General features: G+C 43.2%; 1 protein-coding gene across 1 annotated transcript; it reads left to right on the plus strand.

Moving 5' to 3' along the window:
• Window positions 1–26,042: 26,042 nt before the first annotated feature.
• On the plus strand, window positions 26,043–26,626 carry LOC145408969 (uncharacterized). Its single transcript, XM_080279546.1, has 2 exons — window positions 26,043–26,221; window positions 26,425–26,626. Exons 1-2 carry the CDS (start codon window positions 26,043–26,045, stop codon window positions 26,624–26,626), a joined length of 381 nt encoding a protein of 126 aa, XP_080135672.1.
• Window positions 26,627–72,089: the final 45,463 nt, after the last annotated feature.

The raw sequence follows: 72,089 nt of genomic DNA on the forward strand, positions 1-72,089 counted from the left end.
TTACCTTCAAGTTTCATCGCTGGAGTGGAAATGGTGAAATGCAAACTGTTAATTTATTAGACTGGACAGGTGACTGGGTTGCCGCCATTAAAGCAGAAGTGAATTAGGAGGAAATGGTGTGTAAAAGTGTCAGATGGAGTTGCTGGTGAGAGAGAGAGAGAGAGAGCTTTGCGGTGTGGTGAGCTTGGTGAGTTGAAGTGTGTGGTGTGGTGTGGTGTGGTATATCTTCAGTGTAGCTAAGGTGTCGTGATATGATGCGTGTCGTGTGAAGTGGTGTGGTCTGGTGTGGTGCTGGTGTGATGTGTGGTGTGGGCCGGTGTAGTGTGAGTCGTGTGTGGGGTGGTATGGTGTGGTGTGGTGTGGTGAGGGAATGACGAAAATGACCGAGAATTGGAAGCTAAATATGATGTATGGATTGAGATGCAGTACAGGATTTTGTGGTTTGTTAACAGTGTAGTGTAGTGTAATGTAGTATAGTTTAAGTTAGTGTAGTGTAGTGTAGTATAGTTTAAGTTAGTGTAGTGTAGTATAGTTTGTTAATGTAGTGTAGTGTAGTGTACTGTAAATTTAGGCGTGATTGGGATGGGATAGTCACGGAAGGGCAGGCCTTATAGTGGCAAGTTATACAGATTCATATATATAATTTGTAAAGTTTGATGTAGTTTATTAAGTGTCTCTTGAGCCTTTATTCCCGTCGGTTAAGGAAGCTCCCAAACACCTCTTCCTAAGCGATTTATTTTGCCTGTTACACCTTGCCGTCCTAACCCGTGTTACCAAAATCATTCTAATATCACCACTCTGCTTAAATAACGTGCAAAACGATAGTCCTCAGCCGTATCCGAAAATAAATCGGTAAGGAAGAGGTGTTAGTGAGCAGCCTTCTTACCTCGGTGTTGTGGTGTGGGGTAGTGAAGTAATATGTGATGAAATGTGATGTGGTAGGGTTAGTAAACTAGTTCATAGGGAAGATCTAGTATTGGTAGTATATGGAAGTGTGTGTGTGTGTGTGTGTGTGTGTGTGTGTGTGTGTGTGTGTGTGTGTGTGTGTGAAGGTAGACAGGAAAACCTAATATTATCAAACTAAATACTTATGTGAGAGAGTATGGTGTCAAATGGACCGGGAGACTCCTGGAAACACACACACACACACACACACACACACACACACACACACACACACACACACACACACACACACACACACACACACACACACACACACTCTCTCTCTCTCTCTCTCTCATTTCTTCCTTCCATATTCACCTTTCTTCCTCATCCTCTCTCACTTTCACATTCTTCTCCTCTCTCTCTAATATCCTACTTCCCCACTCACCATTAATCTTCATTCTCTTTTACTTGTTCATATCTATTTCGGTTCTTTATTCTCATTTCTCTCTCCTCTTTCTTTATTCTTGTCCCATCTCAGTTACTTAATATTTACCTTTATCCCTTTTACACTATTAATTTTTTCGTATCTTCTGTCAGAAACTTATGAATCGTTTTTTTTTTCTTTCTTTTTCCACATTCACCTTGTTTAACCATCTCTTTTCCTTCCTCCTGTCTTTGTTTTTTTCTTTAATTTCATTCCTCTCTTCTTGCAATCATTTAGTAACTTCTTTTATTCATGTGTTTCACCAACAGCCTTTCGTCTTGTTATTATATGTCTTATTCTGTGTGTTTTTTTTTTTAATGTGAGGAAGTGAATAATCCTGCCTTCCTCATTTTTTTCTTACATAGTGGTAGACGTACACCAGGAGTAGGTTTATACAGGGTGTGGCTCCCAAAGGTCGCCCCCTCCCACTAGGGGTGTGGGGGTCCAAGTCAATGCAGGTATTTACGGCCATTTTAATTTAAATCTAGAAAACCGAAATTTTACATGGAAATAGACCTTCGCCAGGAGCAGGATTTTGGCTGGATGGGACCCCTGAGGGTCTCCTTCCACGGATAGAGAAGGGAGAAGGGCGTCCTCGTGTTTCTTGTCATAATATTTAAACATTTTTTTCATAATGTTAATATTGTCTTCATGAACTACTGAACTTTGGCCTCTTTTCTGTAGCAAAATTAAAGGATGTGAAGATTTAACCTGTGGCGATTTTTGTCTGACTATGCTAGTAATCCCTGCTATACTATAAAGTACAGGTATGTGTTGACTTGAACGAGGAGAGGCTTCTTCATGAATATTTATCCCTTATCCTTCATTCTTATTGTTATTCACTGTACCTAGGTCCTGTAAAATGTAGAGAGGTGAATAATGCTGCCCTTCTCATTCTTTTCTGAATTTGTATGGGGGCCTGACTTTCCCTGCCATAATATTAAGGCCAGACCAGGGTTCCAAGATCGTGAGTTCTTTATATAAAATCCCCTCTCCTCTCCTCGCCTCTCGTCACCTCCTCCCTCCTCCCCTCTCATCCCCTCCAGTCTCCTCTTCTCTCCTCGCTTCGTTAAATGATTTTCTCTTCTCTTCGTTCTGCTTTTCTCCCTATGCTCTTTCCCTTGTTGTGTATTTTTCGTATCATTATCCTTTACTAATTCTTTCTTTAAAACACCCTCTTTTCCCCTTTCCTCTTTATTTTTTTCTCTCCTAGTTCCACGATGCTGTTATTTTCATTTCCTCGCTTTTTGTAATTTCTCTTTCCTGTAATTTTTTTTCATGTAAATTTCCTTCTCTCATTCTCTTCGCTCTCCGTTTAATAAGTTTCATTTCACGTTATATATTTCTTTACTTTCTTATCTTCGTGTTCTTATTTTCCCATCTTAGTTTTTTTTTTTAATTGAAGTCCCTTGCATCTCGTCTCTCCTCTCCTATCCTCTTTTCTCTTGTCTTGTTCTCTCCTCTCCTTTCCTCTCCTCTCCTCTCCTCTGCTCGCTATATATTTTTTGTTTTCCTAGTTTTATGTTTCATCATACTCTTCTACTCTGTTTACAATTCGCTTAACTGTGTTTATTTATTTTTTGTTCATTCTCGTTTGCCTGGTCTTTCATCTATCCTCATGTTCCTCGCCTATCGTCGCTTCATAATTATCGCCCGCCTAGCGAGGCGATATTGTAATCGCCTGCGTTTATCTGTGTGTCTGCTTGTTACCAAAATATCTCAAAATCAAGTGGCAATTGTATAAAAAAAATCTGTGGCTTGAACTGACCAGATTTTGGCGAAGTTTCGATGATATGCCTCCGATTGCCAGAGGCTTATTTTTTTATTATTATTATTATTATTTTTTGACAAGGATCGCAAAGAGACAGTGAAACGCGACGGGCGAAATCCTAAGACTTTTCTTTATTTTGTCTTTTTTTTTTTTTTTTTTTTTTTTTTTTTTCTTTTCCACTTTTCTTGTTCATTCCTGGTTTCATTCTCTCCTCATTCTCGTATCTTAGTTCCGTGATGCTGTCTTCATTCATCTCTCTTTTCCTTGAGTCTTTCCTTACATTCTCCTCTCCTTCTGTTGTGTTTTCTTTTGTTCATTCTACTCTCTTCACTCTGTTTTTTATCCAGCTCTCCTCATTCCATTCTTTTTCTGTTCATTATCTTATCGTTCCATTCTTCCATTTTCATTCTTCTCTCCATCTCCAAGCCTCTTCATTTTGGTCCTCTCTCCCAGCCTTCTCTATCTCCTTTCCTCTGCCCTGCATCGCTCTGCTTTGCTCTGCTCTGCTCTCCTCTCCTCTCGTCTCTTCATTAGCTTGTTATTGTCGCCTTTTACATATATACTTTTTCTGCATTCTTCTTTTCTTTCCTTGTTCCCTCCGTCTATCTCTCTTCGGTCTCTTCTCAGTCTGTTCTTCCTCCATTCTCCTCGTCTCATTCTTTCTCTCTTGTTCGTTTTTTCTTTCATTCTTCGTTTCTAATTCCTCGCTTCTGTATTTCATTTTCCTCTCCCGATCTCATTTTCCATTAATTTTCTTTCCTCCTTCGTTCCATGCGTCTCCGATTACTCTCTCTCTCTCTCTCTCTCTCTCTCTCTCTCTCTCTCTCTCTCTCTCTCTCTCTCATTTGTTCAGATCACCAACTTTTATCATTTTTTTTTATTATTTTTCTCCTGTTCGGTTTTTATCATATATATATATTTTTTAACATAGCCTTATATGGAGGGGAAGAGAATGAGGGGAAGGCCGAGGATGAGATGGAGGGATGGAGTGGAGAGGTATATGACAGAGGGATGTGCGAATTGGGAGCAGGGCAGTGAAATGGCGGGGGACAGGGTGACGTGGAGGCGATTTGTTTGTGGCCACCCCGAACGGGATTGAGGCGTCTGGCAATAGATAGATAAACAGATGTTCCTGTCACCAGATTTTTTCCTGTCATGCATATTTACCATCGTTTTTCCTGTTTTTTTCCTACAACGTTTTCCTGACATTTCGTTGCGTCATCACCTTCTTCTTTCCAGTGAAATGCATTATCGCCGAATTATTTTCCTGCCATTTTTTAGTAAGTTTTTTAGCTTTACAACTTTTCCTTTAAATCGACATCGTTTTCCTGCCATATATTGTTTGTCACCAGCAATTTCCTGCTATTCGTCTTTATTACCAATTTTTTTGTCTTTTCTTAGCACATTATTAACATTATTTTGTTTCTGTCTTATCACTATTTTCTTTTATTGTCAACACGTTTCCTCTCTTCTTTCATTATATTACCTTTATTTTTGTCTTTTAATATATCCACTTCGTTTTTTTTTTTTTGACGTTTTTCGTATGTACAGTAATCATGAGACCAAAACACTCGCCTCGGGAAAAATCAGTAATGCACCCCTGAATTAAACCACCACCACCACCACCGCCACCGCCGCCGCCACCACCACCACCACCACCACCGCCACCGCCACCACCACCATCATTATCATCATTATCATCATCGTCGTCGTCCATCAATCATCAGTCATCATCCATCAGTCATCAGTCATCGTCCATCAGTCATCAATAATCATCATCATCATCATCATCATCATCTCAATCCTGTTTCCCGCTTACTTAGGATGGGAGGGATTAAAAAACAAGGGTAAGAGAGTACAAAGGTAGTGAGAACGTGTAGTAATATTCAGAAGGCGTCTTGTAATACCCGTGAGGCATTTAAACCCTGCAGTCCAGTAACATACACCCTTATAGACCAAATCCGAATCACCGTAACTTACTAGGTCACCAGGAGTACACATGTTAATTATATGGTTACCACCCAACGTAGTCAGTGGGTTCCTAGAGTGGAGGGAGTCATTTAGGTGGTGGCTCATTTTACACCATCCGAATTTAAGATTAATCGAATGAGTTGATGGTGGACGATACCCTATACAACCCAAGAAGCAAGACCAAAGCTACTAGATGCGGGAGCTTCAGGCCTCTTATTTTGGTGCATCTGGTGTGATTTGGTGTGGGAGGCTGATTTTGTGTGGTGTAGTGAGTGTGTGTGTGTGTGTGTGTGTGTGTGTGTGTGTGTGTGTGTGATGTACCACGGCCTAAGTCGCTAAAATATACGGGAGTGAAGCACCTCATCCGAAAATTGTTAGTGAGGGACAAGGGGACAGAGCCGCTCCTAGAAAAACTGTGGCATCGAAAAATAATAAGACAGAAAACCCTGGTACGAAAAAAATATTAAAGATTAAGGGTGTGGGATGTGAGTATTCAGCGAGGATTAGGGACGGTGGTGTGTGTGTGTGTGTGTGTGTGTGTCGGTATGGGAGGGGAAGTAGTGGTTCGTCTTAGCAGTGCGAAAGACAAAAGGACTAAGAACTTTTTTGGCACAAGAAAGGCACAATCGAAGTTGGTGATAAGTTCCTTTGTTCGTGCCGGACCCGTCCTTTGTTTGTCTGCCAACTTAGCCCACGCCTCTCCCCTCACCGTCTCCCCCTCCCCTTCCCCTCTCCCTCTCCCCTTCCCCTCTCCTCCTGCCCTGCTCCTCCTCCTCCTCTTCACCTACGCCCTCCCCCATCTACGGTACGTCCTCTCCTCCTCCCACTCCCGATTCGCAGTCATAGGAAACTATTTGGTGGTGTGAGGCAGCGAATTTGAGATGGTCATGTGTTAAATCCTTAGCCTCTTTGCGTCTTTGAATGAATCAGTTTCTTGCGATTTTTTCTTTTTTAGAGAATTTCAGGTTATTCTGGAGGTAATTTTGAGTATAAAATTTTTTGTTCATTTGGGTCCATCTTCTGAAATATTATGGAGCTAGAATTACTAATGACCTAATTAGTTAAAAGGGAGATAATTTTCTCCCATAAGATAATTAGGGTGAAAGACTGACGAAGAGAGTGTATGTGAGTGAGGTGGAGGGGGGAAGAGGGAGGGGGAGGCCGAGGATGAGATGGAGGGATGGGGTGGAGAGGTATATGAGAGAGGGGGGTGTGAGTTGGGAGCAGGGCAGTGAAATGGCGGGGGACAGGGCGACTTGGAGGCGATTTGTTTGTGGCCACCCCAAACGGGATTGAGGCGTCTGGCAATAGATAGATAGATAGATAGAGAAGATAATTAGTAACTGTAGCTCGGTAACGTCTGAGAATTGAACTCATGATGCTGTAGCAATTATTACTCAGATTTAGCCTAAGAATAACCTCCTGAAGATGCTGAAAAATAAATCTCGGGGGACACCCTGTAAGTCGTCTGGAAACAGCTGGGATATGTTGCAGATTCTGATCCCATTAGGACATAGAGTTGTGTGTCTTTGTATGAGAGTACATTTTCACTGCAAATAGAAAGACAAGGAACTAAAGACCTGAAGCCAAGGAGATAGGAACAAAATAGAACCGAAGTAATGACTCATTTAGTTCTAGCTGTCCTGAGACATTTCGTTTAAAAGACTGGAGGTCATAGGAGGAGTGAAATACACTCTGAGAATGACGGTTCCAGGTTAAACTGCTGTAATTGTAAACATGAAGAGCTGAGATTGCTGGTGAGAGAGCTTGGTAGTAGAGGGTTGAGAATATTTTGCCTGTTAGGTGCCACCGAAGTGACAGCGGGGAAAGAACAGAGAGTTTAGAGGAGCAGTGATAAGTGAAATAGCGATAGCAGAGGAGGAGATGCACCACTGCGGCAGAGAGAGAGAGAGAGACTCTGTGTTTTAATGGATGGTTACCTAAAGCAGCAGTAAGAAACCAAAGACTGAAACCTTTATGAATACGTTTTCCCCTCCACAGAGACATGAACGACGGAGAGCCACCATCAAGATCCATTCCTTTCCAGATGCCCAAGACTGTGTAACAAATTAAATGTCAGTAAGGACAATGCATATCCTGAAAGTGTATTGTATTGAAGTGTATTGTATTGTGTTCGCTTAGTGTTGATCCCGAAAACTCTCAATACATCTGAAAATGAATATTGAACATGAAGTTGATATTGCTAAATGTGTTGCAGTCGCCTCATCCCATCATCAGGCGGGAAAAAGTGCTTGATGATGATGATGATAATGGATTCCCCGTAAGGTGATTATAATTATCCTGGGGTAATAAGGAAAAATAGAATGGAAAGTGACATGATGATGATAATGATGATGATGATGATGCTTAACTTCCCCTTGGCTAAATATACGTAGGCCTATATGGTAGTACTAAGGAAGAACTGAACGAAAAAGGGCCTGATTATGATGATGATGATGATGAACTCTCCTAACTTGAATATCATCCTCATCATCTAATAGTACCCTCCCCCCTCTTCCCCCCCCCAAAAAAAAAAAAGAAAAAAAAAAAATACATGGCAATGGGAAGGGTAACGCAGTGCTGAAAAAGTGCCTGAGTTTTTCAGGAGTTTGCAGATAAGTAAGACGTAATATGGCTTCGTATTTTCTCAAGTGGGAGTTGTGGTGAAACTTGGAATTGTACTCTAGATGCATAGGAGGCTTCGTAACACCTTTTCATGAGCGATTTATTTATTTGTTTTTGCATTTATAGTCTTCGCATTCCCCTGTTCACTTTTTACGCTGTTTTAATGTCAATGTATATAAGAGGAGACTGAGGTGTACTGTGCAGGGTAAGTTGTTAAAGAAAGGGTGTTACGACTCTCCAACGCCACTTACTATGCGGCTCTGAAACAGTTTCTGAGATGGGGTGTTTAGAGATTTATTTCTGACCAGTGAAATGTTGGAGAGAGAGAGAGAGAGAGAGAGAGAGAGAGAGAGAGAGAGAGAGAGAGAGTGTTACGCAAAATGTAGGCCTAAGGTAGTGTTACACAAGATATAAGGTAGTGTTACGCAAAATGTAAGGAAGTGTTACGCAAAATGTAAGGAAGTGTTACGCAAAATGTAAGGAAGTGTTACGCAAAATGTAAGGAAGTGTTACGCAAAATGTAAGGAAGTGTTACGCAAAATTTAAGGCGCTCTTTCCAAAAACTTACGTCACTGTTACGCCAGATCCAAGAAGAAGAAGAAAGAAAGAAAGAAAAAGAAATACGTCAGATCGAAGCCACATGCACAATCATTTGCACGGAAATCGAACACACAAAAATCAAAGTTACTTACGCAGAAATCGAAGGCATTCTTACGGAAAAATCGAACATTACTAAAAAATTAAAAAACCCTTACGGAAACATCGAAGACACGCAGCAGTTGTTGGCACATGCACAGTCACTTAAGCAAAACTCATAAGACTCTCTTACGCAAAAATCAGAGGCACACGCAAAAATCAAAGACGCTAACGCAAAAACCAAAGATACTTACGCAAATATCAAAAGCATTCTTACGCAAAAATTACACACTTACGCAAACATTAAAGGCACTTACGCAAAAAATAAAGGTACACTTACGCAAAAACCAAAGGCATACTTACTCAAAAATCAAAGGCACTTATTCAAATATCAAAGGCACTCTTACGCAAAATTCACTCACTCACGCTAAAATCAACAACATTCATCAGCAAAAACCAAAGGCGCCCTTACGCAAAAATCATTTATTTAAGCAAGAAATCAGTCACTCAGGAAAAATAAAAGACTTAGGCAAAAATAAAAAAACGCATGCAAAGGTCAGTCACTTACGGAAAAATAAAAAACACTCACGCAAGAATCAGTAACACACGCAAAAAAAATCAAAGGCGCACACGCAAACATCAGTGGCGCTTACGGAAAAAATCAGACACACTTACGCAAAAATCGAAGACGCTGATATGAAAGAATCTTGTTTGTTGGATCGATGGGGGTGGAGTGTGGGAATCACGGACGCTCCCACAGGACACATTCAGTTGGAATGGAGAGCTTTGGTGGTGGAGCTTTGTGTGGTGGTTGGTTTGAGTGGAGAGATTTGGTGTTGAAGCTTTATGTGGATAGTAGGTCTGAGTGGAGAGCTTTGGTTGTGGAGCCTTGTGTGGATGGTCGGTCTGAGTGGAGAGCTTTGGTTGTGGAGCTTTGTGTGGATTGGTCGGTTTGAGTGGAGAACTTTGTGTGGAGGGTCGGTTTGAGTGGAGAGCTTAGGTGGTGGAGCTTTGTGTGGATGGTCGGTTTGAGTGGAGAGCTTTGTGTGGTGGAGCTTTGGTGGTGGAGCTTTGTGTGGATGACTGGAAAGTGTGAATTTGGAGAACTAAATGGAAAAGAATTATGTATCATCATACTCTTCATCATCTATCTGTACCTGTATATTGAAAAAAAAAAAATCATCATCATCATCATCATCATCATTATCATCATCATCATCATTTATCAGTACGTGGCCAAGATAAAAAAAAAAAAATCCGTCATCACCACCATCATCATCATCTTTGTCACCATCATACTTCCTGCATCGATTTTAAATGTCCGCCGCGGCTCAGGTTCGAACCCTGGACTCGAGACTGAAGCATCACGAGCCGAGTACGCTACCGATCGGACCACCGCGGCTCCGGCCAGGATGTGGCTACTTTTATTCCTCCAGAGAAAAGATCCATTCATACATTAATTTATTCCTGCTGTTTAGAGACGATTTTATTCAACTCCAGACGATTTTATTAAGCATTCGAAATATTAATTTAGGGTATATCAAACCCCTCTGTTTCGAAAAGAATCATCTGGAGGCAGCAAGAATGAGCTAAAATGGTGTTAGCGTGGTTAGGGGGTTTATAATGTACATAGGAGAGAGAGAGAGAGAGAGAGAGAGAGAGAGAGAGCAACAAGGCAGACTGTGACTTTGATAGGCCTGTTCCGTCTGGGTAAGATATTATTTCTAAGTATTGAAGAGAACTCGTCTTGAACATCAAAGACTTTCTCCACTTCAGCCTCCAATTGTCTACCTCTTTTTTTTCATATTTATTTTTGCTCTTATTTTTTTTCTGCATCTCTGAATACTGTGCCCATATATGAGGAAGGGTTATGTGTCCTGGGATAAGGGGTCGTTGCTGAGTAGTAACATAAATGACTGAATATTCCTTTCTGGAATTCATCCCTCACGAAACGAGTTGTCAACCTACCTGTCTGTCTGCCTATTTATATGTATAGGCCTATCTATCTGTCTATGACTATCTGTCCGTCTCTGTATCTTTATCAGTCCGTCTATTCCCTCAGTATTTAGGCCAAAAGTACACAGACCCTCAATATTCAGGCCAGTAATATTCAGGCCCTCAGTATTCACGTCATTAATATTCAGACCCTCAATATTCAGGCCCCTAGTATAAAGGCTAAAATATTTTCACTATCAGTATTCAATCCCAATTATTCATATCCTTGATATTCAGGCCCTTTAATATGGTTGATTTACTTATCTATGAAGTTTGATTAATGTGTGTCAAGTACATCTCTGAAATTCGTGAATAGAATAAGGTAATTTTTTCCCCAGGTCTCGCACACCACATACATTTCTTCTGAGAGGTATGCCGCAGTCGGAGGGTTAAAGCATTATTTCCCGTCCCCGCCCCTGAGGGGCTCGGGGACGGGTATTGTTTTCACTCGGCTTGTCTGTGTTTTTGTTTGTTTGTCTGTCTGTCTGTCTGTTGACAACTTTAGGTGAAAACTACTAATGTGATTTTGACTAAAGTTACAGGGATGATGGGCTGTGACCTTCTGATCACCTGATTATATTTTGGGGTCAAACTGGGTTAAGGCCTAGGCTGTAGGCCCCAAAAATGTAAGAAAAAAAAAAATCATTTTTTTTGCCATAACTCCTTTCAAATTTGTCATATCGACATGAAACCAAAACCTAAATGTGTGTCCTATAACATGCTTCATTACGTCAGGGGGGTCACGCCCCCAGTTAGCGGTAGGGGGGTCAATGTCAGGTGGGTCGGGCCAGAAATTTCAAATGAGCATAAAATCGTCCATTTTCAGCCGATTTACTTCAAATTTGATATGTGACATTTTTACTAGATTTCCTGTTGTGTTTATACGTCAGCACTAAAATGACTGCCGGGGACGGGTTGGCTGTGCCTTAGCACCGCTTCTTGTTATTTTTCTTTACACGTGTATTGTGCATTAGTAAATATAGATTGTTTCTCTAGTGGCCATCGTGAAGTGGGTAGGCAGTTGATCTTAGCTTTCCCTCCTCCTCCTCTTCTTTTTCTTCTCCTTTTCTTCTCCTCCTCCTTCTCTTCCTCCTTCTGGAAAAACGCCGTGCCCAAAAAACAGCATCCTGACTGAAGGTGTTAAGGGGAGTCACTCAAACGGGGCATTCCAACCACTACACCACCCTCCCTAAAATCCACGCAGGGCCTGTTGGGGTGGCAAATCGATAGTTTTCTCAAGTCAACCGGTACTGAGCTGATTTTTCCTTTTTCTTTTTCCCCCTTTTCTTTATCTGTTCGATTTTCTTTTCGTCTGTCTGTGTACTGTTTCTCTCTCTCTCTCTCTCTCTCTCTCTCATTCTCTCTTGTCGAGCTTCCTCCTTCCCTACATCCTTCATCCCTCTCTCTCTTTCACCGCCTCTTCTCGCCATTATTTTCTCACGTACTATTGATGTTAGGTATTCTCTCTCCTTTCCCCCATCTCCCTTCTTTCTGTCCTCATTTCTCTCCTTTCCTCCCCTGTGCTACTTTTCCTCTCACTCCTCCTGCCTATCACTTTCCACTCCCCTCCATCACCATCTGTCCTTGTGTACAGTTGTGAAGGTTTTTTTTATCGATGTTGGATTATCTCTCCCTCCTCCTTCCCTCCTCTCTCTCTCTCTCTCTCTCTCTCTCTCTCTCTCTCTCTCTCTCTCTCTCCCCCACCTTTTACATCTTTCCTCCCTGATTCACCTTCCTGTTTTCCCCTTTTCCTCACCATTCACTTCCCCTCTCCTTTCTTCACACCTCTCTTACCTCCCCCTCCCTTCCTTCCCCCTCCCTCTTCCTTCCCCCTCCCTCTTCCATCATGCTTCCTCCCCATTCCTTCCTTCCTTCTCCCTCCCTCCCTCACCCTCTCCCTCCCTTCCTTCTCCTTCCCTCCCTCCACCTCCTCTTCCTGCTATTGTTGTGTAAGGTATTGGTGACAGATGTTTTCGAGGTTTTTTATCGATGTTGCCTCCCCTCCCTCCCTCCTTCCCTCCCCACCTCCCTCTTCTCCCCACCCTCCTCCCTCTTTCCCCTCTCCTCCCTCTTTCCCCTCTCCTCCCTCTTTCCCCTCTCCTCCCTCCTTCCCCTCTCCCATTCCTCACAAATCCCACTTCCTCTCCTCTCCTTCTGTTCGCTGTCTTCTCCTCTCGTCGCCTCCATACCCCTCCACTTTCAGCGTTCGCACCTCATATCTATCACCTCTTCATCTCCCCACCCCTCCTCTTTCTCCTTCCCACTTTCACTTTCCTCCTCCCTCACCTCTTCTTTTTCTATTTCAGTCTCCCCCTCTTCCTTAACCCGCATTCACAACCATCACCCCTTCTTTCTTCACCTCCCCCATTCTCCACCCACTTCCTGCTTCCTTCCCTGTCCTTCTGCTTCTCTCTTCCTTCCCCTACCTCTCTTCCCACCTCTTCTCCTCCCTCTCTTTCCCTTTCCTTCGTCTCCACCTCCTTCCTCACCCTTCTCCTTCCCTCATCCATCTTCCCTCTGCATCCTTCCCTGTCCCATACCTTGTCTTTGTTACTTTCTCTTTTCCGTCTTCTCCCCACATACATTCCACCTCTCTTAATCTCCTCCGTCTCCTCCCCCGTCTCCTCCCCCACCTTCTCTCCCCTTCTTCCTCTTTCATTTCCTCCCCCTCCTCCTCCCCCCCCTCCTTCACCTTCTCCCTCACATCCACTTCCTTGACTTCTTTCCCTCCTTTCTACCCCTCCGACTCCCCTCACCCCCTCCTCTTCCCTCACCATCCTACTTCCCTCAGCTTTTTCCCTTTTCCCTCCCTCTCTCCTCCTCGCTCCTTCCTTCTCTCCCCTCCCTCCCCCTCCCCTTCCCTCCACCTTTCCCCTTCCCTTACCATTGTTGTATGAGGTATTGATGAATGGGCGTTGGAAAGGTTTTTATTATTGATGTTGTGTTTCCTCCCTTCCCATTCACCCTCTGCTTCTCTCATTTCACTCCATTCCTTCTTTTTTCTTCCTTCCCTCTCTTCTCCTTCCCTTGCCCCTCTTTTCATTTTCCCGCTCCCCTCTCGTGCGTACTTTGCACTTCCCTCCCTCTCCTCCTCTAGCCCCTCACTCCTTCCCTCCATCACCCCTCTCTGCCCATTTCTCTTCTCTCTTCCCTTAGCCCTCTCAAACCCCACTTTTTACCTTCCCTGCTCCCCCATCCTCCTGTCCCTAGCGTATATCAACCCTCTCCTCTCCTTTCCCCTCTCTCCCCCTCCTCTCCATTCCCCTCTCTCCCCCTCCTCTCCATTCCCCTCTCTCCCCCTCCTCTCCTTTCCCCTCTCTCCCCCTCCTCTCCATTTCCCTCTCCCTCCCACTGCACAATTTCCACCTTCCTCCATTTTCTTCCTTCACCGTTCTTCCTTTCTCTCCTCTCTACGTACCCCCCTCCCTCACTCATCCCTCCTTATCCCCCCCTCCCCATTCACATCCTTACTGTCCACTTCCTTCACCCTCTTCCTCCATTTCAAACTACTCTTCCCTCCTCCTCCTCCTCCTCTCTCCCCTCCCTCCTCTTTCCCTCTCCCCTCCCACCCCCTCTCCTTTCCTTCCCTCTTCCCTTCCCCGTTCATTTTCTTCTATTTCCTGCCTCCCACCTCTCCTTTCTTCTCCCTCTCTCCCATCTCTCCCCTCCCACCCCTTCTCCTATCCTCCCTCTTCACCCTTTCCCATCTTTTAATCTCCTCTCCATCCCCTCCTTTTCTCCCTCTTCGTCTCCTTCGCCCCCTCTTCCTCTCCACTCTCTCCCTTTCTCCCCTCCTCTCCTCTCCGTCAATTCTTCCTTTCCTCTCCCCTAGCTCCCTCTGTCCTCTTCCTTCCCCCCCCCCCTCTTCCTCTTCTCCCTTCGCCCTCACCTTGCCTCACCATTTTTGTGCAAAATATTGGCGGCCATGTCGAGGGTGAGGTTTGACAATACGGCCGAGACTGAGTGCAAGGTTGGCCTAGTGTTTACCCTCTTCACTATAATGTCCTATTTTATCGTCCTTCTACCTTGGCCATGATTTTTGCCCTTTTGCATTTTTTTTTTTATATCTTAAGACACTATTATGGCTCTGTATTTTTTCCATAGCACTTCTTCGTGACTATACTCTTTCACTTTAGCTTGGCCCAGATTTTCATTCTTTTGCAGCTCATATCGCGTAACTCAGTGGCAGAAAAACATCATACAACGGCTCTACACCCTTTCCATAGCACCTCTTCGTGACTAGCATCATATTTTAGTGTTAATCTATTGTTACAGCTGAGCATTTAAAATGGGGAGGTGGTTATTTTAGGCCGAGTTAGTGTAAAAGGAGTATAGCATCGTATTGTTTTAATCTCTTCTCAGAATATAAGATGAAGAGATGACAATTTAAGAAGAGTATAAGATGAAGAGATGACAATTTAAGATGAATTTAAGATGAAGAGATGACAATTTGAGAAGAGTATAAGATGAAGAGATGACAATTTGAGAAGAATATAAGATGAAGAGATGACAATTTAAGAAGAGTATAAGATGAAGAGATGACAATTTAAGAAGAGTATAAGATGAAGAGATGACAATTTAAGATGAATTTAAGGTGAAGAGATGACAATTTAAGATGAAGAGATGACAATTTAAGATGAATTTAAGGTGAAGAGATGACAATTTAAGATGAAGGGATGACAATTTAAGATGAATTTAAGGTGAAGAGATGACAATTGAAGATGAATATAAGATGAAGAGATGACAATTTAAGAAGAGTATAAGATGAAGAGATGACAATTTAAGATGAAGGGATGACAATTTAAGATGAAGGGATGACAATTTAAGATGAATTTAAGGTGAAGAGATGACAATTGAAGATGAATATAAGATGAAGAGATGACAATTTAAGATGAAATTAAGATGAAGAGATGACAATTTCAGGTCAAGTTAGAATAAAAAGGGTTTGTATTTTACTCTTACAGCCCCCAGACGATTTTATTCAGCTGAGAGTGAGACACATTGTAGGGAAGGGGTTAATGAGTACTGTATTAAACCCCTCCAGCTCGATCAGTCTCCCCATCACTACAAAGACGGTTTATTAATTTTACTCCTGCATGCTCAGACGATTTTAGTAAGCTTTATAATGACGTATGTTAGTAAAGGTGTTGATATCTACCTCACACTCCCTTCAGATACGGGAAAGCTTACTAAACACCTCTTCCTTACCGATTTATTTCCAATTCTGCTCCGTTGCTGTATTCTTGTGTGTGTTGTTCATTCAGTTCATGTCGACATTAAAAAAGATATGAGAAGCAAAGAAAAAAAAAATGGGTAGCCTGGAAAATAAATCGCTTAGGAAAAGGTGTTAGGGAGCCTCCTTATTAGACGAGAATATGGGTTACGGAGAAGTCTTCATTTTGCTTTTACTATCCCTAGACGATTATAATTAACTTTGATAGGATTTAAAATAGTGAAGGGGTTAATGGAGGCGATTTGTTTGTGACCATTCCGCCCAAGAGTATGGCGTCACAATATAAGATCGGTTACGTCTAATTGTGGTGGCAACCCTCAAGTGATGCATTCCTTAATGTCAAGCATTTTAATAATATCATGAGGCTTAAGGCTGCTGCACATGGAATATTGCTGGGAAGACGTCAAGCGTACCGCTCTTTGCCCTCCGGCTTATAGTCGGGATCGTAGGTCCAGACTTTGGGATCCCCCTTGGATCACCTTTGCGACAACCCCATTTTGTCTCCTCTCGGGCAGAATGAAAATAACAAATAAGCATGACCACAGACCACACTGGCTATCACCTAGTGGTTTAATATAGTAGTAAGAAATAATGTTATTTCTTGAGCTCATCGTTTCCCTAATTAGTGACGGCAGTGTCAGTATGTAACATAATCTCATACCTACCGTACAAAACATGAGGGCAGACAATCTTACATCCCTTTTGGCCCTTGGATGGCCCCAGACTAAGCTTCCATAGTTCCAGAGTCAAAAGCTTTACACATAAACTAAACTCCAGTCACATCTAGGACTCGATCAGTACGGTAATGCATAAACGTACATCCGTGTCCACCCCAGGGCATCTACCGCGAGACCACAAGAAGCAGAGGCGTTATCATTTCTATAAATTCATTTTCATGGTTAATATTACTGGAATCATCGCCATACATCATCTCAGTCAACACTAATACACGAAGAGATGAAAAGGGTGAAGGGAGTTTTGGTTTCCGTCTTCGTATTGTAGGTACACTCCGGGAAAAAAAAAAAAAGTATCCAAACAGCTGGGTACGATGGATTTCCGAATGAATACTGTGGTTTTAGTCGCCTCGGCTTGATTGATATAGGTACTGAATGTGGTTGTGTGGTTCATCTCTTAATTCCGTTGTCGTGCATTAGGATCACACGAATAACAGTTTCAGTAGTTTCGTTTTCGCAAATAAGAGCAACTGTCCATTTTCACGACACCAGCAATAACGTTTTCGCGAATAACGGCAACTTCTCAAATTTGCACACAACTTTAGACATCACTCACGTAACGCAGATCTCATATGAAGCCTCGTTGCGTCAGTGAACCGAGAGTAGCAGTAGCCTTCACACACCAGCCTAACATAGCCATAAAACCCAGCACCTCACACACTTCCCTGCTTTCGATGATCTGTGCCGCGACATTCAGGGCCGAATTAACTGGTCCGAATAATTTAAATAAAACTTGAGACTGACGGAGGGATGATTCAGAAGAGACAATACCTGACACCCCCAGACACTGAACTTATATTTATTTCCATTTACAGTATGATAGGTTTAAAGTGATTAGACAACAGGTTTAACTACATTCCCATATCATGAAGGTGGGCCGACCGTACCAAAAGAATGGGCAGAATCCACTGGCCCGAGCTCTGGATGCGACGAAGCTACAATATACCTACTGCTTATTCAAGGTTTTTAATTACTTACAAACGAGTCTCTGTCCTGGCCAAAAATTGCGTCAGGGAGGGTTAAGAGGGGAAAGAAGTGGCTCAAGTCTAGGGGCGATAGAACCAATTTGTTTATATGTATTTAAGTGTCACGCACCAACGTTTTTACTAATAATGGAGCTTTTGGGGAATCTGTTAGGCTTTATTCACCGTATCTTACTTGCATTTGGAACCCGTCCATGTGGTACAACTCAGAACACCATGACTTTTAGTATATGCAGATTTAAAGGGCAATTGCAACATGATTTTGGTCGCTGTGTTGTGTTGTAATCTGCTCATCACTCAGGGACCTTTGACTCACTTTCGGCTAAATAAAATGTCTAGAGTTAGCAGGAATACAGCACTGAAATTCTCCCGACAGTGACAATATTATGGTTACAGAATTTTCACTCCTAGGCTTCCGTGATTCAGTCTCAGCTAAGATCATCAGATACCATACTTCTTTTATTTTAACCTGGCCTAGGTCTCTGTCCCGTTGCAGCTTAATTCACGTATCCCTGTGGGAGAATAAGACGTACGGCTCGACATACTTGCCATAGCACTTCATCGTGACTGGCATCATATTCTAGTGTTAATCTGCTGCTGCAACTTAGTATTCAGTATGGAGAGATGGCAATTTTAGGCCAAGTTAGAGTAAAAAGGGTATAGCTGGGGTATAACATCAGAGAAACCTCGACCATGAGAGGATTAAAATGGAGAGAGAGAGAGAGAGAGAGAGAGAGAGAGAGAGAGATCCATGTAACCTACGTATAGATCAGATGTCGGGGGTTGAGTGGCTGGAGAATTTATAGTGCAAAATAATCAAGAAATTACCGAGCCTATGAAGTTATCTATGACATATATTTTTTCACGCCATCTTTTTGGAGATACTGAGTCGAAGAAGTCTGAGCATCGTAGAGGGTCAGCGGCACGTATGGATGAGAGCAAAGTGATGGTATGGATGATATATTTAGTTATTTATAGTGTACATTGGGAGGTTGAATGTGTGTGAATGTGTTTGTCTTCCGTTTTAGGGCGTTACCTGCTGAAGTAGATAACAAAGAGATGCTTAAATACAGGTGATAAATACGCCAAAGATCTCACCTCAGCACATTTCGATGGGAGTGGAAGAAGTCCCTGTTAAACCTGATTGATGGGCGACATAGTGGAAGGTGGGAACGCAAGGCCTTTTATTTTACCATACTTTCTTGGTTAAATAAGGGCAGTTTCTCGCGTGGAGGCATTACTTCCACACGACCCCCACACCTACGTCCCTCTGCCCCCCCACACACATACACGCCCCTCTACCCCAACACATACACTTCCTTCTCCCCCATCCTCATACCCCTTTCCCTCCACACACGCCCCTCTCCCTCCCACGCACGCCCCTCTCCCTCCCACGCGCCCTTCTCCCCCCACATACACGTCCCTTTCCCCACACACTCGCCCCTCTCCCCCTACACACTCCCCTCTCCACCACACACACGCCCCTTTCCCACCCACACACGCCCCTTTCCTCCCAACATACACGTCCCTTTCCCCACACACTCGCCCCTCTCCCCCTACACAGGTCCTACACCACACGCCCCCTTCACTACACGACCCCCTCCCCCCCCACACTCCTCTCTCCCCCCACACACTCCTCTCTTCCCCCACACACTCCTCTCTCCCCCCCACACACGTCCCTCTCCTCACACGCACACGTCCCACTCCTCACACGCACACGTCCCTTTTCCTCTCCCCACACACGTCTCTCTCCCTACACACACACTCCCGTCTCCCCCTTCTCCTTCTTGTTGTGGTTTATCAGTGCCATAAAAGTCTGCTGCAAGATTAGGAAACTTCGCGAGAGAGGAGTGGCCGGCATTCCATTGGCTCATTGAGTGGCCATTTTTACCCGCACCGCTTTACGCCAGGTCCTCGAGTGCCTTTTGCCCTGGTCTTGGCATTCTGGGTTTGTATGGTTTTATATTGTGCGTCTGTAGCATCACCATACTTCCTATATCACCATACTTACTACCACCGCCTCCACCACGAATCACTATCACTGACACGAGCACTACCACCACCACCACCACTCCTGCCACCACCACCATCACTTTCCACACTCGCTGCCACCGCCACCACCATCACCATCACCACTACCGTAGTACCTCATTCAGAACCCATCACCACCAATGCTATCACCATCTTCCCCATTTAAAACTGCTATTACCACCACCACCATCATTATCCCTCTTTCCTGTTCCACTTAGAATGATCATCACCATTATCACTCACCACCCCCACCACCACCCCCACCACCACCACCATCATTATCCTTCTTTCCTGTTCCACTTAGAATGATCATCACCATTATCACTCACCACCCCCACCACCACCCCCATCATTATCCCTCTTTCCTGTTCCACTTAGAATGATCATCACCATTATCACTCACCACCCCTACCACCACCCCCCCCACCACCACCACCACCACCATTATCCCTCTTTCCTGTTCCACTTAGAATTATCATCACCATTATCACTCACCACCACAACCACCACCACCGGGAGTCATGTTTCCTTCCTCCCCAGTTCTATCACCATCACCACCATCATTTGTCATGAGCGAGTATTGGGGTACAAGGGAGTTGGAAATCTCGACATTGATTATATAATTCGCAGTATCAGCAAAAGTCGCGTTTAAGAGAAATATCGTGTTGAAATGGCACTGACATATCAAGTACATGCTAAAAATATCATGGTTCTGTTTATGGGTAGAATAAGGAAAACAGTAAGCAATTTCCCAAACACTGTGAAATGATGGACGTTCTTCGATATTGTACTTTCCTTATTTACGGTAAAACTGAAGCTTTACATTGTTCAGCAAGTACTTGATTTAATTTCAGAGTCATTTTCACACGATATCATTATTACTTTTTTTTTAATAATTAGTGGTAATGCTACGATAATGATCAACCTCAATTTTTTTTTTTTCTTGAAGGCCAAAAATCGCTAGTGGTCAGTTTGCATCCTCCATCCTTCCCTAATCCATCCAAAAATTAACCCCTCTTCCCATCCCACCCCCCAAAAAAATTCGTCTCAATCCCCCAATCCCCACCCCTTAGCCAACCCCATCACCATAGCAACCCCAAGCATCCCTGTTCTTCTCTCAGCTCCTCATAACCCCATCACCCTCATCCTATCACCCTCAGGCCATCAAAAGTGCTTATGAAAATTCTCTTCCATGCCTTAACCCCACCAGACAACTTCTTCTAGCTGTCACTCTTGCCCCTCCATCCTCTATTTCTCAGCTCCACGACGCAGTCCCTCCCAACATTCATGCATTCCTCATCCCCCACACAATCCCAGCAAACCCCACATTCTTGCCCAAACCCCCCACACAACCCCTTCTAACTCCCATTCGTCCCTCATCACCACCACACAGTCCCTTCTAACCTTCATCTTACCCAAACCCCACCACACAAACCCTCCTAACCCCAATCTTTCCTTAACCCCTCCATGTAACCTCTCCTAAATCGTTCACCCCAATCTTGCCTCAGCCCTCCACACAACCCCTCTAAACCCCCATTCTTGCTTCAACCCTACAGCACAACCCCTCCTTACCCCCATTCTTGACCTTCCTAACCTGTCTAATTCCTCATTCTTACCTCAGCCCCACCAGACGACCCGTTCCTAACCTCTCATTCTTGCTCCCCTCTAATCACCATTGCTGCATCAACCTCTCCACACAACCTCCTCGTACCTCCCTTTTGGACCCTCCTAACCTCTCCTAACCCCCATTCTTTTACTAACCCCACCACAACCCCTCCAAACCCCTCTCATCTCACAGTCCCTTTTCTCTGATGTACTCCAAACAAATGGACCCCATCAACAGAAATATCCCAGGGGGGCTTCCGAGGCGCTCGCTGACTTAGCTTAGGTTTGTGGACAGACGCGGGTTTGTGGGTTAGGTTGGGTGAGGTTAGGTAAAGGTTAGGTTGAATTAGACTGGGTTGGGTTGCGTTAGGTAAGGTTGGACAGAAGAGAAAACAAAACAATTAAGAAAAAAAATAATCCATACACTAGGTTACAGGTATCTTCCATTCATAAAACAGTTGGACTTAAGCAGCCGTAGGTTGAAGTTTGCAGGGAAACCACTCTGGGGAAGCGAGTTCCAAAAAGATGCAGTTCGGTATAGGAATTCTGATAGGCAGAAGTTCTGCAATATGGCAGTGTGACAGTCCAGTCATGAGCGCTGCCAGATGCACGTGTAGCGCGGGGGAATGCATGGAGAGGTGGCACCATGGACGCAACGTCGTCTGAGCATTTGCCATAAAAGTATCTGCAAAATAACGCAAGGGAGGCAACATTCCTTCTTACTTGTAGGGGAGGTGGTTTATTTGTAATAGTAGGGTTATTAATAATTCTAATAGTTTTATTCTGAATTTTGTCCAGTTGTTTTAATGCAACCTCTTCACATTCTTTCCACAAGGGTAAGCAACATTCCAACTGAGAGTGCACATGACTCTTGTAAATTACCGGTATGGCTAACTGCTGGTCAGTGAGGAAGTTACAGACTGTACAAAGATCCAAGTTTCTTTGAAGCTGTTTTAGCACATGACCTAACACGAGAGGCCCAGCTGAGGGCACTGTTAACCCATTGGATCCCAGGGGTGCTGGGCTAGGCACGGCATTGGGAGGGTGCTAAGCGTACCGCCCTCCGCCTATCGGCTCATAGTCGCGAAGTTCACAGGTCCCTACCCGGGGGTTCCCTACTTTATAAAGACTTGAAAAATTTCAGCTCTGTCCAATACTCGGGACACCGGGCTCCAGTGGGTTAAGTGAAACGCCGAGAATTTCAATACTTTTAGCGACAGGAGTATTAGTAGCATTGAAGGTAATACAGGAATCTGGCAATGTCTGTCTATTAGTAAATTGTATATGTTTGGTTTTCCTATCGTTAAATAATACAATGTTGTTTTGTCCCCATTCAGTGATATTAGATAAGTCTTGATTTATGGAGATTGCTGGACTGAGTTGTGAGAGATAATAAACTTCGTGAATGGATGTTCAAGTGTGAATGATTTGTGAAGTGTTGAGTCATCTTCATAATTATGTTTGGATGGGATTATAGGTGACATAAGAGTTCATTAATATGATTTAGGAATAGGGATGCAGCCAGAGCTGATCCTTGTGGCACGCCGGCCGTAATCGAGTGGAAATTGGAATATACATCATCTACGCTTACGTTTTTGTCGCTGAGATACGAGGAAATCAGAGGAACAAAAGATGATAAGCCATAGCATTGGAGTTTGGATAGCAGGAAGCGGTGCCACACTCTCAAAAACTTTAGAAATACCGAGATACTGCACGAGTTTCTCCATGTTGGTCAGTTGGCTGATGAATGGTATGAGTCAGGAGACTGAGTATATCAACAGTGGATCTTTCGTGGCGAAAACCATACTATCTGTCACTAATTAAGTTGTTGGATTCAAGGTGTTTAACTATGTGCTTATTAATTACAATCTCAAATTCTTTACCAGGAGAAGATGTGATGGCTATTGGTCTGTAAAAGAGGGGTCAGAGGAACTTCCATTTTTCGGAATTGGGTGGATATTGGTTTCTTTCCAGAAATTAGGGAATGATGAAGCACGTATGTATGCATAGCCTGAATAATTTAGCTAGAACAGGAGCAAGGTCTGGAGAACACTTTCAAAACATTTGGAGTAATTCCATCTGGCCCTGGAGCTTTGATGGCTGGTAAATTGTCTAGGATGGATTTTACGTATCTTGTCTGGATGTTAAGTGAAGCCTTTTCGGGAGAGTCAAGTTCTAGCACAAGGACTTTCTGGCTGACTTCCTCTAACGTAGAATTGCTGGCAAATGTGCTGGCAAGGATGTTCGCCTTACCACGCGGGCCATTTATAGTGTTACCATATAAAGATTTTAGTGGGGGAATGGGTGATGGCTTGTAAAAGTTAATATTGAGAGAATTGAGAGGTTACCAGAATACCGTATGTTATTGTCATTAGGATTATTTAATAGTCTAGATGCTTGGTTGTGAAGAAAGTTTGATTTAGTGAGATTTGTCATTTTTTTGCATGGTTTCTTGCAAATTTAAATTGAGTGAGCGATTCAGATGATTTTGATTCTAAGTAAAAGTTATATGCTAATGACTTTGGGGTTGTTGCTCTGGCACACCTGCTGTCAGACCATTTTGGGGAGTCCGATCTTTTGGTGAGCTGTTAACTTGGTGTGAACAATTCCATACCAGCTTGTATTTAATCATTAATGTGGGACTGAGTAGAATTGATGTCACTGGAAAGGAAAGACTGCAATGGAATATCAGCAAGATAGTTTCTGAATCCATCCCAGTCTGCCCTATCAAAGTGCCATCCGGTCATTCTGACTGGATCAGAACTGGGAAGTTTGGCGCAACTAACTAATGAGGCTTTGATGAGATTGTGGTCAGAGGATCCAAGTGGTGACAGTACTTCTATCCTGTATTGATCTGGATTATTTATCAGGAATAGATCCAAGAGTTAGGCGTTATGTTCAGGATTATCTGGTATTCTGGTTGGTTGTTATACTAATTGCGTGAGATTAAACGACTGGCAAACAGCTCGTATTCTAGACCAGTATCGTCTGTCCTGCCAGAATGCAACAACCGTTCTACATTAAGAACGTTAAAATAACCCCAAACGGTAATTTCAGTGGTAAGGGTGAGGTTAAGGTTAGTGAACTGTGTGGATATGGAGTCAGATACACTGGGTTCTGAAGAAGCACTGGGGGAACGATAAAGTACACAGATACATTTCGTTAATATCAGAGTAATTTAGTTTGTGTAATGAATAATCAAAGTTAGCTGAGATGATGTTCAATATCGTGTCGGCTGCAAATTCTGATTTGATATAACAACAGGCCACCCTTGTTACGGAAGTTAGGTTTGGTTGGATTAGACTGGGTTAAGTTAAGTTGGGTTAAGTGGCGTTAGATTAGGTTTGTCTGGGGTGTTAGGTTAGGTTTGGTTGGATTGTTGAGTGTTTGTTTGGGCTAAGTCAGGTTTGGTTTGGTTGGGTTTTGGGGTTAGGTTAGGTTAATTTAGGTTAAATTGAATTAGTGTTCGGTTATATTGGTTTGATTAAACCGCGCCGATTACCGAAAAACGTTCAGATCTATAGGAAACCTAACGCTCCAGCCTAATCTAAAGTACCCCAGACCCCCCTGCTTTAACCATCTAGGATTGCCACTTAACCTGTTAGAGAGACCGCTAATACCCATCAGGCCAAATCTCAATCTGAGTCCTAACGTTAAACCTAATATATCATAGCCAAACCAATCCTAACCTGATCAGTCGTATCCTAACTTAACCTTTCCTAACTTAATCAACTGATATTTTCCAAGTCTAACATACCAGTGAACAATTTGAAATACGTCAAAAGTAAGACGTGTATTTGGGGAGGTTGGCACCAGATTTTGCTCTTGGTGGTAACTTCGTCGGGGCGACGGTATGTCATATAAACAAGTAGTTTACGTATTTCACAGGTACATTTAAAAACTGCCCATAATCGATGAAGCATAGTAAGTTACCTGTGAAGAGTAATTTCAATAGGATATATGGAAGGAGCCGCACCCGTTTGAACAATAGAGAGAGAGAGAGAGAGAGAGAGAGAGAGAAGTAGATGGTTAGGTAGGTGGATAGATAAAACTTTTAGATAGACATAAACAGATAAGACAGCTAAGTCGAGACATAGGCAGAAAGAGTAAAAGTATAGATTAATAAACATATAGATAGATAGATAGATAGATAGATAAATGTAAATCTAGGCGATATTGCCGCAATCCCCTGTCGCGATCCCGGGCTGCCGTGGATGAACAAAAGGCGTGGAGGAGGCCATTGTCTGCCCGGCGTCAGGGGCCTCCACCTCACCACCTCCCCTCCCCCGCTACCCACTACCCCCACCTCCACTGTCCATCAACACTCCCACCTACCCTGCTACTCATCCCCCACCTCCACTTCCACTACCCTCCACCCCCATGAACTTGCCTATCCTCCATCATCTCCACCCCAACCCCTACCCCCACTACCCATCCCTGCCCCCACCCCCACTACCCACTTCACAACCCACCCCCACCCCAACTACTCATTCCCATTCCCTCTACCCATTCAACACCCTTCACCCCACTACCCCCCATCCTTTCCCTAATCCCCCTTCCCCACCCTCTCCACAATAACCCTCCCCCCCAACTACCCAGCCACTCAAACTTTGCACCTAAGGACCCTCACTCCCTCTCCAGGCTACGTTTTTGCTGGTCTCAGACAATTTTATTCTTGTCAGCTTCAGACACTGCCCTCTCCCCCCACCCTCCACCCACTCACAGTTGGACAGTCTTCCTGTCCTTGCTGGCCCGTGACGATACGGTATTTTTCTAGCCAACTTCAGACTTGTTCTTGTTCTCGTGGAACGCCTCCTTGAATATTGACAAGGTGTGGTTGCAGTCTGTGTGGATCTGCAGAAGGCGTTTGACTTAGGAAATTGAAAGGTACAGTGGGAACTGCAACTTCGTGGGATCCCCGCAGAGATAATCTGTCTGCCTGCTGGCCAGTATTCAAACACTGAGGGCTGTCAAATGTGGAGGAGGAACATCCAACTTCTTCCCAGGAAGTACCTGAGTAAAACAGGGATGTGTCCTTCCTTCCACGCTATTCCACACGTACATGGATTGGGTACTTGGCCGGACCATGAGTCAGAGTCATTGTGGAGTATCGACTGGCAATTTCAGAGTTACTGACCTTGACTTTGCTGATGATGCAGTTATTCTAGCGGAGTCGCTGGAGACACTACTGAATGCTGTCGAGGAATTTCACGAGAATGCGAAGCCACTGGGAGTCAAGGCCTCTTGGGCCAAGACCTGGTCCAGGTATTTGGTGGCTTATTGGATGCAGTTCAGTTTGTCCATGCATGTGGTGACAATGTGAAAGTCGTGGAAAGATTCACTGATCTTGGTAGTGTGGTAAATAACGACTGTAGTTGAGGCGATGAGATTTCTCGGCGCGTCGATCTGGCCTACTGGGTTATGAATTCACTCATCTCGGGTATTTAGCGTTGCCGTTATTTGTGCAGAAGGACGATAATTCGCATTTTCAAGACACCGGTGCTCTGTGTCCAACTTTACGGGTGTGAGACATGGACAGTAAACATTTACTTGGAGAAGCCAATTGACTTGTTTGACACAAAGTTCCTTCGCAGGATCATGGGATATCGCTGGTATGACTGGGTACACAACGAGCGACTGCTCCGTGATACTGGGTCGAAGCCCACATAATACGTCAGCGTCGGTCCAGTTACATGGGTAGGTAGCCCGTTTTCCTGAGGTTGATCTCTCAGAGTTAACCCGGGGTGAAGGAGACCAAGGGGAAGGCCACGGAACTCATGGCTGGAGTAGGTTGATCGCTCTTGTCAAGAGATACTTAGAGGGAGAAGAGTCTCTGCTTGAAGGGTTGATCACGTGGGTGGAGTCCAAGATAAGTGAGGCTGTGCGCCCCGCGGCGTTTGCCCCGACAGTCCCACATCATCATCATCATCATCATCATCATCACTTCAGACATTCGCCACTCTGCACTCTGTACCCTTCACATTTTGCACACTCCTGACTAACCTCAGATGATTTTATTAGGCAATGGAGTGACTGATCTTGCTAACCCTGCTGACTCCAGACGATTTTATTTGAGTATTGGATTATTTTACACGGTCGTACATATCCCCCCATCTTTTCTTAGGTGAATATAATCGTCTTAAAGGAAGCAAGAATAAAATAAATAAACACGTGATTCTAGTGATGGGGTTTCGAAATACTGTAGTGTTCCTTCCTGCGAATTATTATTATTATTTTTTTTTCGCGTTGTAGAATTAAGACTTGGGCTAGTGCCTATCATCCACACGAGGTCATTAATGCTGTTAATTATTTGCCAAGTCTTAGTCTTTTAGGTCAGTATCATTGTCAGTTAAGAAGTAGCCCTAACACCTTTTCCTAAGCGATTTAATTCCTCATATGGTTGGTTAACATCTTTTTGTGCGTGATTTTGGCAGATTGTGGTGATATGAGAATGGTTTGGTTGACACAGGAAGGGGATAGGAAGGTATTTAGTGCATAATTTTTGATAAGATGTGCATTGGAGCTATATTAACCGGCACGAACACAGGCATGGGAATAGAACTTGCAACTGTCGATGTTATATCCAGGTCCCCAATAATTGTGCTGCCGGGTGAACAAGGACAAAGGGGAAAACCAGCTTCAAAGAGTACCTTATCCAGGAATTAATCTCGGGTTCTTCCACCTGCGAACTGGATAAGCTAACCACTGCACCACGACCAGACAGACAGTTAAAAATTCCTTCATGCACCAGTAACGTCCATGTCGTGTTGTGTGTCCGAAATTCCGAAATATTGATGTGTTTCTTGTTCCTTCCCTGACCTTGCTCAAAATTGCACCGGGGCTTTTCCACGTCTTCGGTCTTTGGGTCGTGTTCTGAGTGATTTTTTTTTTTTTTTTTCGTAACATCCCTTCCTGAGCGATTTATTCTGCACTTATTATCATCTTGTAAAATAACAACAATACCACCACCACCACCAACAACAACAATAAACATCGCCACCACCACCACCACCACCACCACCAACAACAACAACAACAACAACCCAAGGCTCATTTGAACTTGAACCCAGTGGACCGCAGGCTGAACCTATCCTCCCACCATCCTCCTTTCCGAGGAAAGATGAGGGAGTTGAACGTCGATATAATCAGGCAGTGGAGTTGGCCAGGTGTATCAGTGCCACCAGGTGAAGGCGCCCCTCATTAGCATCCCCAGGTAGCTAGTGAAGGGAGGTAATGTAGGTTAATCTAAGCGTCTCTGCTTCGATGTCTCGCTAAGAAAATGGGTGTGGTAGGGCAAGAAATGGGTGTGGTATTGCAAGAAATGGGTGTGGCAGGACAAGAAAATGGGTGTGGTAGGACAAGAAAATGGGTGTGGTAGGGCAAGAAATGGGTGTGGTAGGGCAAGAAATGGGTGTGGTAAGGTAAGAAGATGGGTGTGGTAGGGCAAGAAGTGGGTGTGGTAGGGCAAGAAAATGGGTGTGATAGGGTAAGAAAATGGGTGTGGTAGGGTAAGAAAATGGGTGTGGTTGGTCAAGAAAATGGGTGTGGTAGGGCAAGAAATGGGTGTGATAGGCATGAAAAAGGGTGTGGCAGGGCAAGAAATAGGTATGGTAGGGCAAGAAAATGGGTGTGGTAAGACAACAGGGTAAGAAAATGGGTGTGGTAGGTCAAGAAATGGGTGTGGTAAGTCAAGAAAATGGGTGTGGTAGGGCAAGAAATGGGTGTGGTAGGCAAGAAAAAGGGTGTGGCAGGGCAAGAAATAGGTATGGTAGGGCAAGAAAATGGGTGTGGTAGGACAAGAAACTGGGTGTGGTAGGACAAGAAACTGGGTGTGGTAGAACAAGAAACTGGGTGTGGTAGGACAAGAAAATGGGTGTGGTAGGGCAAGAAAATGGGTGTGGTAGGGCAAGAAAATGGGTGTGGTAGGGCAAGAAAATGGACTAGAAAGCCAAGAAAATGGGTCTTTCAAGTCAAGAAAATGGGCGTGGTAGGGCAAGAAAATGGGCGTAGTAAATCAAGAAAGAAAACACCAAGAATATTGATTGTAATAAGTATATAAGAGACACAAGGATGTTAAGAAAATGGATGTAGTGGAGTGAGAAATTGGTCATGTTGGGGCAAGGGAATGGGGCAAGAGGGAAGGAGTGGGTGGGTCGATGGGGCAAGAGTGTCGAATCGGGTGGGTCAAGAGGAAAAGGCAAGAGGGTAGGAGTAGGTGGGGCAAGAGGGTAGAGTTGGGTTGGGCAAGAGGGAAGAGTTGGGTAGGGCAAGAGGGAAGAGTTGGCTGGGGCACGAGGGTAGAGTTGGGTGGGGCAAGAGGGTAGAGTTGGGTGGGGCAAGAGGGTAGGAGTAGATGGGGCAAGAGGGTAGGAATGGATGGGGCAAGAGGGTAGAGTTGGGTGGGGCAAGAGGGTAGAGTTGGGTGGGACAAGAGGGTAGAGTTGGGTGGGACAAGAGGGTAGAGTTGGGTGGGGTAAGATGATAGGGTTGGGTGGGTTAATGGTAGGGTTGAGTGGGGTAAGCGGGGAGAAGTGGGTGGGGCAGGGTGGAGGAGGAGAAGAGAATGGGGCAAGAAAGAGAAACAGGCCTTTGTAGGATCGTGGACAAGGCGGGATGGGGCAAGAAGGTAGTGTTGGGTGGGGCAAGGGAGCAGGGTGGGGAAAGAGTGTGAGTGGGCGGGGCAAGGTGGGGCAAGGGGTGTGAGGTAGCTAGGGGGCAATCAGGAGCAAACGAGGTGCCTGAGGGGCTGTTTGGTGGGTGGGGAGGTTTGGGTTACACCGGAAAACGGGACAGGGAAGGTGACGAGGAGGAAACGAAGGAGGGGGAGGTAGAGGAGGAGAGGAAGAAGATGTAAAGGAAGAGAGGAGGGGAAGAAGAAGAGGTAGAGGAGGGGAGGAAAAAGAATCGATAGAGAAAGTGAGGAGAGGAGAGGAAAAAGAAGAGGCAGGGGAGGAGAGGGAGGAGGAGGAGAGAAAGTAGACGAGGTAGAGGAGGAGAGGGAAGTAGAGGAGAGGAAGGACAAGAAGGTATAGGAAGAGGGATGGAGAACAGTGGAAGAGAGGAGAGGAGGAGAAGAGAGGAGGGGGAGGAGGAGAAAAGACAATATGAGGATGAAGAGAAGAGGATTAGTAGAGGAGAGGAAGCAGATTTAGATAGAGGAAGAGAGAAGGAAAGAAACGAGAAAAGCTGAGAAAGAGAAGAGGGAGCTAAAGGAATAGAGAGAGCTGAGAAAAATGAGGAAAAGAAGAAGAAAGGTATAGAGAGAGAAAGAGGAGAGAGATGCTGACGAGGAGAGGAATAAGCGGGAAGCTGAGAAAGAGAGACGGAAAGAGGAAGGAAGAAGGGAACGGAGAAAGAAAGGTGAGGGAAATGATGAAAAAGAGATGAGGAAGAGGAAGGAATTAAGGAGAAGAGGTAGATGAAGAAGAGAGATGGAAAGCATGACAGAAGACGATAAGGAGAGGAAGAAAGGGAGCGAAAGAGGAGAGCAAGAAATAAAAAATGAACGGATAGAAAAAGATGACGATGATGATGATGATGAAAGAGGAAAGAAATTAACGATTAGGATAGGATGCAATTTAAGGTATTTGTTTCTTGCATCAAAGAAAAAGAGAAGCAGGAAGTCTCCACGCACACAGGAATCCCTCTAGCCGAAACCGGTTGGAAAAAGTGCGATGAGTTACTTTGCCTCACAGAAAAGTAGTCATGGAAATTTCATTGGAAAGGATGAATGGAAATCGTAGTCTTCATTATCATAACCTGTAAAGAAGAGTAGCGTCACGTCCAAGCCTTGTTTGCAGTAATGTGACACAACTACTGCAGGTGTGGGAGTGCTGGGGAATAATGCACGATGAGGATGAAATGTTCTGATTAATGTTTGAATGCTTTTACCTGTGAATCCAATTAAAATGCTGTCTTCCTTAGCAGCCTCTGTAAGGAAGGTGGTGATAAGACAGTTTGATAGGTGGTCTGCTGTCAGAAAGGATACAAACTGGATCCCAAACTGGGGCAGAAAACAGTTAGATTATATAAGTATCCGTTTGAGTTGATAATATAGACAGCGAGTTTCACAAATTAATTAAAAGTAGGGAAGATATATTGAAAGAAAACAGTAAACTAACATATCTCCTGGACTGGATGATGTTTATACCATATTATTAAAAGGACATAAGGAGAAGTCATGCCATCCACCTACAACGTCACCCACAACGTGTGTAATAATTAGTTCAACACGGGAATAGTTCCAGAAGTGGGCAAGAGAGCGAACGTAGTACCTGTTTTTATGACGAGGGATGATTTGGCTGTGTCGAATTGTTGCCTTTCATTAACTTTAACATCGAAAATGGAAACTATGCAAGAATTTAACACACATAGAGACTACTTAGAAATACTTATGATTATTAAAGAACGTCATCATGGATTTATGCATTGTCTAAATTGCCACACGAACTTAACTTTTTCTTTCAGGTGCATGAGGCGAAAGACAGTGGTAAAGCTTATTATTATTATTTTTTTTTTTAACTCTGCTTCAGTATAACCTTTTTAGGGTTTCTCGCGCGAAGATAATTAGGACAACCCGAGAACACGGTAGAGGCGGTGATATTTTAAGGGGTCAGACCAAGAACTAAAGAGAAGAAAGCAGGGGGTTACTGAAAAAGCAGAGGGTTATTTAAAGAGCGGAAGGTTATTTAAAAAGCAGAGGGTTATTTAAAAGCAGAGGGTTATTTGAAGAGCAGAGGGTTATTTAAAACGCAGTGGGTTATTATAAAAGCAGAGTGATTTAAAAAGCAAAGGGTTATTTAAAAAGCAGAGGGTTATTTAATAAGCAGATGGTTATTTAATAATCAGAGGGTTATTTAAAGAACAGAGGGTTGTTTAAAGAGCAGAGGGTTGTTTAAAGAGCGGAGGGTTGTTTAAAGAGCAGAGGGTTATTTAAAAAGCAGAGGGTTATTTAAAAAGCAATGGGTAATTTAAAAGGCAGAGGGTTATTTAAAAAGCAGAGGGTTATTTGAAAAACAGAGTAATTTAAATTTCTCTAAGTTGAATTAGGGATTAGTCACTAGAGGAGTGCATCAGGGTTAAGTTCTTGGGCCCTTATTTCTCTCTCTCTCTCTCTCTCTCTCTCTCTCTCTCTCTCTCTCTCTCGTAGTTATAAAGAGTATCAGGAAATTTGCCAGCGACGAAAGTAGGGCATATTGTTAACTAAGCAGATTACTGTGGTAGCCTTCAAAGGGATCTTGACGTACTAATGGAAATGAAGAGAGAGAGAGAGAGAGAGAGAGAGAGAGAGAGAGAGAGAGAGAGAGTCAGTGGGAGAAAGCGATGCGGAAGAGAAAAAAGGAGAGGAAGGAGGGAAGAGAAGAGGATAATAAGGAAGTGACAGGAGGAAGAGCAGAAAGTGAGGGAGAAATGAAAGGAAGAAAAGAAGGGGAATGAGAGAGAGATGGAGGGGAGAATGAGAGTGGGGAGAGGTAACCAATAACCACATAACTGAAGGACGCTTGAGGTCTAGTGGGCTGAGGCGCACAGGCAGGGTGTGGCTTAAGTCCTAGAGTTGGCTTGGGCTAATTGCTAACATAATGCCACTCAGGAAACAGCGACTGGTCACTTTCTCCTTCATTGTCTGGACTGAGTAGCCAAGCTTTAGGTCCATACGTTACTGATAGAGCAAAAAAAAAAAAAAAAGACTGGATGAAGAATTGGTGGACGAAAACGTGAAAAAAGTCAACCCCTTCAAAATCAGTGACATCATCTCTTTTTTTTTTTTTTTTTTTCCTTATTTCCTGACTTTTTATTTAACTCGGAAAAATCTCCCTCGTTCTGAAGGGGTTAATGAAGGCTATATTAAACCCCTCCATTTCCAAAAATCTCTGTTGAGGAAAATATAAAATTCTCTGGTGTTACGTACTATCACCTGTTCTTACCTTAATTAGAACAGGTGAGAGGTATTGCTTTACTGGGGTGAGAGGCAACCTTCCTTAACCCCTTCAGTACGAGAGGCCTCTTTGCTGAATAAAATTCATCTGGTATTTTCAAGGCTAAGGTTTAATAGGGCGTCATTGAAGTGAAAGGGTTAATGCTTACACACACACACACACACACACACACACACACACACACACACACACACACACACACACACACACACACACACACACACACACACACACACAGTTCATATCCTCTCGCTCTCTCTCCCCCACTGTCTGTCTGTCTCTGTCTATTTATCTATCCCTCCATTTATCTGTCTGTCTGTCTATCTGTCTATCAATCTATCTGTCATTCTAACCATCTCGGCGATTCTCTCTCTCTCTCTCTCTCTCTCAGTGAGATCCTCCACCCCAAAGAGAGAGAAACGCACCTTTACAGACGAGGATGATGACACACTCTCTAAGGGGACACGTTTTGAATTGAGAGAGAGAGAGAGAGAGAGAAAGAGAGAGAGAGAGAGAGAGAGAGAGAGAGAGAGTAGGAAGGATAAGAGTAACGAGTGAGATAATGGTCACAAACTTAGGTGGTGGTGGTGAGAGAGAGAGAGAGAGAGAGAGAGAGAGAGAGAGAGAGAGAGAGAGAGAGAAATGGGGTGCAAGAGAGAGGGAAGGTGAGGGAGAGGGAGAGAATGGGGGAGAGGAATGGTGGAAAATAGATAGAGACAGAGATAGATAGGTAGATAGATAGATAAATAAATAAATAGATAGATAGAGAGAGAGAGAGATGAAGGGAATGGAGCGAGAGAGGAGGAGGAGGAGGGAGTAGGGAAGGAGAGAGAGATAGGACTAATGAGTGGAAATTTCGTACTAAGGACAAAACGAACCATAAAAAAAAAATAAATAAATAATAAAAACTGACGAGTAGGATCCATTGATTTTTTAATAATCCAGTTACCGTAACCTGACAAAGATTTCAGACCCTTTTCAGCCCAGTTGATGGCCACGTGTATTAGAACTGGAGGGTTGATTTGATTAGTTACCAGGGAGACGGCTTCCTGCTTCACCTGATGCTCGTTGAATTTCATGGGACTGCTAATTCTTATTCCTGGTCTAGGGGTGGTCCAGTTCCCTCAGGTGAAAGCAAACCGACTCTTGTGTTAGTATAGATTGTGGTGTCTTTAAGAACATCAATTATTTTGGATGTGAGTGTGGCATATTTCCTCCGTATGTGGTAGAAAATGTAACCAGCAAGCGGTATATTGGAATCTCATAGTAGTAGTAGTAGTAGTAGTAGTAGTAGTAGTAGCAGTAGTAGTAGTAGTAGTAGTTTTTGTTGTTGTTGAAGCCCCAGGGTCGTCTGTAACATGAACCCAGCGGACTGTAAGCTGAAGTTGTCTTCCTCCGGCAGTTCACCGTCCAACTTTTGGGTGGACATTTATACAGCCGGGCAGTGAATCCCTCCCCAGATTGTATCGATGCCACCGTGGGAAGGCGTCCTCTACAGCTCCTTCATCCTTATAAAAACATGACAATAAGCCCTTTAATATTCGGAACAACTCAGACGATTATATTCATTTGAGAGAGTCGTTGGATCCTGAGAGTCAACAGTCCCCAGTAACCCTTTATGGTCAGTAACAAGTCTAGTATTATATTCCAGCCTACGCCAGACGATTATATTCATTTGAGAGTGAGGCGATCACCACTAACGCCTTCATGATGGGAACAAGTCTGGTATTATGCTCCAACTAACGTCAGACAAAATTGATTAATGTCATCCTGAGTGAGCGTGGAAGTAGGTCAACGGGCATCGTCTATGGAGTCAGCTTGTTTCGTGCACTGATATATTTTGGATCGGGTCTATAGTCTTGAACAATAATATCGCTCCAGTTTTTAATCGAACAATATTGGAACTGTAACGTGATAGTCTGGAAAGTTTGTTGGACTCTGGATATCGCACCGTTGGCTTTCGGAAGTCATCGGCGACAATGTCGTTTTTTAACGGTTGGAAGTGAATCGATATTTATGTCCCGACTCGTACATCTGTCAAAAAAAAAAAAAAAAAAAAAAAAAAGAGGCAAAGAAAAAAAATGTATTGGCCACTTTCATTACTTAACATCTTGAAATGTGAATGACGCGTGATTCTTGGTTTTGAGCCACCCCGTGATTGTAGTGCAAATATTCGTGTTAATTATTAGTATATTCAAAACACACAAAACAGGACGGTAAGGGATGCTATATGGATGAGATACCTGGGTAATAGATCCGGCTGAGGTACAGTCGGTTCCACTTACCCGTACTACGTGGGGTGGTGTGTGGGGGTCTTAAGTGGCGCCAGTGTATATGTTTATGTTTCACGTCTGCTGTTGCCTGACATCTATAACGGCTTTGTTCCAGTACATTAGACATAAGACGTAGAGAAATACGTTAGTGTCCCAGAAGACCTCAAATACACCACTGTCTGTAGTACAATCGGCGTCAAGTGTCCTGTCACATCCCCTGCTTCTGATTCCATGGTCCATTAAAGTCATTTGGTGAATCCACAGCCACCAGCACTGATGTCACTGCTTTGCGGCCAAATAAAATGATCCGTGTAGATTGCCAGGGTTCCCCCCACAAATTTCAAAGCCCGTGGAGAGAAAACCAAAGGAGATGATACAACTTTTGATGCCAGCCGTAGTTATAAAGTGGAGGTGGTTGTATCAAGGTAGCTAATTGATCCATATGCGTCTGAGACATTGGCTCATATCATTTGCCATCAAAAACTTGTGACTTGTTTTTTATTTCTATTATTATTTTTTTTGGGGGAGGGGCGAACAATCGTGAGTCATAGGATCTTTTTTTTTTCTTCTTCTAAGGAAGCTCCCAAGCACCTGTTCCTCAGCGATTTATTTTTTAGGCATCGCTGGCTAATATAATTTTGTACGTTATTTATGTGGTGTATGGCAATACTGGAAGGATTTACGTAACTCAGAAGATTACAATAAGGTGTAACTAACAAAATAAATCGCTTAGGAAAAGGTTTTAGGGAACATCCTCAGCCAACGAAAATACGGACCATAGTTTCTGCCTACCTTCTTCGCTTCAACAAACTAGAAGGAGGTCGTAGCCTAGGAGATACACTCTCCGTAGTTCGAAGTTTGTCTAGACCGAAAAAGATACTGTGTTGTAGGTGCCACAGGAAACTTCGTAGTGTCTTTCCCATAGCGATTCATCATGCTTATTACAACTTCCTACACTCTTTTGTGCTACTTATGTACTTGCAATATTGGTAATTTGCATTGGTGACATACAAGAGGACTTTAAGAATGTAGAATAAATCGCAGACGAGAAGGTGTTACGAAATCTTCAAAGGCACTTAGAATACAGCCGTGTCATTGCGAAGTCAGGGGGATTGGGAGGGAGCTGAGGGACGTTTGTATAACCAGGCAGCGGAGCCGACTGGTTATATCTGTGCCACCACGTGAAGGCGTCCTTTTCCAGCACCAGGGGAAGAGGGTAAGCCGGAACTGTGGGCTGCAATTTAAGTGACTGGGAGATGCCGTAACACCACTTACATAGCGAATTATCCTGAACATTGCACCTCGGTATCCTCTTGTCGCTGATGCAAACTATGTAGATTTTAATCAATAGAAAGAGCATACAGTAGGAGGTTAAGGTATATTTTGTAGACTAAATCGCTGAGGAAGTGATGTATTCTCGTAGGTTAAGAAAGCTCCCTAACACCTCTTCCTAAGCGATTTATTTGGCTTATTACACCTTACTGACCTCTTCTGCATTAAATAAATCCTTCTAATCTCGTCATAATCTTCATAAATAACGTACCAAAGGATATTAACCAGCCATATTTAAAATAAATCGGTAAGGAAGAAGTGCTAGGGAGCCTCCTTACCCTACGAGAATACGTGTAAGTGGATATGATAAGAGGATAATTATTGTAGAATGCCCTAACACCTCTTCCTTACCGATTTATTTTTGAATACGGCTGGCAAATTTTGAACGTTATCATGCAGAGTTAATTGATATTAGAATGATTTATTAACACGGAAGAGGACGACAAGGTGAAATAAGGAAACTAAATCGCTTAGGAATAGGTGTTATGGAGCTTCCTCAACCGACGGGAATACGGGCCAAGGGTGAAAAATATTAACTACTCGAATGAGAAAAACCTAGCCAAGCCTAGCAAAGCGTAGCAAAACATAGCAAAGCGTAGCAAAGCATAGCAAAGCATAGCAAAACACAGTAAAGCATAGCAGAGCCTAGCAAAGTACAGCAAAGTATAACAAAGCATAGCAGAGCATAGCAAAGCATAGCAAGGCATAGCTTGGCAAAATATAGCAACCTAACAGCTCAGTAAAGCATAGCAGAGCATAGCAAAATATAGGAAAGCATAGCAAAGCATAGCATGGCAAAATATAGCAGCATAGCAAAGCATAGCATGGCAAAATATAGCAGCATAGCAAAGCACAGTAAAGCATAGCAGAGCATAGCAAAGCATAGCAGAGCATAGCAGGGTATAGCAAAGTATAGTAAAGCATAGCCAAGCATAGCAATTACAAAGCATAGTAAAATATAGCATAGCATAGCAGAGCATAGCAAACCATAGCAAAGCAGATGAGTCAGTGTAATGTCAAGATGAATCCGGCAGGAAAAAGCGAGAACATCAAGTGCTTTTTAATAACTAAGATTATTTTTAAGTTGTATATCATTGTGTGTTGTGGGTAAGTAAAATTTGAGTTACGATACTGCAAATTTTAAATGGATTAGATTAGTGTGCGTGATCTGTAGTATGGAGAGATATGAGTGTAAGGAAATGTGTGTGTGTGTGTGTGTGTGTGTGTGTGTGTGTGTGTGTGTGTGTCCATCTGTCTGTATGAAAATTATTAAGAGAGAAAGGAAAAAAGAAATACATTTGGTAGACATGAAATTAAGAAAAGCATTGTTTAACTATATCTACTCTGTCTGTCTGTCTATCTACTCCCCTCTTTCTGTATCCGTCTATCTATTTACCTGTCAGTCTATATTTACAGAGAGAGAGAGAGAGAGAGAAAGTAAAGGAAGAAAGGGAGGGAAGAATGGAAGGAAAGGAGGGAAGAAAGGAAAGGAAGGGAGAGAGGGAGGGAGGGAGGGAAGAGGAGTGTCAGAGGGAGACATGTGACGGTCAGGTTGGTGAGAAGTGGAGGAGGAGGGAGGGAAGGAGGGAAGGAGAGAGAGTGACAGGAAGAGATGAGGTTATGGAGTTAGGATGTGAAGGGGAATGGAGGGGCTAGAGGAGAGAGAGAGAGAGAGAGAGAGAGAGAGAGAGAGAGAGAGAGTCAAGTGGGTGGAAATAAAGTGGGAGAAAGTATGAGAAAAAGAAAGAGCCATAACGTCAGAAGAATAAAGCAAAAGAGAATAGGATAAAAAAAAAAAGACGATATATAGGACACAAAAACAGGAAATACAAAAAGATGAAATAAAATGGAAGAAAGTATGATAAAAATAAGAAAAGTGATGGGAGAAGGATAAGCATAGAGAGAAAGGTAAAAAGTAAAAGACTAGAAAGATTGCGAGGGAATACGAGGGAAAACGAAAAGGATGAAAAATGAAGGAGGGGCCGTAACACAAGACAGAATTTCAATTAAATGGAGTAATAGAGATGCGGGAAATTTGGTGAAGGAAAGGTCAAGGGTGTGGTGAGAAAGGGAAGAGGTGGAATGGAATAGGAAGGAAGACGAGAAGTGTGACAGACGGGAACTGGGCCGTAGCACTGACCTTTTCTGTCACTGAACTACATGAAGGTAGCTACACAAGGACAAATTTCCCGGTCAGGTTAAAGGGAAAGGACTATAGCCATTTCTTTTTGTCTTTTCACACTTCCAACTTTCATTCTCAGACATACCCTTAAAGTACAATCTCTTCTTCTATTAATTAAACAGTAAATTCCTTGCGTCACATTTTACACTTATATTTAATTTCCTGTCGTATCCACGCACTCCCTAGCAGCCGTATCTCTACTGTTGTCTCTCTCTCTCTCTCTCTCTCTCTCTCTCTCTCTCTCTCTCTCTCTCTCAGATGACCTGTTTTTCATTATTTTTGCTATCAACGGAGTAGCTTTTTTCCTTTTTATTTTTCCTCCACCTAAGCACACACTGTTGGAACTGGAAGGGTTAGATGCAGCCTTCAGTAACCTCAGTATTATTAGACATTTTTCCTAACTTGAAGAAAGCAATTAAGATGCAGCGGAGATGATAATTACGGCCTCGTGCTGAAGAGGTTAATAATTTCGTAATAACAGATGATGCTCGCTCTTATGGTAGGTACTTCACTCACCATTGTTAATATTTGCTGGTCTCCTCCTCCTCCTCCTCCTCCTCCTCCTCCTTATTCTTTCTTCTTCTTGATCTTCTTTCTTTTTCTTGTTCATCATCATCATCTTCTTCTTCTTCTTCTTCTTGTTCCCTTTTCTTCATCTTTTCTTCTTCTTCTTCTTCTTCTTCTTACCTTTTCTTCCATCTTTTGTTTTCTTCTTCTTCTATCTTCACCTCCTCCTCCTCCTCCTCCTCACAGAATTTTCACACTAGAGAGGTTAAAGCTTTCATTTGCCTCATTATTACACTACATCTCCCCACAGCTGAATAAAATCGTCTGGATGTAGCAAAAATAAATCAATAAATCACGTCATTGTAATAAAGAGGGTAATATTTAAGGATATATTTATTTTTACGTGTATGATGCGATGATGATGAAAACTTATCGAGGTCAAAAATTTCGTCCTAACCCCCCCCAAAAAAAAAAATAAAATAAAATAAAAAATAGAATACAAAAGAAGGCTGATCAGTATCCCAGACCTCCTCCTTCTTCCCCGTATCCCATTTTTTCCATCCCAAGTCCCACCCATTCCCCCCCACCCCACTCCACCCACTCTCCCACACATTCCACCCACCCCCACTGACACACTTTTCCACACCCATCCCTTCCCTTCTCCACACCTACACCCATACCTCTTTCTCCCAACCATTTCTACCTCTTTTTCCCCTCCATACCCTCCTCCTACTCTCCTCCACATCCACTTCTTTCTTCCTCCACCCCATCCCCTTTGTTTTCTCTCCACCCACATTCTACCCTCCTCACTTTTTTCTCTCTCGATCCCCACCTCTTTCTCCCCTCCACCCTCTCACCGTCAATTTTTTCTCTTTCACTCCCCGCGCCCTTTCCCCTCCATCCCACCCCCTTTTCCCTCCCTACCTCAGCTCGTTCTCCCCTCCTCCCGGCCTTTTCTCCCTTCCACCCCTGCACCTCCAACTTTCCCCCCTCCTCCCGGCATTTCTTCCCCACCTCCATCTCTCTCTCTCTTCCATCCCACCCTCCCCCCTCCACCTCTCCTTCCCCACCCACCCCTTCACCCCTCCTTCCACACTCACCCCTCCTTCCCCACCCCTCTCCATCCCCCTCTACCCCATCCTTTCCTCCACCCCCCTCTACCCCATCTTTTCCTCCACCCCCCTCTACCCCATCCGTTCCTCCACCCCACCCTTCCTTCTCCTCACCCACCCCATTCTTCACCCACATATCCCCCCTCCCCCCAAAAAAAAAAATGGAGGGATCGAAAAAAAAAAAAAACTCCATTTTTCTTTTTGAGTTTGATTGGAAGGGAAGGCCAGGAGAGATGACCCAAGTTTCGGAGTCTCAGATGAAAAAAATGGTTCCCGGAAGAGTGTAAGATCGATGCTGGGACTGGTGAATAGACGCACAAATATCTGGGGATCTTACCTCACTAACTTCTTAACCGGAGCTGAGGAAGGCTGAGAGTTGGAGGAGCAGGAGGAGAGAGGGGGAAGAGGAAGTTGAAGAGGAGAGGAAGAGAAGAAGAAGAGTGAGAAGAAGAGGAAGAAAAAGAAGAAGAAAAGAAGAACACTACTACTACTACTACTAATAATAATAATAATGATCATAATGATAATAATAACTAGATGCTGCCCCAAAGGGGGAATCGCACCAGCTGCAAGCCGATACATATCCAGCGCGGCTTGGAATATGACCTTGACCTACCATCACCAATTTCGAACTCGTCGGAGATTTTCTTCCCTACTACACACCTGTAAAATTTTGTGATGATATCTTGAGCGGTTGCGAAGTTATCGTGCTAACAGACACATACACAGACAGACAGTTGAAAACAGTACCAGCTTCACTATCGCGTCTGGTGATAATAACGATAATAAGGAACTAGACATAGGATTAACGCTTATCAATTGCACAGTGTCATTAAAGCAATCACTTCTTACCAAGACACAGTCCTCTCCCAGCCCCTAGAAAGCGGTATATTAACAAACCTAGTCCACCAGCCTGACCGGTGCAGGAATAGAACTCGCGTCTTTTCAGTTTTGATCTGCATATGCTAACCACTACACCACCGATTCCCTCAACAAAAAGGAAAGCTGTGAGGTAGACGGGTTGTTTTCTTGGCTGGTCATTTTGCCTTTGGTAGGATGGAGAATGAGAGACTGACTAAGAGAGTTGTGAGTAAGGTGGACGGGGGGGGGGAGGAGACCGAGGATGAGGTGGAAGGGGTGGTGACCGAGGATGAGGTGGAGGGATGAGGTGGACATGTATATATATGCGAGAGTGCGGTATGAGTTGGACAAGGGACGGCGTGATGGTGGACAACAGGGTGACATGGAGGCAATTAGGTTGTGGCGTTACGAGATTGAGACGTCTGGCCATAGAAAGATAGATGGAAAGATAGATAGATTGATAGATAGATAGATAGACAGATAGATTGGTAGATAGATAGATTTAGTCGTACACTAGAAAATGTTGTTCAGAGACATAAAAAAATTACCTGAACAACCTTTCTCTATTAGTGCAATCGTCGACGAAAGGTTATTAAATATTTCACCTCTTCTACCCGTTACATTCATTTGCTTGCTCATATTCCTAATGTAAGAGAAGCTTGTTATATTTCTTTGCCCATAGATGCAAAAATTCGCCTATTATTTAAGCCCTTCTTCTTCTCACATTCCTCTGTTGATCTAATACTCCTAAGGTAAGAGAGATTTGATATATTTCTCTGTCTGTAGATAAAAAAATTCGGCTAATACTTAGAGAGAGAGAGAGAGAGAGAGAGAGAGTGCGCTGGTGTAATATTCGTGAGGTGAGAGGGGGTTGGTGTGATTCTCCTGCCCATAGTTGATTTTCTGTGATATGAAGTGTCAGGGAGGAAAGTGACCTACATGCCCCAGTTGTGAAGTAGGTGCAGTAGAATAGTTAGGCAGTGGACGCAGTAGAATAGTTAGGCAGTGGACGCAGTAGAATAGTTAGGCAGTGGACGCAGTAGAATAGTTAGGCAGTAGACGCAGTAGAATAGTTAGGCAGTGGACGCAGTAGAATAGTTAGGCAGTGGACGCAGTAGAATAGTTAGACAGTGGACGCAGTAGAATAGTTAGACAGTAGACGCAGTAGAATAGTTAGACAGTAGACGTAGTAGAATAATTAGCCAGCCTTTAACCCTGATTCTACCTTTGGGCGAGGAGGTATTCACAGGTGTTAGCCGATTTCCATAGCAGTTCATTGGTATCAGGAATCATTTATTGCCATACTTTTTACTTCGATATATCAATGTATTTTATCGATATATTTATTTTATTTTTATGAATATGATACGTGGTCATTTTTCCCTTCACATGTTTATATCGTCATCATCATCATCATCATCATCAAGGTAAAACAAGGATTAAGAGAACAAGGGGTCAAAGGTCGTGGTCACAGGGGAAGGTCAAAGGTCAAGGTTAATGAGCAAAGTCAGCCCAACAGTTCTGACCTAATCTGAACCAGAGTTAATGGAAGTGTTAAGGGTTAGGCAAGAGTGAAGTACATAATTCGATTTTGAGAGTAATCTGTCGCAGGTTAAGATTACATGGCCAGGTCAGACGCTCATCTCTAAGACCAGTTGGTGGGGAAGTGGTGTGGCATTCTGTGAGCACCCCTTGTTTATTTGTATATTTCTTATTTGTTTACATTCTTTAAATATACAAGGAAAATGGCAGGTGTTTGGGTTTCATATTTAAAGGAAATTATGCTGGTTCAGAGCCCAGCCCGTATTATTGTAGCTCATTAAATGTTTGACAGCTTTTTATGTGTTTTTCATTGGCTATATATGTCCTTTCACGGGTTTCCTAATAAATGAATAGCTCACCAGTCTTGGCTTAACCCTTCCAACACGAGACGCCTTCTTGTAGTTGAATAAAATCGTCTGGAAGTAGCAAAAATAAATTAGTAAAAACGTCACGGGATTCTGATGATTTTATTTTATATATATATTTTTTTCTGTCAGCTAATTTACTGTGTTCAACTTTCCATCAGTGTATATTATTAGATGTTATTTTCCAACACGGCTTGATACAGTTTTCTTTTATTCTGCGTTTTCTTTCTTCTCTGTTTTCTCTTTCTCTGCTAATAATTATCTTTCTCATTACAGGTAAGGGGCCGTATGGGTGAAAGTACTACCTTGAGAGTAGCGTGGGGCCATTACCTGGATCAGCACTCTCAGGCGGGGAACTTGTATGTTGATTTCAGTCGTTTTTTGTCTTTTCTATTTTGTTTTTGTTTTTGATATGCTTGAGACAAACCCCAGTAGGTAGACACAGTCAGCACTCTCAGGCGAGGAACTTCATTGTCGCCGTCAGTCATTTTATTATTATTATTTTTATTATTATTATTATTATTATTATTATTATTATTATTATAGTAGTGGTAGTAGTATTGTCATTGATTATGTATTATTATTGTTATCATTATTATTTTTATTATTATTATTATTATTATTATTATTATTATTATTATAGTAGTGGTAGTAGTATTGTCATTGATTATGTATTATTATTGTTATTATTATTATTTTTATTATTATTATTATTATTATTAATCAAATTCTCGTCCTTGTGACCTGCTAATCTCTTTATTACACTTCCCTTCCCCCCCTTTTTTAGTCCATTTTTGACCTCGTGACGAATTATCAAGTTGAAGGAAGATGTTTGCAGTGGGAGTGTTTAGATGTAATTTGCGTTCATCGTTTATTCCTTCGTGTTTTCTCGTAACTTGGAAATAATTATTTGTTAGTAGCTGTAGTTAGTTAAAGAATTTGTCATCGGAGTGAAGGATTTAGGGCACGTATGCTACACCACACCACACCACACCACACCACACTACACAACACCACACTACACTACATCACACTTCACCACACGACATCACACCACACTACACTGCAGTACACTACACTACACTACACTGCAGTACACTACACTACACTACACTACACTACACTACATTAAGTACAAGACGCCTTTATGATTGTCTCAAATCTAATCTAACACAAGACTATTTTCTTCATCTATATTAATATCTATCTACTTGTCTGTCTGTCTGTCTGTCTGTCTGTCTGTCTGTCTGTCTCTGTCTCTCTCTCTCTCTCTCTCTCTCTCTCTCTCTCTCTCTCTCTCTCTCTCTCTCTCTCTCTCTCTCTCTCAGCCTGTCTGCCAGTGTATACGTATCAGTCTATTTTATCCACATCTATCTACAACAGTGACCCCGTAACTAGTGTGGATGGTGGTGGTGGTGGTGGTGGTGATGATGATGATGATGATGATGATGATGATGATGATGATGATGATGGCGGTGGTGATGATGATGATGATGATGATGATGATGATGATGATGATCAAATTTGCTTGCTGTGGAAACTTATTCGTGGTAAGACTTGTTTAAGAGTCTTTATAAATGTGGACCCAATACTTACAGGTAGGCCAGGTGTCCGTGTTCCGGCATGTATACACCTGATTTACACACACACACACACACACACACACACACACACACACACACACACACAGGTCATCTTTATATGTGGACCTGTAATCCTCTCTGTCTGTCTGTTTGTGTGTTTGTGTCTCTGTCTGTCTTTCTGTCTGTTTGTCGGTTTCATCCTCTATGATTATATCTCTATCCGTCCCTCCCTCTCCTGCCTCCTCCACGACCCTGCCTTTATCGCCCCCCTGTTTCCTGCCTCTCTCTCCTTCATGGTTCTCTCCTGCCCTCCCTCTTCCCTCTCCATGATTCCCTTTCTGTCCCTCTCTCTCCCCTCCCCTCCTCTCTCTTTCCTCCCTCCCTCTCTTTCTTCATGGTTCAGCCCAGTTTTTCTCAGACTTTATCACTTCATTCCCAACTTGTGGGGATCTTGATATCCTCGTGGCCCCCCTTCAGTTCTCCCTCAAGCCCCTCACAAATAATGAAAAAAAAAAAAAAACTTTTGGTGCTGTCCATTTATTTTGATACTTACAGCTATCAGTCAGAATGCATATTTTGTTACATATCACTGGGATGGATGACACTGTTTGCTTTGAGTCAGTCGACTGATTCGAGGATCTCATATCTGGGTCCACATCCAACCAGTTTCGGCTTTATGTGTAGAAGAGTGGAGAAACCAGGTTCACATAAATATGTTGTGAAAAATGGCAAGAGGACTCCAAGTGCGATTTCACACACAATCTGATATACTACTTACACTAGCCCTCTATGGCCCCCTTAAAATCCTGCCGTAGCCCCCAAAGGGGCCATGGATCCCAGTTTGAGAATCACTGGTTTAGCCTTCATCTGTTCCTAATTTTCCCTCTCTCCTACATGGTTCCATCTTCTCTCTCTTCGTCCTCCCTCCTCCTTCTCTGTCTTCCCTAATCGTCCTCTCCTTCGTGATTTTCTTATCCCTCCCTTATTCCCTCCTTCCCTCCACGATTTTGTCTCTACCCTACTCTTCCTCCCTACTTCATTTAGTCTGCTTCAGTCCTGCTCTCTCCTTTTTCACTTCTCTTTTTCAGTGTTTCTCATCCTGTCTTTCCCTTCCTCCATGCCTCATCTCTCTTTCAATTCTGCTTTAGCCTTCTCTCTCATTTCTTCTCTTATTCATTGTTTCTGTATTTCATTTCCCTATGTTCATATCCTTTTGTGTTTTCTAGTGTTCTCCATTTTCTTTCACGCCTCTGTTCTGTTATTTTAATCGATAACTTGCATAATTAGATGTAAAGGCTGCATTCACACAGGGCAGTATGTACAGACACAGGTAGCATCCCAGAGGCTGACGAAAACGTAGCGGAATAATCGAACCATCTGAAACATGCACTGGAAGAGATAGAGTTTTCATTGGATTTCGTCAGCTTTGAATTTGCCTCAGACGAAAGCGAGATTTTTTTTTTTTTTTTTTAACCACCTCTGACGCAGACATTCCCATCGTGTTAGTTGGCACTCACACACACACACACACACACACACACACACACACACACACACACACACACACACACACACACACACACACACACACACACACACACACACACACACACACACACACACACACACACACACACACCATGAACTAAGAAAAATTCAGTTTATTTAGTTCACATTCTGGTTAGTTCGTTTCTTCGAGGCAAGCAATTTGTGTGACGAGGTTGGTACAGATATAATGCATTTTGTATATACAAACTGAATAATTACGTATATAATAAAAAATACATATAATACTTACAAAATACAGATTGAATACCTACAGATTTTCTCTATACCTACATGATTAGACTGTATCTATGTAACACTCTACGTCTCTGTCGCTCTCTCTCTCTATCTGTCTGTCTGTCTGTCAGTCTGTCTGGGCTGGATTCCTACTGACCCAGATCCGTAATTCCTTTTCTGGGGTTCTCATCACCCTCTAATCCCCACTATCTTTGTCCCACCTCTCTCTCTCTCTCTCTCTCTCTCTCTCTCTCTCTCTCTCTCTCTCTCTCTCTCTCTCTCTCTCTCTCTCTCTCATACAATATTTAGTTTTCATTCAAGCATCATATTTTCGACAACACTTTTTACCTTTCTTTTAATATATATATTTTTTGCTATATAACTATGTCAGGTCTTCCCAAGTTAAATATAATCGTCTTCCCGTAGTATCCATCTGTCTGTCTATCTGTCTACCTATATATCTATCTGTCCATGCCATCCATCCATCCATTCATCCATTTATCCATCTGTCTATTCATCCATCCATCTATCCATCTACCCATTCATCCATCCATCCATTCATCCATCCATCCACCCATCCATTCATTCATTCATTCATCCATCCATCCATCCATTCATCCCTCTCTCCATTCATCCATCCATCCATCCTTCCATCCATTCATTCTTCCTTCCTGCCTCCCTCCCTCCATCCATCCATCCATTCTCCGTCTTCTCATCCATCCATCACTTAATTCTTTATTGGGCCATCAGGAGCGTAGGGACCCAGGGCTAGGCTATTCATTCAAGACAGTCAAGGAGAGAATGACTAGTCGCTCTTCCCTGAGCTGCCTTGTGTGAGAAGTGAACGAAACGTACTGAAACTTAATTTTTTTTGGAAAATTTGTTAACGGTGCATAATAAATAGTGTCCAATTATCGGACACCAGTTGCCTTGTTACTCAGTGTAGAATCACTTAATTGTAGAGCCACATCGAGTGAGTGGATGGTAAGCGCACCCACCTACCACTTAACAAGGAGGAAATAAAAGGCTAGCATCAAGGTGTAGGGTAAGGGGACGTGGAGGCGCTTTGTTCATGGCTACCCACTCATAGACAGATAGATAGATAGACAGATAGACAGAAGTAGAGAAATAGATATATGGACTGTTAGTGCTGCTAGGGATAAGTGAAAATGTGACATGCCAGTGAGATGCTGTTATTTTTATTATTATTATTATTGTTATTATTAAAATTTTTGCTATTATTACATTTATTATTATTATTATTATTATTATTATTATTATCATTATTATTATCGTTTTGGTTATTATCATTATTATTATTATTATTATTATTATTATTATTATTGTTATCACCACCACCACCACTTCGTACCTTGTGTCCCATTCCACACCATCCTCCCCAAGCCTTCCATATCCCCCTTCTCCATCCTCCCCGTGAATCGATTCCTGTGTGCGGCATCCGTGTAAGGCGATGACTGAGTGGAGTTCGCTGTTGGCCGCGGCTCTGATACGTAATGCTCCTAGATCCCCGTCTCTACTCTCTCTCTCTCTCTCTCTCTCTAATTAAAGCGAGGGCCGTCTCGAGGTAAAGGGATAACAAATACTGTAATATACAACCCTCCATTTTAATAATACTTTTTAATATTTTAGTTTTAATGCTTTCTAATAAATAATATAATTTCAGGAAGGATGTCTTGGAGATAAGCCCCTCCATCTGATGACTTGATTTTATTATTATTATTATTATTATTATTATTATTATTATTATTATTATCATCATCATCATTGTTCTGTGGAATTCTTACTGATATTGTAAATATTATTATTATTATTTTTTGGGGGAGGGGGGGAGATCTAGAAGGCTGGCATTACAAGATCGTTCGAGATAGAGACTTGAAATTTTCAGGAGTGATGTGTCTTGGATGCTGGCTGCTTTTGACACATTTATTTTTCCCCAAACACTAGCGCCGCACATGCCCCCTGTATGTTAGTATTTTAATTTCTTGCTTTCCTGCTCAGCAAAAACTGCTGAATCGACTGCTTTGCTAATGTTCCAGTGTGTAGTCGTCAGCATATACTAGTGCACCTGGGTATTGATACTGAATCCAATAAATACTTTTTGAGATATTGAGGAAAATCAAAATGGCCGCCACATGCCTGAAAGTGCTGAATCGGAAAGTATTTTGGCCGATTTTGACCAAACTCGATGGAAATGTAGTGGGTCATGAGTGAACGTGATTTACACAGTATGAATGACTTTGACCTTGCTCGTTATGTCACTGGTCAAAATCCACAAAAGTTTTAAGTCCTACCAAGAGTTCCTTAATATTACGTCTACAATTATAACAAAAGTACTTTCATCTGGATTGTTGAGTTCTTTGAATATTGCTTCAGCAGTTTTAGAGTTCTAGATATTATTATCATTATTATTATGATGATGATCATGACGACGACGACGACGAGTATGATGATGATGATTATGATGATGATATCGACTGTGCCGATGATGATGATGATGATGATGGCGACTATGACGATGATGATGATGATGATGATTTTTATTATTATTATTATTATTATTATTATTATTCCCATAGGCTGTTTATTTTCTTGAGTTAAAGTGAAAATGGTATAGGCGATTTTACGCGACCTAGGACAGAGCTGTAGTAGTGAGGGAGTTGATAAAGGGCATATGAAATCGTCTTGTCTGAAATATATCCCCCAAGCTGAGTAAAATCGTCTGGAGATAGCAAAAAGAATATATAAGACACCTTTATTTTCAGTGCCTTCATTTTCTTCAGTTCAGTTGTCCTCTTTGTGTTACTTCATTTTGGTGGATATTACAAGAAAACAAATAATTATGTGGCCATGTGGAGAGGATGGAGAGTGAGACACTAACGAGGAGAGTGTATGTGAGCGAGGTGGAGAGGGGGAAGAGGGAGGGGAAGACCGAGGATGAGATGGAAGGATGGAGTGGAGAAGTATATGTGAGAGTGGTTGTGTGTGAGTTGGTTGGAGGGCTGCGTAATGGCAGGGGACAGGGCGATATGGAGGTGATTTGTTTGTGGCCACCCCTTACGGGATTATGGCTTCTTGCTATAGATAAATAGATAAATAAGTAACATACATTGATAGATAATATTACCGCATGGAAGCTCCCTAACACCTTTTTCTGAGGGATTTATGTTGCTTATTACTCCTTAATAATATGGCCATACTCTGCATAAATAGCGAACAAAAGGATATTAACCACCAATGTCCAAAAATAAATCGCTAATGAAGAGGTGTTAGTGAGAATATGGACCCAGGGGTGTCGTGCTGACGAGGTTTATTGCACGAATCAGACTAACAGTAATGACACACACACACACACACACACACACACACACACACACACACACACACACACACACACACACACACACACACACACACACACACACACACACACACACACACACACACACACACACACACACACACATAGAGAGAGAGAGAGAGAGAGAGAGAGAGAGAGAGAGAGAGAGAGAGAGAGAGAGAGAGAGAGATGGGTTAGAAAGTATTGCGAGCTTGTTCCAACCTAACGGTCCCTAACACCTGTCAGTTCAGTTGATATCCAGGTGCGAGAGTGGAAGGTAGATTTGACTACTAAGCAAAGAGACTCACTGCCGTCCCATGACTAACACTCATAGATTTTCACGCAACATCGACTAAGTAATGGGATTGGACCAGTTTAGTTAGATGAAGTAGAAGAGGGTAAAAAAAAATGATGATGATGATGGTGTGATGACAGTGGGAAGAGCAATGATAATATTATAATTTGTTTGGGCTGCAAGTGACTATTTTGGGTTATTGACTATTTTTGGGTTTGTAATTGCGTGAAATTCGATACCACATACTTATAGGGTAGGAATGAGTCTCCTTGGTTACTAGTCAAAGGGATCCTACCATCAGATTACAGTGCACCACAACACACATACGAGGGACTAAGATTATTTTGTTTGTGACCATTTTTGGGTTTGTAATGGGGTGAAATTTGGTACGTCATAGATATAGGGTAGGAACGAGTCTCCTTGGTTACTAGTCAAAGGGATCCTGGCATCAGACTGCAGTACACTTTCCCGCCAATTGATCTAAAAGAGGTTACGGATTTTCATAAGGTTAAAATATATGGTAAAATTTTCTGTATCTTCTTCGTCATATAATTTTAAACTTATTTTTCTTTTTTTTTTTCGTTTCATTTATCATGTATCGACTGAAAAATGAGAATCAGCATATTGAGGATCAGGTCAGCATGTTAAGAATCAGGTCAGCATATTGAGAATCGGGTCAGCATATTGGGAATTAGGTCAGCATATTGAAGGAGTAAATAATTTGGAAGTAAGAGTCTGGCTTCTCCGTCTTCATTCACTGAGCTGGACTGGGAAGGATAAGATCGATGGGCTGGTGACAATGCTGCTCCCCCCCCCCTCTCTCTCTCTCTCTCTCTCCATTCCTACTTCTTCGTCATCTCATACCCTTTCCATATCCCTTCCCTTTTTCCTTCTTCTCTCTCCTCTTCATTTCTCTCTCCTTGTCCCTCCCTCTTCCCTTCTTCATGTTCTTCTCATTTCCCTCGAGTTGCCTCGCCTTCTTCCCCTCATCTCTCCCCTTCTCTCACATTTCCCCTCTAATTCCCCCTGTCGCTCCCTGTTCAACTCTTTCCTCCCCATCCCCCTCTCTCTTTCCATTTCCTCCTCTCCCCCTTCCCATTCATTTCCCCTTCCTCCTCCACTTCTTTCTCATTCCATCTCTTCCTCCTTCCTCTTCTTATTTCCTCCCTCTCATTTCCTCTTCTCCCCCTCTCCTCCTCTCCCCCTCTCCTCCTCTCCCCGTCCACCCACTAACCACCCTCTCTCCCCACCATTGTGCAATATAACACTCCATCCACGGCAAATCAACAGCACATCCCTTTTCTGTCCAACTCTCTAATGCAAGAGTTAACCGTTACTCCCAGTCTTTCATTCATGCAACAGGTCAGCTCTGGAACTGTCTCCCTCTGTCTGTATTTCCTCCTGCCTATGATCTCCAGTCTTTCAAACGCAGTGTGTCCAGGCATCTCAAAATGATCGGATCTTGAATTTGGCTATCTATTGTATTTTGTTTTTCTCTTGGAGGGAACTGTTACTGCGGGCTCATGGCCTTTGGTTCCTTCTTCCTCGCATAAAAAAAAAAAAAAAAAAAAAAAAAAAAAAAACATCAAACAACCATATTCTCGCCATCTTAGGTTTGGTTAGGCTAGATTAGGTCAGATTAGGCTAGGTTAGATGAGGATAGGTTAGGTTAGGATGGAGTTGGGGCTGGTTAGGGTACGTTAGGTTGGATTAGGTGGTTAGGTTAGGTTAGGATAAGCTAGGGAAGAGTAAGGTTATTTAAGGAGGTTGGGTTTGGTTAAGTTTGGTGAGGTTAGGTTAGGTAAGGTTGGGTGAGGTTAGGCCAAGTTAGAGTAAAAAGGGTATAGCATAAAAACTCATTCCTGTGACTGTGTGTGTGTGTGTGTGTGTGTGTGTGTGTGTGTGTGTGTGTGTGTGTGTGTGTGTGTGTGTGTGTGTGTGTGTGTGTGTGTGTGTGTGTGTGTGTGTGTGTGTGTGTCCTTAGCTGGGATGGGATATTAAAATTGCCCCTGTTATAACAAAGTTAAGATCCTTCATAAATGCTTCCCCTGGTCGCTGTATAAAAGGAAGTTGCCTTAAGCTTGCCACTTCACTTGGATGACGTGGCTTTATGTTTATATCTGGACAGTTTGATGCAGCTTTGGAGAGAATTTTAGGACTGAAGAGATTGGCGTAGCATTTGGGAGGTTGGTGTTGTTGTTGTTGTTGGTGGTGGTGGTGGTGGTGCTAGTGTTACTTGTTATTGTTGTTTTCATATTTATTGTTTTTATTACCTCCGCCAACGAAGTTGGAGGAGGTTATGTATTCACCTACTGTATGTTTGTCTGTCTGTCCGTCTGTTTGTCCAGACAATATCTCCAAAAGTTCGTAGTGAATTTCAGTGAAATTTGGTGGAATGGTGGATCATTGGCCAGGAAAGAATTGGTTAAATTTTAGGGCGGATCCGGATCCGGATCCTGTGTATAATGTCTCCAAAACTTCTCAGTGAATCTCAATAAAATTTTGTGGAAGAGTGGGCCATGGGTCAATGAACGATTGATAAAATTTTTGGGGGATATCCGGATCCTATGTATTCCAAATAATATCTCCACGGATCCGTATCTGGATCCTTTTTAGTGGCAATGGCACTGGCGGAGGTATGCGCTCTCTTAAGTTTTCCAGTTGTTGTTTCGTGTTGTTAGTTGTTGTTGTGTTGTTTTGTTGTTATTGTTGTTTTGTTGTTTTTCTTCATCTTTTTCGTCTTCTCCTTCATCCTTTTCTTTTTTTCTTCATCTTCATCCATTTCTTCTTCTTCTTTCAGGCTTATATGATACGTAAATCGGTGAACTGCAAGCTTAAGTTGCCCCTGTCTCCCAGTTCACCATCCTCCTTTCTGGGGATAGGGTGGGAGCTGAGGGACTCTTTGTTTAACCAGACAGTTGAACAACCTAGCTACGTCGGCGCCACCACGTGAAGGCGTCTCAGCCAAAAATACATAAAGCACATCACCTGACTGAAGAAGTGAAAGGAATCTCAGCTTTTATTTATTTATTTACTTATTTGTAATTATTCAACTACCTTTCCAGCCAGTGTATCCTAAGCTTTATAAATTCCTGTGAAAATAGCAGAAATAAAATGTTGGTGTGGGATTCGCGGACATATATACGATCGACACTTTGGCCATGTGGAGAGGATGGAGAGCGAGAGACTAACGAGGAGAGTGTATGCGAGGGAGGTGGAGGGAGGGGAAGAGGGAGGGATGAAGTGGAGAGGTATATGAAAGAGGGGTGTGTCAGCTGGGGAGAGGGCAGTGAAATGTCGGGGGACAGGGCGACATGGAGGCGATTTGTTTGTAGCCACCGCTTAGATAGATAGAAACTAATATATATTTTTACAGGATGAAGTACACAAGGGAAGAATTTGCACCCTTTGTCTTTGATCTTCCTGGAGAAAACAGTTATAACCTACAGTAATTTTCGCCTCGTACCTTAAGATTTATGGAATTAAATCAGGAGACAGAGGGAAAATTTGACAGCCACCTTGCCCCTCCTGGAAATTAAAACCCGAGTTACAACAGGAATCTGATCGTAAAAGGAGACTGCTACGAGGGAGGGAGGAGGTAGGTGTAATTAATGAAGACTGCTATAAGGGGGTGAATAAAACTGCTATGAGGGAGGGGTGTATATAATGGAGACTGCTATGAGGGAGGGGTTTATGTAATAGGAGACTGCTATGAGGGGGAGGGGGGTGTCCGAAGCTGAGTAAAATCGTCTGTAGGAGTAAAACCGAACGTGTGTCCTTGGTTGCGTGATGTAAGGAGGAAGAAAGTTGCAAGAAAGTTATAAAAGGGATCTGGGCCCTCGTTGATTGTGTGTGTGTGTGTGTGTGTGTGTGTGTGTGTGTGTGTTTACTTAGAGACTGACTTAATGGAGTCACTTAAAGAAGAATTATTAATACGACCTCTTTCTCTGACAATATAGTTCATTCACATTACCTAGGCGGATACTTTAGACCAAGACACTTCTTCGTGACTAGCATTATGTTCTAGTGTTATTCGATTGTTGGAGCGCGGAAAACAAAGTGGAGATTTTTTTTTTTTTTACCTAGTCAAAGTGAACGAAGTGTAGGAATGAAGGTGGTGAAGGTGATGGTGGTGGTGGTGATGGTGATGGTGGTGGAGGTGATGGTGGTGGTGGTGATGGTGGTGGAGGTGATGGTGGTGGTGGAGGTGGTGATGGTGGTGGTGCTGTTGATGTTAGCAGTAGTGGTTATAGTGTTGGTAGGGGTGATGATGGTTGGTGGTGATGTCTGGTGATAATGGTGACAGTAGTAGTAGCAGTAGTAGTAGTTAGTAGGTAGAGTAATAATAGCAGCAGCAGCAGCAGCAGCAGCAGCAGCAGCAGCAGTAGTAGTAGTAGTAGTAGTAGTAGCAATAGAAGTAGTAAGTACGGTAAGTGTAGTAGTGGCAGTATAGTGATGGTAGTGATAGTGGTCATGCTGATAGTGACAGAAGTATTCTTGGTGGGTATCGAGTGAAGATAGTAGTAGTAGTAGTAGTAGGAGTAGTAGTAGCAGTGATGGTAGTAGTAACAGTAATGGTAGTAGTAGTAATAGTAGCAGTATCAGTAGTAGTAGTTGCAAGTAATTTCCAGTGACAGCAGTACTAACAGTAATCTTTTTCCATGCTCCAGGCTTCCAGTCCCCAAGAGTATATATAACAAGAGTCCCACACAAAAGAAGAGCAATTAAAAGTAGACACAGGAGACCGCAATTAAAGGGGAAGGGGAGGGGAGGGAGGGGAAGGGAGGGGAGGGGGAAGAGGAGAGAAGGGGAGGGGAAGAGGAGAGGAGGGGAGGGGAAGAGGAGAGGAGGGAGGGTTGTGAGAGGGGTGGGTCTGTTATGGGAGAAGGTCTGCTACTGTATATACATTTTTTAAATTTTTTTTTGGAGGCTGCCTGGTGGTCTGATGGTGCTATTCTTTGTATTGATGGTGGTGACAGTGGTGGTGATGATTGTACTAGTGGTGGTGGTGGTGATTGTACTGGTGATGGTGGTGGTGATAGTGGTGGTTTAACGATTTGGGAGTTTCATAATGAAGAGTAACGTCGTTGTGTGTGACTGATGCAAACTAGGTCGATATGAAAAGATATTAGTAACACGTAAGAATACTTAGATTTTCTGTGTAAATTTTATCGCAAAGTAAGAGTTGCTAGGAAGCTTTGTATGTCACCTAGAATACAGGATCAGGCTTTAACAGTCGATAAAGTAAAGGAGTTATTATTCAACTGTATAATAGGCATCTGAAGTCCTGTCGCCTCTCCTGTTTTATATATATATATTTTTTTTTAAGCAACCGACACTCTTTACATGGCCACATATCATTGCCATTCGTGTCGGTTGCTGCGAGTTTACCCCACTGATCTATGAAGCACAGTTGGCCACATATGAACCTGGGACAGTGTCTGTGTGAAGCGGAGGTCTTGTTACAATTTCAGACGTTCTCAGTTACCTGGTTATTTCAACCCTGGCACCTCCGTTGATTGATGTCAGTGCCGCCAACAACTACGGTGATTATGTCAAGATTGTCATGTGTACCAAATGTTTGACCTCTGCTACACATTTCTGCTGTAAGAGGTTTATATGTTGCCTATTGTACATGAGGAGAGAAAAACAGGATAGGCGACAGGACTCTTGACGCTGACTGTACCCCATGGAATAATATTAAGTTCTTCGCCACATGCGTATTTAATTTTTGTCTTGATCCCTAGAAGCCATTTTATTCAACATTGCGAAGAATTTTTGTGATCTGTGGATGAATGGAGTTTGTTTCTTATTCCAGGACAGACAAACGCGTCTCCTGAGTTGACTAAAGTAATGGTTTTGTGTTTCCTCACTCTTTACTTCTTTTCTTCCTCTGTCTTCTCATTCATGGTTCTGTTCCCCCCCCCTCTCTCTCTCTCTCTCTCTCTCTCTCTCTCTCCCACTGCATTATTCTTTTTCCCCCTGCCTTTCGTCTTTCCCTCTCCCATTCTACAGGGTTCTGTTTTCTCTTCCTTTACCTCTTTTCCTCCCCTCTCCCCCCTCCCTCCCTTTTTCTCTTCCTTCACTTCTTTTTCCTTCCCTCCCCTCCCTCCCTTCCTCCTTCTCTTCCTTCCCTCTTCTCCCTCCCTCCTTCCCTTTACCTCCTCTTCCTTCCCTCACATATCTCCTTCTTCCCCTCCTTCACTCACTTTTCCTTCCCTCTCCTCCCTCCCTCCCGCCTTCTTTTCCTTCCCTCTTTTCCCTTCCTCCCTCCTTCTCTTCCTTCCATCTTTTCCCTTCCTCCCTCCTTCTCTTTCTTCCCTCTTTTCTCTCCTTCCTTCCCTCTCTTCCTTTACCTCCGCTTCCATCTCTCACATCTCTCCTTCTCCCCCTCCTTCTCTCCCTTGACCTCCTCCTCTTTCCATCTCCCCCTCCTTCTCTCCCTTGACCTCCTCCTGTTTCCATCTCCTCCTTCCCTCCCTCCTTCTCTTTCTTCTCCCTTCTTCTTCCCTCCTCCCCGTCCCATTCTGAGTTTCGCCACTCACACCCTTCGTCCAATATCGATACGAAAATTACGGGTTGAATTTTAACTCCCTTCACCTCGAGGACGCATTTTATTTCTTCCTGCCCACAGACGATTTTACTCAGCTTACGGCAGAGCTTTTTTAATGAATGCGTTATTGAAATCCACATCAAAGCCCTCCATTCACACCTTTTTTTTCTTTACCTTTTAAACACCTTCTTAAGACAGCAAGAAGAAATTATATAGGACGTCTGAATTTATCTGTCTATCTATCTATTGCCAGACGCCTTAATCCCGTAAGGGGTAGCAACAAACAAATCGCCTCCATGTCGCCCAGTCCCTCGCCATTTCACTGCTCTGCTCCCAGCTCACACCTCCCTCTCTCATATACCTCTCCACTCCATTCCTTCATCTCATCCTTGGCCTCCTCCTCCCTCTCCCCCCCTCCACGCCACTCACATATACTCTCCTTGTTAGTCTTTCACTCTCCATCTTCTCCATATGGCCAAACCACGTCAGTGAATTTACAAGGGTAGATATTACCACTCTACCTCTTTTGCTGTTTTCGATCTCCCCTCAATAAATAAATACATAAATGAAACGCTAAAAACTCTGGCCTCGAGCTGTCACTAGGTATGCCTCTGCCAAGCCTTGCTCACGGCCTGGCCATACAACCTCCATGACAGGGTTCACTGTGGGTTGAAGTGAGACTAAAGATAAACTAAGTCGACCCCATATGACGACCTTTGACCCTTTGACCTTGCGACCTAATCAGTTCAGCATCCCTTTCACAGACAAAAGTTTGGGGTTCCGGAGATAATGGCGCTTACACCCTTATGACCATGACCTTTGACCTCATGACCTTGCTGACCTGATCATTTAAGCGTCTCCTCTTACTGAATCACTGACAAAAGTTTGATCAGAATCCGTTGAGGAGTTCAGGAGATATCGCACCCACAAGGATAACCTAAGTTAACCCCATATGACCTTGATCTTTAACCCCTTGACCTAGTTGGCATAATATCACATCGCTGGAAAACGTTTGGTGGAACTCGTCGATGGATTCAGGAGATATCGCGCCTAGAAAAGTGCTACGGACGCCCTCACGCACGCACGTATACATCCACGCACGCGCAGACGGACAGACCAATCACATAATGCCTCCTCCACCACAAGATCAGCGAAGTTAAGCAACGTTGGGTCTGGTTAGTACTTGGATGGGTGACCGCCTGGGAACACCAGATGCTGTTGGCATCCCTACGTGTCAAGTGGGGTTGGTGGAGGATTAGTGCCCCTCCCTGTAAAAAACAATTAACTCTAAGCCCTTGGCCACCCCGTTTGGGATACATGGCGTCTGGCAATGAATGAATGAATGAAAGAAAATGAAAGGGTAACAGGTTCAGCCACAGGACCTGATTTGTACTTGATTCTTCCCGCTACCAGACCAGTGTATTCCGTCGGTTTGCTTTCATTTGACGGAAGTGGGATAGTGTTGGAATGCTAAGTACAGGTAGTGGTTGTGGGAAATTCGACGAGCTGTGATGCTGAGGTAGGACTGCGTTGCTCTCTCTCTCTCTCTCTCTCTCTCTCTCTCCAATCTGACTACATTTGGACACCAACTGAGACGAAAAGGCCCAGGGATTCTTGCCAGGTTAAAGTGAACATACTGTAGAAGTGAGGGAGGAAATAAGACATACACCTCTCCCTATCACTTGGACCAAAGCTTCTTAACCTAAAAAAAATTGCCTTAAGAGAAACAGGAACAAAATGAAGAAGGAAAAAATCTTATTGAAAAATCGTAAGAAAAAATGATCTGGGAAAATATTGCCAGGTGAGACTTTTTTCTTTTCCTGTTTTTTTTTTTTCCCTTGTGGATTTTGGGAACTGACCTGAATAGATTTTAAATGACCTTCACATATATTTTTTTCACGGGAATTCTTAGTTCGTCTCTCCTCTTACCTTTGAATTTTTATTTATTTTCTATTTTATTTATTTTTATTTTATTTTTTTATTTTATTTTATTTTTATTTTATTTTATTTATTTATTTTGTTTTATTTATATATATTTTTTTAGGGGCAGTACGGTATGTTTAGATATTCTGAGTTCAGGAATCCCAAGGTAGGATTTGGTCTGTCACTTGCCTCCCTCCTCTCTGTCCGTCTCTGCCTGTCTGTCTGTCTGTCTCTGTCTGTCTGTCTGTCTGTCTGTCTGTCTGTCTGTCTGTGTCTGTCTGTCTGTCTCTCTCTCTCTCTCTCTCTCTCTGTATAACGTAGTGTGACAGAGTGCAATGGTAATAGAGTTTGTGTATAACGTAGTGTAATAGAGTGCAATGGTATGAGAGAGAGAGAGAGAGAGTTAAAATATGATTGCCGTATACCGCTGGTGGAGGACTGCCATGATTAAGTTACCGTTTCGTAAATTGACTCCGGGACCACCACCCTAACCACTGCCACACCCTAACCACCACCACACCCTAACCACCACCACACCCTAACCACCGCGACACCCTAACCACTGCCACACCCTAACTGCCATACCCTAACCACCGCCACACCCTAACCACTGCCACACCCTAACCACCGCCACACCCTAACCACCGCCACACCCTAACCACCGCGACACCCTAACCACTGCCACATCCTAACTGCCATACCCTAACTGCCATACCCTAACCACCGCCACACCCTAACCACTGCCACACCCTAACCACCGCCACACCCTAACCACCGCCACACCCTAACCACTGCCACACCCTAACCACCACCACACCCTAACCACCGCCAAACCCTAACCACCGCCACACCCTAACCACTGCGACACCCTAACCACCACCACACCCTAACCACTGCCACACCCTAACCACCGCCACACCCTAACCACTGCCACACCCTAACCACCACCACACCCTAACCGCCGCCACACCCTAACCGCCGCCACACCCTAACCGCCGCCACACCCTAACCGCCGCCACACCCTAACCGCTGCCACACCCTAACCACCGCCACACCCTAACCACCACCACACCCTAACCACCGCCACACCCTAACCACCGCCACACCCTAACCACCACCACACCCTAACCACTGCCATACCCTTACTACTGCCACACCCTAACCACCACCACACCCTAACCACCGCCACACCCTAACCACCGCCACACCCTAACCATTGCACATAACAGAGGTCATCCTCTCGGGCATGGAAGCATGCATTCGTTTTCCTTGCTCTCTGCATAGTACTAAAAAAAGAAAGAAAGAAAAAAAAAACGGCCTTGGTTATGTCCAGCTGGTTGATATCCTGGCTACATCAAGGAGGCAGCGTTCATAAGGTATCCGCATCAAATCACCAGTGCCCTTAATATAAGTGCACTTTGTTTTTGCAGAAAATTGTGTTAAATATGTTTTGTTTTGCCCAGACAACTTCAAAAGCACCGAATGGATTTTCCAATACTAACTCTTTCTGCTCCTTCAGACACCATACCAGAAACCTCTCCAGTAACTTTACTTGTTCCTTCTTCCCTCGTCTTTTCCACTCACATGGCCCTGTGGTTGTTACCTCCTCTATAAAACCTGAAATCTGCTTAAAATTTTGAGTCTGACTCAGTTCTGGATAATTCTGTCAGTGTTCCTCCATTTTCTCTCCTTAGTTTTACGTCCTGATGCCCTTTATCATAGTTTCCTCAAAGGATATGCTTTTCTGCCTGCCTGGCCTGATAGCTTGCTCCTGCTGATGACAGTATCTGTACTTCCTGGCTGACACACTGCCAAGGCCAACTTTTCCGAGCCTGTCAGTTTGCAACTTTCCTTCTTGTTGGAAGTTAGCTCGCAGGCAGCCTGTCCAGGAAAAGATAATATACGTAGCCAGTTGACTATCACCTAACTGCTCTGATGATTTTTGTAACGTCTTGCAGTCAAATTTCAACTGTACAGTCGTATAAACCCTCTATTGATATTTCCACCCTCTGACCACCCTAACCAGATCTTCAGAAATGCCTCACAAGCGATTTTCTTACATTACCATTTGTCTTGAGGATCGAATAATTAAACTTGACCCAGATATCTTGACCTTCGAGCAATTCCTTCCAAAATCGAGTTTGTCTAAGTTCCTGGTTATCTGTCCTTCAGATTTTGGTAATATAGAAAATTTTAGTGTTGAAGATGATGAAGATTAAGAAGAAGAAGGAAAAGGAGAGAGAGAGAGAGAGAGAGAGAGAGAGAGAGAGAGAGAGAGAGAGAGAGAGAGGCTTGAAGACAGTGGCCGTGGACTTCCCGGAAACGATGGTGATTTATATTGTTCCTCCGAAGCGGTAATGGTGAGCTGTTAGTGGTGGAAAGAGAGAGAGAGAGAGAGAGAGAGAGGCGAGGAAGGGTAGAGGGAATGAATTGAAGCAAGAGGTGGAGTAGAATGGGAAAGTAGCAGGTGAAGATAAAGAGAGAAAAAGTGAAAAAAAAAGAAAGTACAAAGAGAGAGAGAGAGAGAGAGAGAGAGAGAGAGAGAGAGAGAGAGAGACTGCTGACTCACATTGCCCCTCACAGACCCGACCAAAAGGATGGACATGGGTTGAATTGCTGAGCGCTTCGTAGGGGTCCGGGGCTAGGCAGGGGAAGTTCAAGAAATATATCTACTTCAATGGATAGTTAGGGTAGTTGATCAGCCTGCACCCCTAGTGGCACAAAATTACGTCCTAATAAACCTACACTATTATTTATTTATTTATTTATTTATTTTTTAATATATTTATTTATTCTGGAACGATGGAAAATCACTGTTTGGCATTCCTGAACTCCGTGAAGGTATTTTCTGGGACTTGAATCTTCTCTCTCTCTCTCTCTCTCTCTCTGTTTCAACACGCAAATGTTCTGTCTGTGTTTATATACCTGAAGAGGGTCATTGTTGGGCTGAAGCAGTTTTATGCTCACAAGAAGCAGAAAAGCATCATCATTCGTGTTATTATTATTATTATTATTATTATTTTTATTATCATCATATTTTATTTCCGACTCCCATGGTCCTTTTTTTAATGCCCAGCAGTTAATGTACGTGTTATATACATGCCTTCACATGTCACCACGTTGGCACCAATACCAACTGTCTGTTGATCACGCACAAATACCGTTTCATTCAGAGCTGGTGTGATGAGAACTGGAGACTTGTGTATGTGAGTGAGGTGCAGGAGGGGAGAGGGAGGGGGAGGCCAAGGATAAGACAAAGGCATGGAGTGGTGAGGTATATTAGAGAGGGGTGTGTGAACTGGGAGCAGGGCAATGACATGGCGGGGAACAGGGCGACATGGAGTCGATTCGTTTGTGGCCACCCCTTACAGGATTTGGGCGTCTGGCAATAGATAGATAGATAGATAGGATAGGACAAGGAAGAGACGAAAGAGAAGAGATATAAAAAAATGAGGTAAGATCTGCGAGAAATTCCTTGACATTTCCCGAAGTCTACAGTATCTCTAATATATAAACACATTCCATATTATCTTTTATCTATAGCGTACCCGAATAAACCACAGAACTAACAGGCTAGAGGGCCCTGTCGAATCAACTCTCCCCGCACCATAAAAGACGAATACAAAAAGTGCATGAAATTAAATGGTATGGTGGTTATTCTCTCGTCTTTGTATACATTGTGGGCCGTAAAATAATTCTTAATGCCTTATATGACAAACTGAGGAAGTTGACTGGAGAAATAAGGCGTAGAGGCGTGCATAGTTAAGAAATAAAGTCTCAGGGTCGTGGCAACAGGCTTTATTAGGAAAGACACGAACACCAACAACAGGAAGAAGCAGCAGACAGAGAGAGAGAGAGAGAGAGAGAGAGAGAGAGAAATTACCCTCAGAAATGTCATAGTAAACAGGAGAGTCGAAAGAGAGGAAGATTGATGACAGCTATAGTAGCCGCAGCGAGAAATGAACGCTGTGGTGGGGCAGCCGGTCATCCGGGGATTCCCCCACTGTAGCCATATCCTCATGTCACCGACCATAGAGGTAGGATGTCACCGACCATCGGCCACCGCTGCAGCCCCGCTCCATGATCCTTACCCTGTGTCTCTGGCTTTCTCCTTCTCTTTCGGTTTCTATATAAACTGCTGTATTTCCGAAACTAATTATGAAATTATTATGACTTTTGTTCCACACCACCTTTGAGGTAAAAATCAAGGAGAGTTTTCTGTATAAAGGTTTCCCCCCCCTTGTCTGAGGGCAGGTCAGTTCTGGCGAGTGTATAATTATAGGTCAGGCGGAGGTATCGGCAAGGCCGCACTCCTCCCCGCATATGCCACATTTAGGAGGGGGGGGAAACCTTTATACAGAAAACTCTCCTTGATTTTTACCTCAAAGGTGGTGTGGAACAAAAGTCATAATAATTTCATAATTAGTTTCGGAAATACAGCAGTTTATATAGAAACCGAGAGAGAAAGAGAAAGCCAGAGACACAGGGTAAGGATCATGGAGCGGGGCTGCAGCGGTGGCCGATGGTCGGTGACATGTAAATATGGCTACAGTGGGGGAATCCCAGGTCATCCCGGCTGCCCCACCACAGCGTTCATTTCTCGCTGCGGCTACTATAGTAGTTCACGAAGGAAGGAAGGAGAGAGAGAGAGAGAGAGAGAGAGAGAGAGAGAGAGAGAGAGTTTACAAAGGGCGTGACAGTGGTGGTGGAAGCGTGATTGAGAGAGGGAGACCCTAGGGACATATTCTCTCTCTCTCTCTCTCTCTCTCTCTCTCATCTTTGTGTTAGCTTCTTTCCCTGTTCTTCTCGCCTGTTGCTTTTCTCGCTGAGGGCACACACACACACACACACACACACACACACACACACACACACACACACACACACACACACACACACACACACACAGAGGGGGAGAGAGAGAGAGAGAGAGAGAGAGAGAGGCCATCATGACTTCACTTGCTACCTTCAGAAAAATTTGTTCATCTGAAGGAACTAGCGGGGTTAAAAGGCCACATTTTCGTTCCTTATGGAGGCATCGTAGCAATTCTTCCTTAGCGATTTACTTTGGATACAACCGACTAATATAATTTTGTGAGTGAATTATGAAGAGTATGGTGAAATTAAGATTGCATGATAACACAGAAGAGGGAAGCAAGATGTAATATGCGAAATAAATCGCTTAGGAAGAGGTGTTAGGGTGCTTCCTTAACCAACGAGAATATGGGTCTGGAACTTCATTCATCCTTTCACTAAAACAAATCTTCGTTAAGTTGAATAGAGTCGTCTAGAGGAAACAAGAATACAAAGAAAATACGACACTGGATAGATTCCCCCCCCCCCCCGTGGAGTTCTGCGTTCAACAAGAAGGTTTCCTGCATGAGAACAACACTTATTTTTGCAGTGGGGAAGAACTTCTGTACAAACTTCTATACTACTTTTACTTTAACCTGGTCCAGATTTGCGTCCTTTTGCAGCTTACTTCACGTAACTCATTGGCAGAGAAAGACGGTACCACGGCTCTATATCCAGTCCATAACATTTCTTCATGGCATGCATTATATTCTAGTGCTAATGTGTTGTTGCTACTCAAAAAAGAAAAAAAAATAGTATAGCAGTGAAGCGGTTACGACAGAGATCGAGTGGTGCAAGCAGGTTACCACACCCTTACCATCCACTGCTGTTTGGCGCTTTGTTTCGTGGCATGGGGGCTAATTCCATCAAATTCACACAACTTTTCCATGACGAGAGTAGAGCGTGTTTGTCGTCACTGCCTCACTGCTGGAGAGGAACCCCTTCACGTGGTGGCATCGATACAACCAGGCGACTCCACTGCCTGATTATAGAAATGTCCCACAACTTCTTCCTTGTCCCACAAAAGGAAGATGAAGGACTGCAGAAGGACGATATAAGTCTACAGTCCACTGGGTTTACATTTGAGATGAGCCTGGGGTCACAACAACAACAATATCCTCTCTTTTGCATTCGCTATATCTAGGCATGTACGGAGAAAGGAAACAAGAAATAATGCCTCGGACTGATGATGCGAAAAAAAAAGTCTGTATACTGAAGGGGTAAATGGAGGCCGTGTCCAAAGTTCCAAACCCTTCACCGATGGATTTCCACGTGAGAGAGAGAGAGAGAGAGAGAGAGAGAGAGGGGGGGGGGATAGACCCAAAAGTTCCCTCTAGGTGCTCCGACCTTAACAATGGTTGTATAGGTTAGATCTCTAATTACAGAAGTTTGAGAACGAGAGAGAGAGAGAGAGAGAGAGAGAGAGAGAGAGAGAGAGAGAGAGAGAGAGAGAGAGAGAGAGAATCAGTAAACTTTTTCCTTTTAACCATCGGGACATCTCCATAATTTTAATACTCATACTGTCAGATTTTATTCAGACGAGAGTGAGTCATAGAAGTCTGAAAAACTCAATCATATCACCACCAAAACTGACTATCGGGACAACACTAATGTTCATTTCTTAACGCCAGACGATTTTATCCAACAGAAGATGAGTCACAAGAGCCTAAGACTGCTTGCGTAATTTTAAGGAAAGTGACTGCTTGCGTAATTTTAAGGAAAGTGACTGCTTGCGTAAGTTTAAGAAAAGTGACTGCTTGCGTAATTTTTAAGGAAGGACGCTTGACAACGTAAGTTTAAGGAAAGTGACTGCTTGCGTAAGTTTAAGGAAAGTGACTTCATGCGTAAGTTTAAGGAAAGTGACTGCTTGCGTAAGTTTAAGGAAAGTGACTGCTTGCATAAGTTTAAGGAAAGTTGTCTTATCTTCTCTGTTATTTTTTTTCTTACCTTCTCTCCATATACCTTTCAAAACTTCTATCCAAGGTGAATGTCTGTCTGTTACCTTTGCAATTTCCTTCCAGTGAAAAATACATTATCCGGATTAGCAACGTTCTCTGAGTATTTTCTGTTACTTCACACGCATTTTAAGTGTGTGTGTGTGTGTGTGTGTGTGTGTGTGTGTGTGGTATTGGGCAAGCGGTAATTTCGTTAGTAGAGTCAGCACAGGGCTCAACTGGGTTGGGGTGGTGCAGAGGACGTGGCTAGCTGAGAGAGAGAGAGAGAGAGAGAGAGAGAGAGAGAGAGAGAGAGAGAGAGAGAGAGAGAGAGAGAGAGAGAGAGAGAGAGAGAAATATATCTTACATAAATCATCAGCCTCGTAATGGCCTCTTTTACCCACCTGTGTATGGAGTGAAGTGGGTCCAGAACACAAGGAAATACAAAGATACGAAGCACAATAGAGGGAAACTATTAGCAGGTTTGCGTTGATCAATTGCCCTTATACTCATTTACTTATTATTCAACCCACTAAAATCCTGGTTGCATATCGCGAACCTGGACTTCTGGACTTTTTTATCCCATGTACCTATCATTACCTGTCTGATCCAGGTAATCTGTGGACTCTCAAGTTAGGAAATGGACGCCAAACCCATGTCACAAGCTCCTCCGTACTAATTCGTCCAGCCGACTCGATCCCCTGTCAGTTCCCTGTCGTTTGTAGTTTCCAGACCTCGCTTTCTTATGCATATCCTTTTGTTTCTTTCCCAATTTCTTCTACCTTTTTCTTAATTTCACCTCCACCCACTTTGAGACTCACTCACATATGCCCATTTCACAAACATATCTACAGTACATCTGTATCTATATCTATCTATATATATGTCAGTCTATCTGTCTGTCTATCTATCTGTCTATCTATCTGTCTATACTGTCTGTGGGGGGGGGGCTTAAAAAAAAAAACGATAATTTCCGCAGTACGTTGTTGTGGACGTTTTTACGAACCAACCACAAAGTGAAAATTCCTCGCCAACGCTAACCTGACCTGACCAGATTACGCATTTTGGTTTAGTTAGCGAAAATTTCCACGGCACGTAGCAACATATTTTGGTCTTTTAACCCAAAATAAATAAATAATAATGTACGTATAGACTGCGTAGGTACAGATGCGGACAGGAATATCGCCCCACTTTTTGGTCGAGGAATTACGAGTCTTACACAATGTTCTGAAAAGTTTGCTGGGATTCGAGGATGACATCAGTTAGTTTCAAAAGGTATTGTTCACCGGCTTGCTCATTATCGGAAGGCAGTGGACCGATATCACAGTCCGCAACAGTAAATACATCCATATATACATACACACGTACATACACACACATACATACACATACATGCGCATATACATACATACATGATCTTGAATTTAGCTTTCTGTTATCGTACTGTTTTTTGTTTTTTTCTTGGAGGGAACAATCTTGCGGGTTTCTGGCCTTTGGTTCCCTCTTTCTTGCATAGAAAACATACATATACATATATACATACATACTATACGTGCATACTTACATACATTCATACATACATATATATGTGTGTATGTATATAGTGGTGTACCCTCAGTGAACTCCCATTTCCGTCCCCTTTCCACTATCTCCTCACAGTCTCTCTCTCTCTCTCTCTCTCTCTCTCTCTCTCAGGATAATTTTCACGTAATATCTCCAAATAATGATGTTAGGTTGAGTGGCAGTCTTTGTTGGAACAGACATGGAGTATAAAGAAAACGAACACTTAATACTGAGTGACTGGATGTGTAGCTAATCTTATTGCACTAGTTATGTGGTGCATCGTTTCCAAATAGAGTGATGATGATGATGATGATGAGTGGCAGCCTGGTGATGGAGTGAGAGGAAGAGGCAGAGAACGAACAGCTTGGGGAGATGAAAATTGGAAGTTTACTGGGACTAGATGAAACAGGTGAATCCCAATAAGCTCGAGTGGATGAATGTGTGAGAAGCTGATGATGATGATGATGATGATGATTGATGATGATGATGATGCTTGATGATGATGATGATGATGATGGTGGGATGGCTCGTGAAATTTGAGGTCTTTGGTGATGGATGTTGTGTAGTGAAGAATATTAGAGAAATAAAAGGCCTAAGCTGTTTCCAGTGTTTCCCCTCCAACCCACTTTTTACACGTCACTCTACCAGACACATTCACTCCAACATACACTTTCACCGTCCTAGTCATATTCGTGCGCGCGCTCTCTCTCTCTCTCTCTCTCTCTCTCTCTCTCTCACACACACACACACACACACACACACACACACACACACAAACACACACACACAATGATCAATATTCCTACTTAGTCCAGCTCTTCCACGGATCGTCCACATTTCACACTTCATCAGCTCAACACCTTCGAGATATTTCTCTTGTCACTACCAGACGATTTTCTTCAGCTTAGGAAAATCTCTTAGCAGTGGAAGGGTTAGTGAGAGTTATAGCTGCCGTCTTTAGTTTGAACAATCTTATAAGCTGAGGAAAATAACTCGAAAGTAAGAAGGAAATAAGGAAAATGTACTGAAGGAAATAATCAGTGCCCTTTTTTTACACCACGTTCATTCGCCAATTCTTATAATAGTGTCTCCATCAGGCTTCCCTTTCTCACCCCCATCTCCTTTCGTTTCTTGATAATTTTTCATTTTCCCTCACTCATGTTTTCGATCTTTCACCCCAGCATTTCAACACCTCCTTCTCAATCATATACTTTTATTGAACAAGTACAGATTGAGAATTTATTGTAATAGAATATGAGCACTTTATCATACAGGAACGTATCTGTCTGTCTGTCTGTCTTACTATCTGTCTACCTATCTATATGTCTACCTATATATCTATCTATGTCTGTCAACCCATCTATCTATCTATGTCTGTCTACCCATCTGTCTATCTATGTCTACTTGTTTATCAATCCATCTATCTATATCTGCCTGTCTATCAGTCTGTCAATATATGAGAGAGAGAGAGAGCAGTGAATGAATAAGACCATCAACCGGTATAGGTGTGAATTACAACCCCCCGGTGAAGGTGAATACAGCAATAATGAATACTGCTGAATCAATTAACTCCCTCAATTCCAGGACCCAGTTTTTATTTTACTATTGCTCTCCACAGACGATTTTATTCAGCTAAGGATTATGTATTTTCGAACTAGAGGGGTTTGATACAGCCTTCATTAACCCCTTCACTACTATAGGTTTGTCTAAGGTGAATTTATTATTATTATTTTAAGGTCAATGATTCTTTAGGCACAGTGTATTTCCTGTATAATTATCCATCTTCATCCTGTGTTAATTTGTACATTAGGCATACACGTAAATAAGAGAATACTGGAGAATATTTTCGATATTTCATCCGCTTTCAAAAATGTACAGAGTGACATAATTTTTTTAGGCCAAGAAGCATATTTTCAGTGACTGGAGATTTCGTAACACCTCTTCCTTAGCGATTAATTCTACACAACACCTTAATATGCTCTGGTGTTACTGATGCAAAGTGTGGTGATATTAACAAGATATATATAACATGCTAAGAAGTGTTAAGGTGAAATGGGCTAAATATATCACGAAGGAAGATGAGTTATAAAGCCTTCTATACCGACTTAAGATATAAAGGAATCTCAAGGCCAAGGATGCTAAATCAATCACTATAGTCGATTATTCACCTGATAAAGATCCCTAGCCTCCTTCAGCACATTTGATGGCCATGTGTAGTCAGCCTAGAGAACTGATCAAACGGGTAAGCAAGGAGACTAATTCCTACTTCATAAAAACTTACTGAATTTCATGCCACCACAAGTTAGTATTCAAATTGTGAGTATTGCCCAGTTCCGCCAGATGAAAATAATCGTAGTAAGAGATGCCATGAAGCCTCCTGTGTCACTCAGAATAGGGTCCACTGTACGAAGCCTTTGTACCCAGGTGCCCCGAGGTGCTGTGGTGGTGGTGAGGGTGTTGATGGCAGGTGTGCAGGATTTCCGGACCTGATAGTACAAGTAGGTAGACTAGCAGGCGTGGCGAAGTGGTGGGGTTGAGTTGTTGGACGTTATTCTATCTATCTATCTATTGCCAGACGCCTCAATCCCGTTTGGGGTGGCCACAAACAAATCGCCTCCAAGTCGCCCTGTCCCCCGCCATTTCACTGCCCTGCTCCCAACTCACACCCCCCTCTCTCATATACCTCTCCACCCCATCCCTCCATCTCATCCTCGGCCTCCCCCTCCCTCTTCCCCCCTCCACCTTACTTACATACACTCTCTTCGTCAGTCTTTCACCCTCCATCCTTTCCACATGGCCAAACCACCTCAGTGTGTTCCTCATAACGCTTCCTATCACATCCACATCCACACCACAACGCTCCTTTATATCCTCATTCGTCAGCCTGTCTCTCCACGTGACTTCACAGGCTCCTCTTAAATAATTCATTTCCACTGCTCTCACTCTTGACTTGTGTCCTTCCAACAATGTCCAAGCTTCACTTCCGTACGTTAGAGTTGGTATCACAATACTGTCATGTAGTAACTTTTTCACTTCCATGCTCACTTCCCTGTTTCTTATCACTGCTTTCAAAGAACCAGCAACCTTTCTTCCCTGCTGTACCCTTTCAAGCACTTCACCCTCCAAACCTCCATCCTTACTCATCACACTACCCAAGTACTTAAACGTACTCACATTTTCCAATTCCTCACCATCCAACCTCGCTGTACATTCACTAACTTCACCTCTGTCAAAGACCATCACTGTACTCTTCCCTACATTCACCTTTAGATTCCGTTTCTTACACACTCTCTCAAACTCATCCACCAAGCCTTGCAGCTCCCCTTCGTCTTCACTCAACAACACAGTATCATCTGCAAACAACAGTACAGGGAGTTTCCAAACACTATCCTCTCTCACCAGGGCCACTCCAACATCCACTACCCTACCTTGTACCTCTTTTATTACCCCATCCATGTACAGATTGAACAGCCATGGAGACATGACACATCCCTGTTTCAAACCAACTTTCAAAGAGAAAAATTCACTTAGTTCACCATCCACACGCACTGCAGCCTTCGCACCATCGTACATACTCTTCACAGCATTCAACAACTTCCCATCTACTCCATATATTCTTAACACTTTCCACAATCCTTGTCTATCCACCCTGTCATATGCTTTCTCCAAATCCATGAAAGCCGCATACAACTTCTTTCCCTTCTCTAGAAACTTTTCCACTAAAGATCTAAGAATGAATATCTGATCTACACAACCTCTTCCCTTCCTAAAGCCTCCCTGTTCTCCTCCAACTAATTTCTCTGTTCTTTCTCAAACTCTGTCTATAAGTATCCTACCATACACTTTTCCTATTATACTAAGAAGGCAAATGCCCCTATGATTACCACACACTTCTTTTTCCCCTTTTCCTTTGTACAAGGGAATAATTATACCTGACTTCCAATCCTCCGGGACTCTACCTTCCTCCCAGGCCAATCTGCACATCTTCCACATCCATTCTACTACTATCTCTCCCCCATGCTTCAGCATTTCACCACACACTCCATCAATTCCTGGGGCTTTCCCCGATTTAACTTTCTTCATTGCTTCCACAACTTCTATCCTACTGATTTCTTCCTGTCTTCTCACCTCCCTCCTTCTCCCAGCCATTCCCCAGCCACTTATACTCGCATTACTTCCATCCTCTACGTTCAACAATTCCTTAAAGTGTTCTCTCCATCTGCTCACTTTTTCTCCCTTCTCCACTAGTAATCTACCATTTTTATCTTTCACTCCCCTGCTAACTTCACTTCCACCCTGTCTTACTCTTTTCACCTTTCCAGAACATTTTCTTACAGTCCCTCCACTTTACACTCAAATTCCTTCCAAATTCCTCATCCACTCTCTTCTTACTCTCTCTTACTAATCTTTTCACCTCTTTCTTTCTGCGTATAACTCTCTCTTCCGCCTCTCAACTTCTTCCACGCCCCTATTTCTCATCCATTCATTGTATGCTTTATTCTTTTGTGCCACAGCCGGTTTACCTCTTCAGTCCACCACGCTGTTCCTTGCACCCCCCTCCGTCTTCTCTTCCTTCCACACACCACATCACACGCTGCACATATTTCTTCCGTAAATATCTTACACACATCTTCCACGTCTCCCATCTGCTCCAATTCATATTTGCCCAATCGTTCCTCCACTTCTCTCTTATACTCTGCCTTTTTCTCATCCTCTTGTAACCTTTCCACTCTCCTTGCAACTACTCCTTCCTCTCGTCTTTCCCTTCTTCTGTTCCTCCATCTTACTTGCATTCTAATTCTGGCCACCACCAAGTAGTGGTCAGAAAGTCCACTCCCCCAACCTCTATACACTCTTGCATCCTTTACACATCTTCGCATCCTTTCATCCACACACACATAATATTAGTAGTAAAATTTTCCACATCCCTGTGGGAAGTTATATTATTTTTGTCAACATCGTTATTATTATTATTACTTTATTTTTAAAAAGTAAATGGCCATTACTCGGAGCCTATTTAGCCTAGAGCTTTCAATCATTGTCAACTGAATCCCCTAACTGGCTGCTTCATCTGGCAGAATTGTACGGAAATTACTTACCGGATCTCCGGATATTATCCGGAATATAGTAAAACCAGATTGTTGACTCTATCTCAGAAACCACTTAAGCTAGAAAGCT

This window comes from Coenobita brevimanus, chromosome 79, assembly GCF_032717465.1.
Source record: "Coenobita brevimanus isolate Jiangsu-jjx chromosome 79, ASM3271746v2, whole genome shotgun sequence".
NCBI lineage: Eukaryota > Metazoa > Arthropoda > Malacostraca > Decapoda > Coenobitidae > Coenobita > Coenobita brevimanus.

What these genes read in the sequence shown, in the direction of transcription:
- LOC145408969 (XM_080279546.1), top strand. Translation starts at nt 26,043, where the DNA reads ATGAGTCAGAGTCATTGTGGAGTATCGACTGGCAATTTCAGAGTTACT. An exon ending in TGGGCCAAGACCTGGTCCAG is followed by an intron (nt 26,222 to 26,424) that starts GTATTTGGTGGC and finishes TTATTTGTGCAG; the next exon opens with AAGGACGATAATTCGCATTT.